The sequence below is a fragment of the Saimiri boliviensis genome, chromosome 13 (genome assembly GCF_048565385.1).
Source record: "Saimiri boliviensis isolate mSaiBol1 chromosome 13, mSaiBol1.pri, whole genome shotgun sequence".
NCBI lineage: Eukaryota > Metazoa > Chordata > Mammalia > Primates > Cebidae > Saimiri > Saimiri boliviensis.
In genome coordinates, this window is record NC_133461.1 from 5,554,570 (window position 1) to 5,626,305 (window position 71,736).

The following is a 71,736-nucleotide window of genomic DNA, read 5'->3' on the forward strand; positions in this document are numbered from 1 at the left end:
CACAGGCAGCAAGTAAAGACTAAGACAGAGTTGTAAGTTGCCTGCTAAAGAGATGTGCTCCAGCAGTGGTTGTACACAATGAAGAATACAGACTTCATAGAATTAGTCCAGGAGACTCATTAATCAAACAAATAGCACCAACAACAACGACAACAACAACAACAACAACAAAACTTCAGAATAAAATAAGACTCTCGATTCCAGATCTGACACACCATATTATTCTAAAGGTACAGCTTTCAATAAAAAAAATGCAAAACATGTAAAGAAGCAGGAAAGTATAGCCCCATACACAGAGGAAAAAAGAAAAAAGCAGTCAATGGAAATATCTGAGGAAACCCAGATGTTGAACTTACTAGACAAAGACTTTAAACCAACTGCTGTAAATATACTCCAAGAACTTAAGGAAACCATGTCTAAAGGATCAAAGGAGAGTATGAGAATGATAGCTCAGCAAACAGACAATACAAAGTGATCAAAATTGTAAAAAAGAACAGAAGGAAAATTCTGGAGTTGCAAAGTTCAATAACCGAAATTAAAATTTTACTACAAAGGCTCAGCAGTAGATTTGAAATGGCAGAAGAAGGAATCACTGAGCTTGACTATAGGACACTGAGATCATCCAGTCTGAGGAATAGAAGAAAATATGTGTTAAATAAAATGAAAAGCACCTCTGAGACCTGTAGAACACACTCAAGCACACCAATATATGCATGATGAGAGTGCCAAAAGGAGAGGAGAAGGGAGAGTGAGGCAGGAAGAATATTTGAAGAAATAATGGCTGAACACTTCTCAAATTTGATGGAAACACTGATCTATACATCCAAGAAGCTGAGAAAACCACAAGTTGGATAAACTCAAAGAGACAAGTAGAACACATCATAGTCAAGTTGTTGGAAGATAAAGACAGGATCTTGCAGCAAGAGAGAAGCAACATGTCATATGTAAGTAAGTCATCCTCAAAAAGATTAAGTTTCTCTTCAGAAACCATGAAGGCCAGAAGACAGTGGAATGACAGATTTACAATTCTGAATGGAAAACACTATAAACCAATAATTCTATATCTGGCAAAAGTATCCCTCAAAAGTGAAGGGGAAAAACAAGACAGACCCAGATAAACAATAAGGACATTTATGACTAGTAGACTTGCTCTACAAGAAATGCAAAAGGGAGTCCTCCAGGCTGAAACGAAAGGACATGAGATAGTAACTCAAAAGCATATGAAGAAAGAAGGAAGGATGATAAAAGCAACCACCGTTTATACATTTATAAATATATACTTATATATAAATATAAAAGCCAGTAGCACTGCATTTTTAATTTACGACTCCTCTTTTTTCCTATAAGATTTAAAAAACAAAAACACAGACCAATACAATAATTATAAAACCATGTCGATGTGTTTATAATGTATGAACATGTAATTTATGTGATAATAGCACAGAGAAGAAGAGGAGAGAGTGGAGCTACGTTAAAGATTTTATATATGATTGAAACAAAATCGGTACTAAATCAAACTTTATTGTCTTAAGATATTATTGTCATCTCTATGGAATCCACTAGGACAATAACTTCAAAAAATGCACACACCACATGTTGTGGGGAAGCGGAGAGAGAAAGAAACAGTGTGGAAAGTAAAATATTATACTACAAAATATCTAACACAAAAGAAGACAGTAATGAATAAATAGGGGAACAAAAAAGCTCTAATGCATATGGAAAACAAGTGGTAAAATGACAGATATAAAGCCTATCTTATCTGTAATTACATTAAATGTAAATAAAGTAAACACTCGACTAAAAGGCAGAAGTTGGCAGAATAGGTAAATAAGTATGATCTAACTCTAAACTGTCTATGAGAGATTCACTTTACATTCAAAGACATAAGGAGGTAAAAAGTAAAAGGACAGAAAAAATTATAACATGCAAACAGTACCCAAAAGAAAGATGAAGTTGCTATACTAATATGAGACAAAATAAGTTTTATGACTTTTTACTAGATACAAAGAATGATACGTTATAAGATTAAGAGGGTAAATCATCAGAAAGACATAACAACTGTAAACATAGACATTCCTAACAACAGAGCCCCAAAATACATGAAGCAAAAATGGACAGAACTGAAGTGAGATACAGAGAGTTCAAGAGTAAGACTTCTAATACACTTTCAGTAATGGATAGACTGACTAGACAGAAGATCAACAAGGAAATAGAAGACCTGAACATCGTAAAATCCAATGAGACCTAACGGACATGAATGAACACTTTATCCAACACCAGCGGAGTACACATTTTTTTCTCGAGTATATTCTCCCAGCTACATCCTATGTCAGGTCATAAAACAAACCTTAGCAAGTTTAAAAAGACTGAAATTATACAAAGTGTGTTTTCTGCCCACAGTGGGATAAAATTAGAAATCAATAAAGAAAGGAAATTTGGAAAATCTATAAGTATTTGGAAATTAAATAACATACTTCTTGATAATCAATGGGTTAAATATGAAGAGTCACAAGGACATTTAGAAAATATTCTGAAACAAATTAAATCAAATGTACAACATGCCAAAAATTATGCGGTGCAGCTTAAGCAAGAGTTAGGGGTGAGGGGAAGGGCGACTATAAAATAGTAGCATGAGGAAGGTTTTTGGGTGTCAGAACAATTTTATATCCTGATTGTGGTGGCGGTTACACAAATCTATACATGTGTTATAATTCACAGAACAGTACACATTTTCACACAAGGCCAATTCTGTTTTGCTAATTTAAAATAAAACTGCAGATGCTAATATCATCATTTGTACAGATGATTATTATGTGTCTTAAATGATAGGTATTCTGCAAGACCTTCCTTGAAGAGCTCCTTAAAGCTCCTAGTACCAGTTTTATGCTCTCTTCAGTTATGCAAATGGAATATGTGATTTAATTACAGGGAAAAAAAGTAGGAACAAGATAGGGATACCTACCACTACTGCTACTGCTACTATTATTACTTCTAAACAACATTGCACTGGAAATCCAAAAATAATTGAAGACGTAAGGATTGGAAGAAGGAAATAAAAACATCATTATTTATAAGCAGGGGAGAAGGGAGACCAAGAAATGGAGAGCAAACCGATCATACCCCTCCTTCTTCAGTGCAAATGTTCTGGTCTGAGGCTGACCTAAGCCAAGAGAGGAAAGGATTTGTAATGAATTCTGGAGTTCTAATGTTAAACAGGACTAGATGCTTTACTACCGAAAAAAGAGGCTATTGTTTAGCACTGAAAGTGACTAAGCTATGAGTGTTGCCAAAAATGTCAGGAGCCAAGAATATTAAAAACACTAGATGTTGTGAACAAAAAGGTCTGCTTTCTGATTGCACCATAATAAGACAAGCTAATTAAGTATGCCGATGAGATGTTCACGCCCTGAGATGATGAAAGCAAGCAAGAGCCATGGGAGGGAGGCCGGGACTTGCTCTGCAGCTTCCCTGCCCCGGTTCCCTCCACTCCTCCACGCAGAGGACCAGGAAGCACAGGCAACTTCCCAACTCAAAGTAAACAAAACCAATACCTACCCTGCCTTGGAATTTACAATCTGAGACAGCATTGATGTGAAGGGGCGTGTAGGGCTTCTGGACAACGAAGCAAGCCTTTCCCGTTAAAACTGGAACCCATTAAAGAAAAAGGGTAAGTGCCTTTGGCAGGAGGCATGAGTGAGCAAGGGGAAAACGGCATGACGGAAGGAGGGAAACTTGCCAGTGAGGCTGGAAAGGGAGACACGGGGCGGGGCGTGCTGCAGGACGGCCTGCGGGGAGTTAGATGATCGAGCTATTGAGTTAATTGATCTATGCAGATGAAAGTCGATTATTTTTTTTTTTTTGGCTAGAGTTATCTGATTACTTGCATTGAGTGGCATGTTGTATGAGATTTTCTTCCTAACACTGTACCTTGGCAAGCCTGTAAAACATTGTTTTGAAACTTAAAAACAAACAAAACAAACAAAAAAACATGGCTATCCTATCTTAGTTGCAATCAGAAGAGCCATAGTCCACGCTTTATAGAGAATCAGTTGTTTTTTTTTTTTTTTTTACTTCACAGAGGCAATCATGCTTTATCAAAGACTCTCTTTACTGCTTAATATTTCTATTTATTAAAAAACAAGTTTTCTAGCAGGGAATCAAACAGACATTTGTATACCAATTTTATAGCAGCACCATTCACAGTAGCCACAAGGTGGATGCATCTAAAATGTCCACCTACCGAGGAATGAATAAGCCAAACACAGTGTATACAGACAACAGAAGGTGATTCACCTTAGGAAGACATAAGCATCACGTAAAGGACAAATACTACATAATTCCACTTACATGAGGTTCCTAGAGTTGTCAAATTTATAGAGACAGAAAGTGAAATGGTGGATGCCAGAAGCTGAGGGGAAGAGAGAAGGGGAGTTGGTGTTTAATGGGTACAGATTTTCAATCTGTGAAGATGAGAAAGTTCTGGAGAGGCTCATATATATAACAATCTGAATGCACTTAATGTCTGTATATTCAAAAATGATAAAATGGCAAATTTTATGTCACATGTATTTTACCGTAATAAAAGAATCATGTTTTATAATGGGGAATTATGTATCTTTCAGTCACTTGTTTTATCATTAAAAATTAAAATTAAAAAATATGTAATATCATTAATCGATTTATGAGCTGCTTTCATGGTTTATCCTTTACTGATTTTTCTCTCCTTCACTCCTCGTTTCAGTGCCAAAATTATCTAGAACATTTATCAAAGTGCATATTGATTCAGGAAGTCATGACTGCCTTTCCTCCTTTTATGAAGTGCTATTTAGTGAGGCAAAAGTTGTAATCAGTGGTAGGATATAAGCAGTAGGCCTTAGGAGAAATGAAAGTGCCCTGGGTCTAGGTTATGTCTGCAGCAGAGGTATCCATGGAAACCCTGTGGAACCCATGAAATTGTAAATTTGTTTACCAACTTCTCCTGAAGTGACTTTTATTTCTCACTGTCATCTTTTGTGGTGTTGTCTTCCACAGGTTTGCTATCTGCAGGGAAAGTATTCTTTGGAAGGGCTTCCTGCTGATTCCGAATTTCAAAGTAGGTGAGAGAGAAGAGCAGGTGGGGCCCTCTGCACTGCCATCCAAGGACCAGTACTGTGCAGCAGGCTGGATGGAGTCCAGGAGGAGTGAGAAGTCCCCCATTAGTGGGAGGATGAGATCTGTCACACACACACACACACACACGCACACACACACGCACAGGCACGTGCACACACACATGCGTGCGCGCATGCACACACACATGCACGGGTGCACACACACGCACACACATGCACTCGCGCGCACACGGGCACACACATGCACACACGCACACACACACGTGCGCGCGCACGCACACGCACGCACATACACACACAGTTAAACACCACGAGGAAGTGTTAGAAGGTGCTGGGGGAGGGAGGAGTCAGGTGAGCCCCCAGGAGGTGGTATTGGAGGTGGTCTTGGAGCTCGGGCAGGGACCCAGGAATGAGGGAGAATCAAGAGTTCCAGTGACAAACATTGAGGAGCTGACAGGACCATGGGGACTGGCAGGCTCTGTGCAGGAAACGGCAGGAATGGCACTGGCTGGGAACAGTTCCCGGGGCAATCAAAGGAGCCTGGCTGGCTTCCTTTTCCAGGCAAATAACTCATAGCTTGACAGAGACAGGATTAGAAGAGGCCCACCTAGAGGCTGCGACCCGGGTCTACAGAGATTACACAGGAGTTGAGCAAATGGCAGCCTTTGGGGAGAGGAAGAGATGTTGTCATAGTGACCTAGACAGGACTTGCACACTGGGTGCGAGGCCTGAGAGGCCAGTGAAGACCAATCCTTTGCTTCCCAAAGCACGGACTGATGGCAGTGTTCCCCCAAAACTAAGTCAACATAAAAATAGTTCTCCACTGTAAGTCAGGTGCAAGGGAGTAGATCAAATTTAGCTTCTCATGACGATTATTTTATTCCCTTTCATGAACTATCCAAAATCAAATTATTTTAAGTGCACACTTTAAAAAAATATTTTGAGTTTTGTACCATCCTTGTGCCTTCAACATTGTAAGTGTGCTTCCAATGCCCATTTAGAATTCATTTACCATCATGTGTCATCACAGAACAGTAAATTAAAACAATGAGATCCACTGCACATCCATTAGAATGCCCAAGAGTCAGAACGCGGACACCACCAAATGCCAGTGAGGATATGGAGCAACAGGAACTTTCATCCGTTGCTGGTGGGAATGCAAAATGATCTGGCTACTGTGGCAGACAATTTGGCAATTTCTTAGAAAACTAAACATATTCTTACTATATGATCTAGCCATCATGGTCCTGGGTATTTACCTAAATGAGTCGCAAACTTATATCCACACAAAAACCTGCACACGTATATTTATAGCATTCGTAACTGCCGAAATCTGAAAGCTACCAAGAACTCCTGGAGTAGGTGAATGGATAAGTAAGCTGTAGAATAAGCAGAAAACCAAATATTATCCAGTGGTGAAATCAATAAGCTATCAAGCCATGAAAAGACATAAAAGAAGCTTAAATGATTATTCCTAAATGAAAAAAAGCCAATCTGAAGAGGACATATGCTGTATGATTCCCTGTGAAAAGATCAGTGGTTGCCAGGAGTTAGTGGGGAGGGCGAGATGAGTGACATGTACAGGAACGGTAGGGCCACGAAGCTGCTCTGGATCTGGATCTATATTTGTATCTGTAGCTGTAACTGTTACGTATCTGTGTTCGTAACTGTCACTGTATTTGTATCTTTATCACTGCATCTGTATGTATGACTGTAATGGTAACGGTGTCTGTATTTAAAACTATATCTGTACCTGAAACTGTATCTGTGACTGTAACTGTATCTGAAGCAGTATCTGTGACTGTAAGTGTATCTGAAACTGTATGTGTATTTGCATTTGTATCTGAAACTGTATCTGTGTTTAAAACTGTATCTATAACTGTATCTGTAACTGTAACTGGATCTGTATTTGTGTCTGCATCTATGTCTGTAACTGTGTCTGTGTCTGTATCTGTATTAGTAACTGTATCTGTAACTGTATGTGTATCTGTAACTGAATCTATATTGGTAACCCTGTCTGTATCAATTGTATCTGTAGCTGTAACTATATCTGTATTTGTCACTGTATCTTTATATCTATAATGGTAACTGGATCTGTATCTGTACCTGTATCTATAACTGTTTCTGTATCTGAATCTGTATTTGTAACTATATCTGTGTCTCTATTGACTGTAACTGTATCTGTGTCAACTGCAACTATATCTGTAACTGTTTGTGTAACTTTATCTGTAACCTGTATCTGTATCTATCTGAAACTATAGCTGTCTATATCTGCATTGGTAACTGTATCTGTATCTGTATAAGCTGTAACCATATCTGTATTTGTGATGGTCTCTGTAACTGTATGTGTACCTGTGTCTGTATCTATATCTGAAATTGTGTTTGTGACTGTAACTGTATCTGTATTAAAACTGTGTCTGTAACTATATCTATATCAGAAACTGTATCTGTAACTGTAATGGTGTCTGTATTGGTAACTGTATCTTTAACTGTAACATTATCTGTATTGGTAACTGTATTTTTGGCAATAACTGTATTTTTATTGGTAAGTGTATCTGTAACTGGACCTGTATCTAGCTGTAACTGTATTAGTAAATGTATCTGTAACTGTACATATGTCTGTATCTGTATCTGAAACTATGCCTGTATTTGTAATTATATCTGTATCATAACTGTATCTGTAACTGTAACTGGATCTGCATCTGTACCTGGATCTGTATATGCATCTGTATCTCTAACTGTATCTGTATCTCTAACTGTTATCTGTATCTCCAACTTTATCTGTATGTCTAAATGTATCTGTATCTGTAACTGATCTGTAACTATATTTGTCATTGCATCTGTATCTTTATCTCCATCTGTAACTGTTTCTGTATGTTTACCTGTTTGCCCTATATTTACAATGGTGGATCCATGTCATGCGTTTATCCAAACCCACAGCACGTAGAGCACCAAGAGTGAACCCTCATGTAAACTATGCACTTCAGTGTAAGTTACAAATGTACCACTCTGGTGGGAGATGTGGATGATGAGGGAGCCTGTGCATGCCAGAGGGCAGGAGTATATAGAAAATCTCTGTCTCTTCTTAACTTTGTGGTGAATCTAAAACTTCTTTTAAAATACTCTATCTTTAAAAATCTGGTTTTGGGTGTGAGAGAGGGGTAGAACTGAGGATTTTCCCAGCTTTCTGTATTAGGAGGTTAGGTAGATTTTGATGTCATTGGTGGATTTAAGGGCTCCCAGGAGGATTGTGTTTGAGCAAAAGCTGTCTGAGAGTAGGAAGACTATGAGGTCCTTTTTGGGGAGTGGGGCCAGCTGGCACCAACTCTCCCATGTAATAATGCAGTCTTCACTGATGAAGCCAGTGCTCTCTTTCACCAGCACCTGAAGAGCTGAGATTAAAGGGGGTGAGGGAGATGGGACTGATGGGATACTGTGGCTTCTCATATGCTGACATTTAGTAACCACCTGGTCCTTTGGTAAGGGAAATCTAATTTCAGAACCATCAGAATTTTTAGGAGATTTATTTGGCAAGGCATCCACAGCTTTTCCGATGTGAACACCTTGGGCCCACCAGAGAGTGAAGAGCCTCCTCCTTCCATCTGCTGCTGGGAGGAACCCACCCCATTGGTCCTGATTTCATCTCAGATGAGCAGGTCAGGCTACAGGTTCTTTCAGGCATACTTAACAGTAGAGCACTGCTCTCTGCGAGAGTTGCCTGTTATTTGCTGAAAGAGAAATGACAAATTCTAGGATGTCACTTTTTCCTAAGGACCTGGTGTGAGAGTTCCAAAGCCAAATAGCATGATATGTTTCCCCCTGTGTTGTGCTTCTGCACGAGTAGAATGGGCTTGATGGGAGTCTTCACGCGCTTGCATGAAGACAGCGCCGTGTACGTTGGGGTGAGGGCGGGAAGGAGTAGCATCAGTGGGACTCCCAGCTCTCCCTTGCACTGGAGGGAAATCTCAACCAGCAGCTGTTCCCCAGTTGGAATGAAAGTACAAGAAGGGTGGCCACAAAATAAAAAAAAAAAAAAAAAAAAAAAAAAAGGTTAGGAATTTCCTAAAGCTTCATCCCAATTAATACAGTGCAACTGTGGGTGGTTAGGAAATCTCAGAGGGTTACAAGCCAAGCGGAGCCCTATAAGGAACAAAGGGCTTCATTTTGTGCCACGGTTTCTGGCCAGCCTCAGAAACCTCAGAAAACAACAGAAGCATCGCAAAACAGAACAGCAAAGACCCCGGTGAGTGGTTCTAGAGGCATGCCTAGCAGATAATACTAAGCACCTTCAGTTTTCCACTTCCCAGGCCTTCATCAGTATTGTTGGTGTTCCGAGACCAAAGGCTAACACTGTGCTCATGTGTACTCCAGGGGGCTGGAATCCCTGTGGCACCCACAATGAAGATCAGGCCCACCCCACTTTCTGGGGCTGCAGATCCGCCTGTAACTCCATGACAAACAGTATTCTCCTCACCTCTTGTGCAAACTCTTGCCACTACGTCAACCCAGGCAGTGCCACAAAGTGGAGAGAATGTGGACTGAAATTCCTAAAATGTGGTTATATCATAAAAGGACCCAGCTGCAAGACAATGAAATAATAATTACTTAAATTGCTGGGTCCCTTCTAGCTATTGAAAATGAAAGTGATGACTCTTCTCAGGGAAATGAAATGTAAATGCAGAATGAAATACCACCTTGCACCCTCTAGAATGGCTATAAGGAATGTAATTAGTGTTGGTGAGGATACGGAGAAACTGGAATCCTCAGACGTGGCTGATGGGAATGTCAAATGGTGCAAACCACTTTGGAAAATATGTTGGCATTTTTTTTAAGTGAAACATATAAGTACTATGACTCAGCAATTCTACTCCCAGGAATTGAAGAGACATAAAAACATATGTCCATATAAGACACATGCATATATGTCACTATGCACACTATGTACAATAGCCAACTAGCAGCACTATGTACAATAGCCAAAAAGTAGAAACAATTCAAATGTCCCTCAACTGAAGAGTGGATAAACACTAGGGCTGTATTCAAACAATGCAATGGAATGCTGTTATAACACAAAAGGAACACAGTAGTGATACATGGTACAACACAGATGACCCTGAAAAGCATTACGCGAAAGACGCCAGGTTCTGTCATATGATTCTACTTATATGAATTATGTCCAAAAAAACCCAGCTGTAGAGACCAATTAGCAGTTGTCTGGGGCTGGAAGTGGGAGCATGGAGGGAATGCAGGTGAGCAGGAAGGAGCTTCCCAGATGGCAGAGATGCTCCATAGCCACACAGTGGTGGTGATGGCTGCAGAACTCTGCACAAGTACTGAGAATCACATAGCCACACAGTGGTGGCGATGGCTGCAGAACTCTGCACAGGTACTGAGAATCATTGAATTGCATGCCTAAAACACAGTAATTTGATGGTATACAAATTATACCTCAATAAATCTGCTTAAAAATGATGATAGGCATGGTAGCTCATGCCTGTAATCCTAGCCCTTTGGGAAGCCAAGGCAGGGGGATCCCTTGAGCCCAGGAGTTTGAGACCAGACTGGGCAAAATAGCAAGACCCTATCTCTACAAAAAAAATTTTGTTTAATTAGCTGGAAGTGGTGGTGCACAACTGTGGTCCCAGCTATTCAGGGGACTGAAGTGAGAGGATGCTTAGCCTAGGAGGTAGAGGCTGTGGTATGCTGTGGTGATGTCACTGCACTGCAGCCGGGGCAACAGAGTGAAACCCTGTCTCAAGGTAAATCAATCAATTAATTAATATATAACAATGATGATGACTATAACCCAGTAGTCTGAAGACCTAAGGTATGGAAGACCTATGATTCCCCTTCCCTTATAAAGGAGGCATGGGCCAGGCACAGTTCCTCACATTTGTAACCCCAGCACTGTGGGAGGCTGAGGCAAGAGGATTGCTTGAGCCCAGGAGCTTGAGAGCAGCCTGGGCAACATATTGAGCCCTATCTCTAAATAAAATAAAATAAAATAAAATAAAATAAAAATTAGCCTAGCCAGGCAAGAGAATTGCTTGAGCCCAGGAATTGAAGACTACAGTGAGCTATAATTGTACCACTGCCCTCCAGCCTGGGCAACAAAGCGAGACCCAGTCTCAGAAAAAAGAAAAAAAAAAAAAAAAGAGAAGAGGCATGAGGCTCAAGAATATGTATCCTCTCGTCATACAGGCAGGAGCTAGAGGGGCAAGAGCTGTTGTTCTGCGTTCCTGATTGAGAGACTTACTCAGGCCTGCAAGATGATGAGATTAAAAGCCATCAGGAAAAAAAGAAAAATGATAGGATCCTGTGCCTTGGCCCACTCCTGTTCCTCTGCTATGGCTCCCACCCTGGTCCTTTTCGGGATCCTTATAGACATTTGGAGTGCAAGACCTCACAAGTGGCCCTGGGACTGGGCTTCATGAGGGCAGCAGCAGCGGCAGCCCTGGCAGAGCCCGGTGGGGCAGGGCTAGTGGAAGGGAACAGATAGTGATAGAGACATAGCATCTCCCTTTGCACAGAATCCGCTGGAGAGATCTGCATGATGGTTTCCCTCACCAAGGAGGGCTGCGCCCAGTTTCTCCCATCTTTATATCTTGGACACCAAAGGAGAAGTGCTCAGTAGTGCTCTGGATGAATGAATGAACTCCTACCAAGTTCAGCTTTATTACAGAAAAATGAACAAGGCTGAAGATCACAGCAGATGAAGCAATAAGTCTTTCAAAGTGGTCCAGTGCTGTCCAGGCTGCATCTGTCTCCTACGTCCTGCTCAAAAGAACAGCTGCAGAGATCAGAGCTACAGAGGCCAGGACTCCCATATCCAAGTCTCTTTGGGTAATTCTTCTTTTTAAAAAAGACTGCTTTACTATTATACAAATAATGTGTGCTTATCTGAAATAAAATTAGAAAATTTACATAAGCAAAAAGAATAAAATAAAAATCACCTGCAATCCTACCCGGAGATAACACTATCAACATTTTCATGATGTTTCAGATTTTGTGTGTGTATACGTCACATTAAGTATATGGTATGCTTTAAAACATGAGTAAGATGAAGTCACATGGAACATAATGTTTTGGAACTTGCTTTTTCACTCATGATATCATCAACATCTGCACTGGTCAAGACTCTTTCCATTGTAAAGGACAGAAACCGAACCCATACTTGCTTAAGCCGTGAAGAGACTATATCATTGGGTAACTGGAAAGTCGAGAACTCAAAGGGCGTCCTCAGAAGTCAGTCTCAGTTCCTCCTCCTTTCTCTGGGTTGGCCTCCCCTGCAGCAGATTGTCCCCTCATGGTGACTCTTAGTCACCACCTCCTCGGAGCCTGGTCATCTCAGCCTGAGAAGCCTGCGTGCTTGGCTAGGATTGGCCCGCTGGGGCCTGGGCTGCCTGACCTGTCCCTGTGGCTGAAAATGAGAAGCTGATCTCAGCCCAGGGATCTGGGGCCCACTCCGGGTTGGCGCTGCAGGTGGGGTCAGAGCTTGAAAGGGTGTGATTCCCCAAGGAAGCTCTGTGCAAGGAGAAGGGGAAAAGGCGCAGGATGAGTAGAAATGACAAATTTCTCTTGTAATATATTTCCTGTCAACATACATCTCACATCACAGTTTTTATACTGGCTTCATTTCTCCACCGACGGAGGACTAAGGCTTATTTTGCCAGTCCTCATGCTGCACAGTAGGTTACTGCCAATGTTGCTATTACAAACTCTGTTCTAAAGAGCATCTTGGTGCTAAATCTCTGCCTATATTCTACAAAACTTCCTAATTATCTTAAATCAGTGCAAAACAGCTCATAAGGTTTACAAACTAGACAGTTTCAGGGCCCTAGGCAAAACTGCAAAATAAACCTTTCTGCATTCTCCCCCTTGTGCTACTACTTTGGTCTACCCCCACCCCCACCCTGCCCCGCTTCTTGGAGCTCTGTCCTCTGGCTGTAAAGGGCTCCCGCTGACAGCTACAGCCAGAATACCCTCTCCCTGCTAACCACCCTCAGGCTTGCCCCAGACTACAAAATACCTTCTCCTTCCTTTAAACAAAATTCTCACTTAAAAAATAGGGCTTATCTCACTTAAGAGGAAAGCAAGGTAAGTATCTGGATAAAGGTGATGTAATTGACCTTTGTAAAGTATGGGCTGTGGTTGAGGAGAGGTGGCTTGGCTAGTCCTTTAAGTTCTCTGCTTACTCTTCCTCCACCTTACTGGTGACCAGAAACTTGCTCCCCTTATGAAAAAGGACACTATTTCTTTTTCTTTTCTTTTCTTTCTTTCTTTTTTTGAGAAAGAGTTTGGCTTTTTAGTCCAGGCTGGAGTGAAGTGGCACGATCTCGGCTCACTGCAACTTCCGCCTCCCGGGTTCAAGTGATTCTTCTGCCTCAGCTTCCCAGCTGGGATGACAGGTGCCTGCCACCACTCCTGGCTAATTTTTGATATTTTTAGTGGAGATGGGGTTTCACCATGTTAGCCAGGCTGGTCTTGAACTCCTGACCTCAGGTGATCCACACCTCTCGGCCTCCCAAAGTGTTGGAATTATAGGCGTGAGCCACAGTGCCTGGCCGAGGCCACCATTTCTTACACTCTCCCCACTGTGCATGTGCGGTAGCCACTGTCCAAATGGGACAAAAGAGGTCGCAGCAAAAGTGAGCATGAACTAAAATCTTGTTCTGATTATAACTCCTGCAAATGACTGGTGAAGTTGGTAAATGCTGGAAACTTTCTCGGCCTGGGGCAAGAAATGGCCATGACATGTATACCTTCACGTGCTCATGTCCACAAGCTCATAGAAATGTAGGAGAGTGAGCGTGAATAACCCTAATTGTCTGGGCTATCCCCGGTCAGTAAACTATTGAATTTTACTTTGTCTTCCGGGGGTGTCTTCAAAGGTTTTCCTGACCCTGGGGTGTGTCTGAGTCACTCAACTTCTTCTCAGGAAATCAGAAATCAGAAATAAATGCTTACGTGTTAAAAGCACTTTCTCAAGGACAGTTCTTCAGGTACTGAAAGTTTTCTGATCTTTCAGAGGAAATGCTGGTACCCATATTCCATCACTGATGTAGGAGACATTTAAGACAGGTGCATATGAGGTGCTGAGAAGAAAATAAGGTCCTACCCTGAAGGCTCCTGCTGTCTAATGGAGGAAATAAATGAAGAAATGCTACTTTATGAAAGCAAGCCAACCCTCATTACACCATATGTCCACTCCGGTGCATTTTGGCAGGTGCCTGAGACTAGGGCATGGGGGTGGGTCCTGGGTCCTGGGTCCTAGAGCCCTGGCTGCCTTTCATCTGCCTCCAGGACTGTTGGCTCATGTGGTTCTACAGAGCTAACTTTCCATTTCCTCCAAGGCAAATGAAAACTGCCTTGTGAACTTCTGTTTGAATTAATTTTGATATTTTGGTTGGAGGGATCATTATACTCAGTCATTTCTAATATTATGACTTCAGTTTTCATAGTTTTGGGTAAGGGAGTAGGGAGGAAGCCATTCTTGAATTGTATACTCTCTTTAAGCAGTCAAAGCCTATTTAGATCAACCTGATGTGATGCAACACAGGGCCACGCCACTCCCCTAGCTCTGCCCACACCCTTCATTTGATCTGCAACCCCCCCTTCCCACAGCTGCTAGTCATCCTGAATTACGTGGAGCCCTGCTGGTGGTGACAGTGTGCAACAAATAATGCAGTTATTTGTTTGTTTATTTTTTTTACTGCTCTAGGGGAATATCTTTAGTACTGAGGTATGTAAGCCACCTTTTGTGCATAATAATTTTTAAAATCTCCATTTAGATAGGCAAAATAAAGCTGTCTTTTCTAGTCAGCTGCCCCATTCTGCCCGCCTCCTCACTCCCAGGAAAAGGCTTGGTGAACTGAGCCCTGGTGGACTTCAGCCCCACCAGGTTTTGGGCAGTGCACAGACCATACAACAAGGAGGCAGCCTTGTGCAGGGCCTTTGGTCTGAGGATTTTATTTTGGCTCTAGAGAGTACTATCACTTCTGTCTTAAAGTGGTGCTAAATATTAAAAGGATTTCTTTTTTGTGGGATTATACTTTTATTTTCTTCTGAATGCTTTATAAAATGCCAAAACAAGTATGCTTAATAACAGATTTTTAAAACCCACAAAAGTAAAACATGTAGATCTTAATGTGGCTAATTTTGATTTTAAGTTCTGCTTTCCCCCCTGTAATTTCCATTTTTATGTTTTAAAGGATAAGTAGTCACACTTCCTCATCTCATTCTTCCCGTTCCTGCATGCCCTCTCCCCACTCCAAATAAAATTCTTGGGAAAGGAAAACAACTTCACATCAAGTTGAGATGCCTTTTTTTTTTTTTTTTTTTTTTTTTTTTTACTTTTAGAGACAGGATCTGTTGTCCAGTCTGGAGTGCAATGATGTAATAATAGTAATCGAAGCTTCAAACTCTTGGGTTCAAGCAAGCCTTCTGCCTTTACCCCCAGAGCCGCTAGGACTACAAGCCTACACCACCATGCCCAGCTAACTTTGTTATTGATATATATACCCAGGCTGGTCTTGAACTCTTGGCCTCAAGCAATCCTTCTGCCTTGGCTTCCCAAAGCACTGGGATTGCAGGTGTGAGCCAGCAGGCTTGCCTCAGGTTGAGATTTTAATGCAGCATCCTAGGACACTTTCTATACTCCACACCTATTTTGAAATGAAACCACAAAGTTTCCATACAGCCAGCCCATGAAAATACTCACACATGGTGCTTCTGGCTTGACGTGTGCTGGGATGGTTGGAGGTGGAGGAACCTTCACACAGAGGGACCTTCACCTGGCCCAACTCCTTAGTGCTATTGATTGAGTGACGTCCAAATCCTAAAGGTCTGTTCCCTTCGGGAAATATTTGTGCTGTGCCCAAAGTGCTTTCTGGGGCTCAGGATTTGTTAACCTGATGGTTGGTCATTCCTGGGGACTCCTACCATCGAGCCAGCCATAAAACAAAGTTAAACCATCGAGTATGCAGAAGAGACAAAGGCAAGAAGTCAGCTCCTGTGGGACAATCACAGCAAGCTGTGATCAGGGCATGTTTCCATTATCTCTAAACCCGGGAACGGGTCATGTGAAATTCAGGCTCAGGGCAGGCGGGAGGGCGACCCGGGATGGGCTGGCCCGTACTGGGCCCTGAATGCGCTTTTGTTCGGTGAATGCAAGAGCCGCTGGGCGTGGCGGCTTTCACGGCCCCTCAGCTGTGACAGTTCCTCTGGGGCGCCGCCGCCTCCCCCTGTCTGGAGAAAGGCGTTAGGGGTGTGAGAAGCATCCCTGGGCAGGGTTGGGGAGAGATGCTGGTGAGAACCTGGGACGCCCTGTGGGCCCGCGGCCAGCCTGCTTTACAGAACGATTGGGATGCGAACACGGTTGCCTGAGCCCCGGATTATTCTGCGAATCTGTAAACACAGATTTAGACACACGTGGTGGACGTGTCCTCCCCGGTAACAGGGAGTGTTTCCAGAGAGCAGCTCTTTGTAGCCCTGAGAAGGACGCCTGCGAGTTTTTGGAGCCTGGGAGACAGCGAGGGGTCTGATTCAGGGGTGCCTGTGGGAAGGGGAGGGCTGGGTCGTCCCAAAACCCCCTGACTGTCCTGGACCCCCGACGCTTCGCACTCTCCGGATCTCACTGCCGGGGCCGGGCGCGGGGCGGGGATGCGCTGGGCGGAAAAACTCACGTTGGGGTGAGACTCGGTATCGCGGTTCCGGTGGAGAGTAAACGGGCGGGGATGGGGAGCAGGTGCGGTAAAAAGCGCCGGGGGCGGGGGCACCCGGCAGTCGCTCAGGGGAGAAGCGGGGTACAATGTGGCAATTAAAGATACGTAGTCAGAGGAACCAGTCCTCAAAGACAGAGGGGATTCAATTTACCAGGATTCCGTTGAAGTGGGGAGCTCGTCTTTCTGGGAAGAAAGTTTAAAAAAAAAAAAAAAGTGGGGAGGGTGGAGCAGTGGGTGCGGCGAGTGGACCCCCAGCCGGTGCTCGCGCGCGCGGGGTGTCCCCAGGACGCCCCCCCCCCCAACCCGCCACCTCCGCCCCAGGCGCCGGGCCTGCTCCCTCCCCTCGCGCGGCCCCTCCCCCGCGTCCTCTGCCCACCGCGCGGGCCTGAGCCGCGGAGCCGGGACGCGAGCGCGGAACGCTGGGCGCAGGCGGCGGCGGGGCCGAGGCGCCTGCGGGGCTGGCGATGGCGCGGACGGCGGGAGAGAGGGGCCGGGGCCGGGCCGGGTGGTGCGGGCGGCACCCGCGCTGCGGGCGGGGCGTGCTCCTCGCCTTCGCCGCGTGGACCGCGGGCTGGGTGCTGGCGGCCGCGCTGCTGCTCCGCGCGCACCCGAGCGTCCTCTCCGAGCGCTGCACAGACGAGAAGAGCCGGCGCATCCTGGCCGCGCTGGTAGGTCCCGCCGCCGCTCTGCCCCGCGCCGCGCGTCCCGGGAGTGGGGATAGCACCGGTCCCGGGCCCCAGCCTCCCCCGGGGACTCGGGTGGCGGTGGCACCAGCCGGGTGTGTGGGGTCCCGACACAGGCGTGGAATGCCAGAGCGCACGCCCTGCTTCCCAGAATGGGAACGCAGCCGGGAGTGCTCCGCGGGCGCGCGGGGGGTGTCTCTCTACCCTTTTCGCCAGAATCCGCCCTTCTTCCCCAGGCAGCCTTTGCGTCCTACTCTCGCCACCCCTGAGCCCGAGCTCCAGAAGAAAGTTTGCAGGTCTGATCCGAGTGTCCAGGTCTGCTTTAGCCTCCGGGCAGCCCGCTAGGTGCCCGCGTCCAGTGTCGGGCGGCAGAGCTCCGGGCACGAGTCAGTGGTTCGTGATCGGAGGTGCCACGCCTCTGTCTCTGGGGTCCTCAGCGCTCCAGCCCAGCCCGCGGTGTGTGATTCCACCCTGGGCTGCCAGATCACCCCCCGCCCCCCACCTTGCCAAGCCCACGCGCAGGGTTGGTCCGGCCTCTGCCTCGGTGCGCTCCAGAGCCCAGGCTGTCCGCGGTCTCGGTCTGTGGGAACTGACGCTGCGTGCTCGCGGGCTGGCAGAGCGCTCTGCGGAGGCGGCTCGGACTCTGCAGATCCCGGGTCCTGGGGCCGAATGCTCACATCCAGCAGCTCCTCAGCTGAGCGGGAGAATTAAGGAGAGAAAGAAACATTTGACATTTTACAGACTGCTGCGTGCGCTGGGCTCAGATCCTGTGAATGAAATGCTCATCTTTAGTTGATTGGAAAGGTGGCTAGCAGTCCTCTCCTGCGCAAAGGAGACTTGAATAAAGATGGGAGTCCCCTAAATCCAGACAGGGGAAGATGGTAGCAACTACTCTAACATGACTTCTTAAGCGATTATTCACTTTCTAAAATAGGGACTATCTAAGCATTTGATTTGAAAAGTGATCTATTTTCTAAAACATCTTCAAGAAACACATGGGCAGTTTCAGTTCAATTGCTTACATCTGCGTGGGCCTTTTGAGATTGTAGATTTTCAACATTTTCAAAATGTGGGATCACAAAGGTTTTTAAAGTAAATGATTGTTTAAGTGAGATTGGAAATATTTTTTAAATGAGCCAGGTATACTAGCTAAAACAAGTTATGCTCCCTAATTCACTCTGATGTGTGTGTCATCGTGAATTGAACATATGTAGTTGAGACACTTACAGATTCTTTCCACTGACCCCCTTCTACTGTTACATGGTTTTTTTTTTAATCAGGTTTGTTTATTTATTTATTTTTGAGACAGAGTTTAACTTTTGTTGCCCAGGCTGGAGTGCCATGGCACGATCTCAGCTCACTGTGACCTCCACCTTCCCGGTTCAATTGATTCTCCTGCCTCAGTCTCCCAAGTAGCTGGGATTACAGGCATGCACCACCACTCCCAGCTAATTTTGTATTTTTAGTAGAGATGGGGTTTCTCAAAAAGTTGGTCAGGCTGGTCCTGAACTTCCGACCTCAGGAGATCCGCCTGCCTCACCCTCCCAAAGTTCTGGGATTACAGGCATGAGCCACCGCACTTGGCCAGTTCTAACAAGTTTTAAGTCGCAAGAGCTCACTGATTTTTCTTAGTAACCCATAAAAATCTTTTTCACTTATAAATTCCCCCCCCTGGTTTTCTTGTCTTGGGGGAAGGGAGTGCTGATAGACTAATTATAGCAAACTAACATTGACGGTCTGGCTGAAGTGGAATACCTATTTACAAATTTAATATAGTAATCCGTTAGATTAAGATAAAAAACGAATGCCATTTTTCATTTCTTTACCTTTGGTTAAGTGAGGAAAGGCCTAGTGGAAATTAAATCATCTTACTATAATTTAAGTAATTGCTAATCATAACTTTACCAGCATTCCAGGGTGGTAAATTAAAACCAGTTCTGTTTAGAGGTTTTACCAATGTATCTTCAGCGGCAGCCATATGGAATCTTTTCTAGTCAGACATAAAGCTGGAGAGATTGGTTCAGGCCCTGAAGGCCCTCAATCTTTCCTACAGCCACAAGAACGGTGTCAGAGGCCACACCCATCTCTCTAGGTATTGATGTGGTGCTGTCTGGTGAACTGGTTTTTGGGGGAGCAGCCTTTGCCCACAGGCCCTGTTTGAGTTCCTGACTCCTGACAGTCTCAGAACTCTCCCCCTGCCCCTCTTCCTGCCGCTTCCCTTTCTATGGTTTTCATCCTGAATATTTTGATGCGAGACCCACACAGGACCCTGGCTCAAGTTTTACCCAGGACACTCTGAGTTAGGACAGGGTTTAAATACAAGCCCAATCTTCACAATCCCGACTCTGCCTGGCTGAGTTGCAAAGTAGAGGTTGGCATTGTGGCTTTCAAGGACTTGAGCTGAATTGAGCTTCTGTCTCTGCTCCCCTGGCACTTCCCGATTCATTCTGCCTGGCTTTTATCCGTAATAATAAAACTGGTTGTTATTTTCCTGACGGGCCTCCAGACCCTCATTAGCTTTCACTCTGAATACCGGAGCATAGAAGAAACCACTTTGCCAGCTGAGCTGAAGGGAGACTTTCTGGCAGGACCCAGGGAGTTGTAGTGGGTTCCCCGCCCCCCAGTAGCCTCGGCTGCCAGTGTTCCCAGGCTCCCGCCTGGCAAGGGGCACTGCTGGCCTGCCAGGAGTGGACCCACCTGTAGGATAAAGGAATCACAGGAAAAAGCTTAGAGGCGAGAGAGGGGATGGGGGTCAGGGGTCTTCACGTTCTCCCCAAGCCCACACCCCACCTCCCTAGGGAGTCGACCACTTCCCACAAGTTCTTAGCAGAGCCAACCTGAATTGTTCCAAAGGATTGAGCCCTGGAGTTTCCAGCTTGGATTATTCCTGGTCAGACCTTAAGGCTCCCCTTAATGTTAGCTTTAAGAGGAACAGCACACTGTGAAATAGGCGCACTCAGGTCTCTGGAGCCCTGCGTTTCTAGTGGGCTGTGTCAGGAGGCCGAGCCAGCTGGGGAGCTAGCTTGGTGCTGGGTCATTGATACACCTGGCTTCTCATTCATTCAACAGGCTGAGCTCTTCACACTGAAGCAGAAGATGCAGGCTGCTGCCTGTTGACTCTTCCTCAGGGAAGGCACCATGTGAATCGTTTCACGGGTCTTATTTCACTGAGTTCCCTCAACAACCTCTATGAAATATTTGCTTTCAGTATCCCCGTTTCATAGATAGCAAAACTGAGCCTCAAGTAGGAGAAGTGATTTGCCCTGCTTCACACAGTTAATATGGTGAGGAGCCAGGATATGACCCTGGATAGTCTGATGGTAGCGATGACATGACAGTGGTTTCTGTAATAATGGAAACTCTACATAACAACTCATATACTTAACCCTTCCATACCATGTCATTCTTAAGGCAGGTCAAAGATATTCTCACAGACTGATATTCTGAAGGCTTAACTGGCTTTTTTGGCTAGTGAGGTCTTGATGGAATTTCACGTAGCTGTCTACATCAGAGATTCATTTTTAATAGGGCAGGCTTACGTTTCTTTGCTGCTGTGATAGAAACTGTCAAGGTCCCAACGGGACTACAGCATCCAGGGCACATACCCAGAGAGTTTTTCAGCAGTGAATGATTGCCTGAGTGCTCATCCACATTCCTAAAAGCAGGGAGGGGTTACAGAGTGGACCAGCTGACTGTGCTGAGATTCTGCAATGCACAGCACAGCTGCTTAGGGAAACACTACCACTGTCAAGTATGAATGTTGCTAACTGCAGAGGAACTTCATGCTCCTTAAAAACAAACACACAAAAGAAAACCCCTCAGACATGACCTTGGAGACCTTATCAGCAGTTTTCTAGACTAGAGTGCACAGGTTTTGTTTTTGCCTGAGAACCATGACATAAATTAGAGAGATACTAAGCAACAATTGCAAAGAGTGCTTCTCACAAAAGCGGGACGGATGTAATGGGAATGTGCATCTGTGTGGATATTTTCACATCGGTAAGAAGCACAAATCCACTGCAAACGTAATTAATTCTAAAAGCACGCCAGAGTTAGCTGCAATAAGACTTTAACTTGTTTCTTCAGCTTATTTTCAACTCCAATACCTGTGGATTTTATATGCATACACATCTGGGTACAGAAGTGTACCTGTCTTTAAACTGGCCTTAGGACCTCCTCCTATGCACAGAGGAGTCTGAGAAAAACTTTTTTTTTTAAGGTGGAGTCTTGCTTTGTTGCCCAGGCTGGAGTGCAGTGGAGTGATCTCAGCTCACTGCAACCTCCACCTCCTGGGTTCAAGTGATTATCCTGCCTTCCGAGTAGATGGGACTATAGGCCCATGCCACCATGCCTGGCTAATTATTTGTATTTTTAGTAGAGAGGGGGTTTTACCATGTTAGCCAGGATGGTCTCAATCTTCTGACTTTGTGATCCACCCACCTCGGCCTCCCAAAATGTTAGGATTACAGGTGTGAGCCACTGCGCCTGGCCTAAAGACTGATTTTTAAAATGGACCTACATAAACTACTTCTATTGAGTTCAACAACAACAACAACAAAACCTACCTCCTTCAACAGGACAAGGACATGCTGCTAATAAAATATCCCACTATCATCTTTAACATGATGAAAGTTTTTGGGGTTTTTTGTTTTTCTTGAGACAGGGTCTTCCTCCGTCACCTTGGCTGGAGTGCAGTGGTGCAAACAGGACTCACTGTGACCTCTACTTCCCAGGCCAGTCAGTCCTCCTGTCTCCATCTCTCAAGTAGCTGAGACTATAAGCATGGCTCAGCTAATTAATTTTTTATTTTTGTAGAGTCGGGGGTCTTGCCATGTTGCCCATCCAGACTGGTCTTGAATTCCTGGGCTCAAGTGATCCTCCTTCCTCAGCCTCCCAAACTGCTGGGCTTACAGGCATGATCCACGTGTCTGGCCTGATGACGATTTTAAATTCAAACTTGTAATTTGTACATTGAGTTGACCATTTTTTAAAATGCTGGATTAAATCTTTTTCTGTGCTCGGCAGGCACAGACATGCAGGAAGGTGCTGCAGATTTACTTTCACACTGGTGAAGAGGAGACAAATTTTGTGTTCTACACAAGAGGAGTAGGAATTGAAAAGCCAGAAATACTTCATTGTAAAGGATATCAAGGAACGTCTGTGCTGTAACTACAATTGTATAAAGACGGTTTCTGACTTAGGATGGTTTAACTTGCGATTTTTCAACTTTATGACAGGGTGAAAGTGAGATGCATTCAGTGGAAACTCCACTTTGAGGATCCATGCAACCATTCGGGTTTTCACTTTCAGGGCGGCATTCAATAAATTCCATGAAATTACGTGAGATAGTCAACACTTCATTTTACATAGGTGTTGTATGAGATAATTTTGCCCTGCCAGAGGCTAATAATGTAAGTGTTCCGGGCATGTTTAAGGTAGATGGGGCTAAGCTGTGATGCTCGGTATGTTAGGTGCATGAAACGCGTTTTCAACCTACTCTGGGGCTGTTGGGGCATAACCCATTGTAAGCTGAGGAGGATCTGTATCGTTTTCACGCTTTGCTTTAATGTAAATGCTCTCTTAGGGCAAGTGGGGTGACGGGGGTACTGAAAAGTTAGGTTATAAACCCAAGACCTTACCTGTGGAAGCTGGCGGGTCTGGTCAGGCCTTTGGTCCTGACACATAGTGTCACCGCACCAAGCAGGCGTCGGGGAGGCAGGCTTACACGCCAATGTGCTGCTGATGTTCAGAAAAACAGCCAAAAGGAATGTTTTCTTCCAAAATCTTTAGGCTGGATGCCAAATTCAACAGTTATACCATTGTTCTAAACGTCTCACCACTCCTGTGTGGAATTGCCCTCCAAATTCAGAGGCAAATCTCATATGGGTTTGTATTTTATTGATGCGGCACAGTTTTGTATTAGATGTGGTGCTGTGGGGACCTGACCCAGTGCCACTCAACCATGGCCATGACTGAATGAGCCCTGGGGTAGGGGAGGGAGACAACAATTCCGCTTAGGGGTGGTGCTGGCTTTGGGGCAAAGGTTGATGTGGCCAGGCAGGGTAGGAAGCATTGAAGTCCCACGGAGACACCCTGAATGACATTTCCAGCAGAGCAGCTCAGCCTGTCAGCAGGTGCTTGCTTCAACTGCGCCCTCTATTCCCAGGGTCGTTTCTGGTTCTCTGAACACACAGGGCTACTTTGAAACTCAGGGCCTTTGCACAAGTTCTCTGTAACTCAGCTGCCCTCTCCCTCAAAGATTTCTAATTCCTCTCTCAAAATTGAGCTCAGAGGCATCTCCCCCAGGAAGAAGTCACCCTGCCCCCTCCCAACCCTTTCCAACCAGGGCTTGAGAGGAAACTAACATTGAGCAAGCCACCTTAGGCCGGGCACTGTGTTAGGACTGTCTCCCTGTGACCTTGTTTGACTCCGTGACGCAGTATCATTATCCTCATTTTCCAGACTCAGAAACAAGCCACACAGCATGCCAGGGGCAGAGCCCAGAGGCAGACCCAATCTGTGCCAAGCTTAGCCTCACTGGGGCCCTGTCCTGTCACTCTCATGCCGTTTAGGGGTTTCAAAGGCTGTCCCCTCTGCTCTGTGAACTCCAGCGCCTGGCAGCTGTGGTCGGATGGTGGCCCGTCCAGGCTCGCACACAACTGGGCTTGCTCTGGAAAGCTGGAGCTGTTGATTTGGGGGTGGCTCAGTCCCAATCCCAGTGGAGCAGAGAGGAGGTAGCTTCTTGGCCGGCAGGTGTCTCTCATGGCTAGTGGCTCTGGTGGCCACAGTTTATATGAGAGGAATGAGGGACCTGGCAGTCACGGTGGGTACCCTCCTCACTCCGCTAATGGAAATGGGGTCCAGCATCTCTGACACTTCTCTCCTGAGCCTCCTCTCTCAGTTGCAACCAGGACCACGTCTCCCTGCCCGCACAGCACTGTGGGACCCTGAAGTTCCCAGCTCAGAATCACAGCTCTGGCTCCGCTGGAGTTCTACTGTGTGCTTTTCTTTCTTTTTCAATGGTTCTCTTTGCAAAAGTACTTTCAATTTAATGAAATATGTGATAACACTATAAAATTTTATGGGAGTGAATCAAACTATTTTGGGTATCATACTTGTGGAAGTTTTATTTTTTAATTTAAAAAATCAGAAAACAATTTTTTTTGCCTTTTCTTACCAGATTTATAAAGATGTGAACCCCTGTAAATACCAGATAAAGCAGGAGGCAACTCCCAACAAGTAAAATGAACAGCCCCTACTGTTTCTGCCAGCGACATCTTCTTGCTCATGGTGGTTTCAGTTCCTATCATTCATCTTCACCTCACTTCAGGTCTTGGAGGAGCCTGACCAGCTGCTGTGTTCTTCTGAAGGGCAGTGTGGAGGCCAAGGCAAGCAAAGTGTGCTGGACACAAAGGATCCCAGTCCCCCCATGCGCCTTTCATGACCCCATGCCTTGCGAAGAGTGACCAGGGTTAAAGCCAAAGAATGACATTTTACCACGATTCTCTTGAGTTAAATTCCAAAATGAACGCAGCAGGTGCACAATTCCAAATGTGTTTAAAGCAGCCGGCGAGTGTATGTTAATACAGCTTCCTTACGGCTGTGGGTTTCCAAAGATGCAAAGCCCCAGGCAAATAGGGTGGTGTCACTAGCTCCAGGGCCAGGATCGTGGGTTTCTGTCTACTCACGATAGACAAAAGCTCTCTCGTGGGCATCATTGTGCTGGCCAAGCAAGACTTCCCCATCCCCAACCCAGTGCATTATAGAGAGATCCAAAATGCAGGGACTGGGAGGAGCCCCCCACCGCTTCACCTGGAAGCCAGGGGGCAGCTCAGACAGCTCGGCTTTGGCCTTTTGGGCTGTTGTACTACCTGATGTAGTCCTGAAAAATATCTAGATACTTCTTTTAAGCACTCGGACTGTTTCTTTTCAATAAGCACTTGGAACAATTAGCCTGCAGTGTTTATAAAGGCCCCCAGTCCCTCCCTTACCAAATGTTTTGGGGCCAGGTGCGTTTCAAAATTCAAGTCTTGTTGAATGTTAGAAAGATCACATAGTACCATATATTTTGCATATGGGACAGTGCCAGTAATCAAGTTAATAATGCTACAGTAGAATGTATGCAAATTCATACCAAGTCAAACACATATAGATACAAATAGGCTCGTATCTTTTCAGCTGGGTTTTGCCACCACATAAGGTCAAATGAGTCATGAATAACTTGCAGTTTTCAGAGGTCGTTGATTTTTAATTAATTAATTAATTAATTAATTAATTTTTTGAGACAGAGACTTGCTCTGTTTCCCAGGCTGGAGTGTAGTGACATAATTTCAGCTCACTTCAACTTGCGCCTCCTGGGTTCAAGCGATTCTCTTGCTTAAGCCTTCTGAGTAGCTGGGACTATAGGCATGCACCACTATGGCTGGCTAATTGTTGTATTTTTAGTAGAGACAGGGTTTCACCATGTTGGCCAGGCTGGTCTCAAACTCTTGGCCTCAAGCGATCTGCCAGTCTTGGCCTCCCAAAATTCTGGGGTTATAGGGGTGAGCCATCATGATAAGTTTGCCTTTGGAATTATTTATACATCTAGGTACTGGAGGTTTTGACTTCAAGTAGCTGCTTGTAATCTGCTTGGGATGGGTACAACTGACCTACCTGGCCACCTGTGAGGCTGGGCAGTGTCTGATTAGGAACCCAGGGCTGTTCCCGGGCCTCTCCTGTTGCCTGGCTCGTGCATATGCTGTGGCGTCCACACACACTTCCCACTTGGCTGGTACAATTACCGTGCAGGGAGGCAGGGGCACGACGCAGGGAAAGAGTTTGAAGCCTGGGGCAGGTAAGGACGTGGCAGCATGGTTGGACCATGGAATCCAAGCTCAGGGACCCTTGGCCCCATCTTTTGTCCTGGCACCATGCTGCACTTTGCTACTGCTGAGCCTTCAAGTCCTTTCTCATAAATGAAACGGGGTGAGAACATGAGCTTTGGGAGTTGATATTTCTTATGAACTTAGAAGAACTCGGGTAACTCTGTGGTTTCATGTGCTGTAGAATTTCCAGGAAGGAAGAGAGGCCTTTATTTGCTGACATGGAGGAAGATATTTGTGGGGGAAACGGGTGGGACTAGGAAATACACTCAACACCTAATCAAAATGGTCCAGTGGTTTAGCGTTTCTGAAAAAGAAAAGAGAGAAGAGGATGACAGTCCTCTCCTTCCTTCCACTCTGCGCCTCTTCCTTCCCTCCCTCTGGCAAGATTGTCAGGCTGGACCAGCTTCTCAGGGAATTTGTGGTGGGGAAGGCTGCCAGGTCCCCTCGTGGCTGCATCCTAAGGTCTCCTGGAGTCGAGAAGACATACCCCATCTGGGGGCTCTTGGACAGCCTTGCTCGCTATCGCCTGAATGCAAACACACCCAACTCTTCCAGAATGCATCCTGCATGGGTCCTCCTTGGCCCCTGTCTTCTGCAGCTCACCAGCCATGAGCCCTGTTCTCACTCGTGTATCGTCTAGAGGCTTCTCCTCTAAACATCTGCAGTCCTCCAGCCTGCAAGCTTTACAGACCATTCCACTTCACATGGAAAACAGCAAGCTCAAGGAATATACCTGTAGGAAGGGTCATTACTGTGGTCAAGGCTGGGGGCAGATAGGGTTCCTGGGGTCCCCTCAGCTGAGACCTGACCTCACTGCTTAGATGCAGGAGTCAGAAGCTCTCCCAGTGACCCTAAAGTGTGGCCAGAGTCGAGAGCTACGCCTGGTCCAGCCCCCTCCCCTGTTGGTTTCCTGGTCTCTGGCTTTCCCAGAGCCACCCAGCTGGATGATGGGAAGTCAGCTTCCCCGCTGCAGGTGTCCTCATTCTGCAGAGCTGTCCCAGGCCCGAGCGAGGTGGGTAATGACTGCGAGCAGCTCCTTTAACCCTACCCTGAATTCCTCACCGGCTGGTGGCCTCTGTGGTCCACAGGGCAAAGGTTTCTCTGCACAGCTGGATTATCAGCAACCTGAGGGCAGCGGCCAAGCTGTCCCTTTCTCTGATACCCACCCGAGAAACAGAGCACTCCACTGTGACTGCCTGTCCCCTTCCTTCCAGTGCAGGGACTACCGGCGCGGTGTGCTGGCTGGGGACCTGTGCGTGGACCTGTGCGTGGCGGGAAAGCTGCTCTTCCGACGCTGCCTGCATCACAACAGGGGCAAGAAGGTGCTGCAGGCCGACTGGCGGGGCCGGCCTGTAGTCCTCAAGTCCAAGGAGGAGGCCTTCTCCAGCTTCCCACCCCTCGGCCTGTTGGAAGAAGAGGCAGGGGAGGGTGGCCAGGACGTACCTGAGGCGGAACTCCTCCTGATGGTGGCCGGGGAGGTCAAGAGCGTCCTGGGCCTGGAGCTGTCCAACAGCAGCCTGGGGCCGTGGTGGCCGGGCAGGCGGGGGCCACGCTGGCGGGGACAGCTGGCCAGCCTGTGGGCCCTGCTGCAGCAGGAGGAGTACGTCTACTTCAGCCTGCTTCAGGACCTCAGCCCCCACGTGCTGCCCGTGCTGGGCTCCTGCGGCCACTTCTACGCTGTGGAGTTCCTGGCTGCGGGCAGCCCCCACCACCGGGCTCTCTTCCCCCTGGACCGGGCTCCGGGTGTCCCTGGGGGTGGCCAGGCCAAGGCCATCAGCGACATTGCGCTCAGCTTCTTGGACATGGTGAACCATTTTGACAGCGACTTTTCCCACCGCCTCCACCTCTGCGACATCAAGCCAGAAAACTTTGCCATCCGGAGTGACTTCACAGTAAGTGCTGCAGGGCGGGTGTGCTTATGTGTGAAGAACGGAGCTCTCGGGTCTGGTGGGAAGGAAATGAGAGGGTTTCTGAGCTCCTGGCCTGAGTTAGCAAACCACTATTGCTTCTGTAGTCTCAAAGAACTCAGAGAGCTCCCACTCACCAGACCACTTCCTCTCAGATGTTAGCAAGGAACAGATGCATCTGGAGTGAGGAATTGAATGGACGGAGCCCACAGTGGGAGGCAGAGGGCCAGGCCACGTTCGTCCTCCCAGAGGGCTGCTCTGGTTCCTTCACCTGAGCCGCGGGGCTGCTTTGAGTAGGCTCACTTGTGGGTCTGTTTAACTTGAGCAGAAAATAGTCCACAGGAGGTGAGGGGCTGAAGAGGGCGATGAGGGAGGGTGGCCTCTGGTGTGCGGGTGCTGTTCTCAAGCTGCACACGCTCTGTGACCCAGTGTTTTTTTTCTGGAGAGGTTCCAGTTAGTTTCCATTCCCTATGTAAGACTTCTAGAGGAACAAATGGAGCTTTCGTGACTTCCACAAGGGAAAAACCTGCCCAGGTAGAAATATCTGCCACCGCACCGTGGGGCACATGTGTGTTCATCTCCTGCCCTGGGGCCAGGCAGCCGCATGAGAACAGCAGGAGCGGACGAGCAGCGGTGGGAGCCTCAGCGTCCTCGTGTAACACAAACCCCTCTCTCTTTACCTGGTTGGGCAAACACTGATGTGTCAGAGTAATGCTGCTGCAATGATCCCAGTGCCCTCATGCTGTACCAAGCACTGGGACCCTCCGAGAGGAAGTAGTAATAGGGCAGGCAGGGATGTCGCAGGTGCGGGATGGGTTTGGGGAAAGCAGCGTGCTCTGCTCCCCACCTGCTGTAACAAGTTCATTCTTACACGGTCAGTGCTGCCAGCCAAACAGCCAGACCTGCTTAGCTCCAGTCACCAGGGCCTGCTGGTCACCATGGGGCCTGGTTCATGGTCGGGTCGTGCTCTTCATCATGGTTGTAACATAAAGGGACAAAAACCAGGCACCGTTACTGCCAGTCATGGCCTCCAAGGCAGGTGGCACAGGAGTGGCATGGCCTTCTGAAAGCAGCTGGAAAACTAAATCTGCTGCCAGTGTAAATCCTTCTCCACCCATGCCCTCATCCCTGCAAAGGGCATTGTATATCCCACCTTCAGTGCTCTGTCCTAATGCCTCAGTCCCTGCCGCCCTGCAGGGCTGACAAGCCAAGGGTGCCTCAAAGTGTGGCAGGGAATGAGCTAGGAGGTTCTGGGAGGTTCCAGGGGGTCTGTGTGCTGGGCTGGGAACTCCAAGGGAACTCAGCTCCGTTTGCAATACTCTGAGTGCCACGTGCATCTCCCAGACACTGTGCCGATATGTGTGTGGCGGAGAATGACCCACAGACACATTGAGGCCTTGTGGGGGAGGTCAGGGAGTATCCATGCACAACCCCCCCAGCTCTTGGCAGCCGCAGGCCAGTTCTTGTCACTCAGTCACCCCCTTCTTCCTCCGGCAGGTGTCAGTAAGCATCAGAGAGTGGGATCCAGCAGGTGCCGTAATTGTTGAGGGAATTTCTCGAGGATATCTGCTTCCCGAAGGAGCCGGGGTTGATGGGGTCTGTGAGGCCGAGTGGACATCATTGGATGCTTTTTATCTACTTGTCGATTGTCCAGTGACTGCTTTGTGGGAACCACCTAAGTTGTGCCTCCAATACCTTGCACACCATCAGCACAAAACATTTGGTCAATAAAATAATGACTGTGCAGCCTTTGCCTAGCCCTGGACTGTGTTTTGCTGGCTGGCGCTGCACCGCTCAGGGCTGTTACCTCCACTGCAGTCTTGGCTTGGGTGAGGATAGGGAGGAGGACAGGAGTCGTCCCCTTCACCAGTCCTGCTGTTCTGGACCCTTCTTGCAGACCCGGGGGTTCAAGGAGTTATTTTCCCCAAGCTTTTACAACTTTTGAGTGAAAACCAGCAATATCTGCATCACCAGAGAGCTCATTAGAAATGCAAATTCTCAAACACCACCCCAGACCTATTGAATCAGAAACAACCGGGATGGGAGCCAGCAATCCCTGTCTTAAACACAAGACCTCCTAGTTGATTCTTATGTGGGCTCATGTTTGAGAGACGGTGAGCTCAGAGTCCTGCGGGTGGGTCCTGACTTTGAGCCCAGGTTGCTGGGCTGCCCCTGCGGAAGGAAGGGGCGCCTCCCAGCAGATGCCCACTTGCAGATCTCGAGGGTGTGCCCAGTGGCTGTAAATGAGTAACTAGGAGCCATCACGACTTCATGGTCCTACACTATTGCCCGCCCCCCACCCCAGTACTCTTTTCCAGCAGATGGCATGGTTTCCTACTCCAGGGCCACGCTTTTTGGTGAAGAATGAAATAATTCTTGTTCATTTTCCTATTCCGATGCCAGGAGGAAGTTTGAAGAAGATGAGGCAAGTTGGGTAATTTCATGCAGGAAGGATTTTGATTCTCCTGATGTTAAGAAACATGATGTAGGTTTTTCTGTTCTTTTTTTTAAAAAATACTGCTCTTATTTTAGGTGCATAGGGTTACGTTTATGAGTTGTAATCCATTGTAGACCTCATACACTAAAAATTAAAAAATAAATCTGGCTCTCCAGAAGGAGAAGGAAACTATCAGAAATGGGAAGGAGAAGTTGCAAGAAGCTAAAATTCTAATTAGGGGCCCAGGGGAGGCTGGGGAGTATGCCAGAAACCATAGAAAGAAGAGTCGTAGCCCCAGCAATGAATTATAAAGACGGGAGAGTCATTAGCATAGCCCTTCTTCATTCTTAGTGTGTTAACCAGGGCAGATAATGAAATCAGCTATTTGTTTTGGCTAAATAATGGGATAGGAAAGATTAAAATGAGATGTTGTAGCATCCGAATTAGTAATTAGGCAAAACCCCTTAAATAGAGAAAAGGCCTATATTGTTTGTTTCCATTAATCTCCACATATTTTGAAATACAGCTCCATTTTACTAAATAATCCCCACAAACTTCATTGCCTTTAGCATCAATCCTGAATGAAAAGCTAAAACTAAAACCCAAACCAAAATGTGCTTCCCAAATTGCATAGAACTGAGGAGGAATAACCAATGAATGAAACGCTGTTTGAAACACTCCCAAAGGGAGAAGGAAAGGCTGCTATTTCGATGCTGACCTGTGAAGGCTTGTGAAATGCCACTGACTCCATCAAATTCATCAACTTTCCTAGTGCCTGTTTAACACCCGAAGCTATACACGGCTTGATTTGGGCAGATTCCAGGTTTTCTCAGGTTTGAGCTCATCTGTTTTTGTTGTTGCATCTAGGTGACTGAGGAAGAGCTGCATATTTTAAAAGTTCTTTTTTTTTTTTTTTTTCTGTTTTTGAAGTCTGTTTGGTTCAATGCCAGGGAGATAAATCTGAAGTTCCAGGGGTCATCGTGTTCTCACGACGACAGTGAACTCAGGCGTTTCTCCTGTTCAGGTCCTTTGCATATCAATCTTAATTCGAGGACTCTCCTTCACTTTGTCGTCTGTCAGTCCAAAGCCAGCTGACTCAGGTAACAGACATGCCGTGAGGAGAACATAGGCACTGCCTACCTCAGTTTCTCCATCACGCGTGAAGACCTGCCCCTCGAATGTGGATTCCTTGGATTGCTTGTATTCACGAGGATAGATTCTCTGTATCTTACAGTTTTACAGCCCTGACTCTTGAAGCTCAGAGACCAAAGTGATAAGGGAGCAGAGGGGAAATTCATTTACAAGACATCTCAGAGATCCTACTGGCCAAGCTGAGAAAATGTCTAAAGATGAAAAGTGATATTTGTGGTGACAGTTCCGAATCCTGGGCTTTCACCATGGCTGCAGAGTTCTTTTTGCAGTTAAAGCCTTGCAATAACTATGACAGTTGCCTGTGTAAAATAAAATGCATGCAGGCACTTCAAGGGAGCAGTCCACTCCCCAGGGCATGGCTGGGGCTTTCCTCTTGGCTCGTGAGAGTTCCGGGATCACCTGTGACCTGGACAGTGGCACCCGCATGAGCTGAGCACAAGCTGTGAACAGGCTCCCTCTCCGAGGAGCTGACCAGTAGCCCTTTGATAGCCCGTGCTCTTTTGATTACAGGTGGTGGCTATTGATGTGGACATGGCCTTTTTTGAACCTAAAATGAGGGAAATCCTTGAACAGAATTGCACAGGAGATGAAGACTGCAATTTCTTTGACTGTTTTTCAAGATGTGATTTGCGAGTCAACAAGTGTGGAGCACAGCGCGTCAACAACAACCTGCAGGTAGGCGGAGGCCGCCAGGGCTGGGGGAGGGAGGGAGGGGGCTCCGCGGCTGTTCCTGCCGCTAGCACTGCAGATACCCTCTGTGGAGCTCAAGGGCAACCTTTTCAGGCCATCCATGTGGCTCAGTCGATGTGGTCAATAAAGGCAGGACCTCGGGATGGAACAGTCATGTGCTCTTTGTTGCCCTCCCCCAGGGTTGTTGGTCAGGTGACCCAGGGGCATCTGCTGAGGGTTGCTCCCTGCAGAGCTGGCTGCTGGGCTTCCTCTTGCCCAGGCTCCACCCCACGTATCAACAACCGCTCATGGACACGGGTACACCCATGATGAAAACCCGGAGACTAATCCACCAAAGACAAGACTGAGAAGGATGCAAAGCAGTCCCGAGACACTGGCCTCACTAGAGGTTGGACAGAAAGCACCATCCAGACAGGCCAGGAGTCAGGTCCAGAAAGTAGTTTAGAGTGGAAGAAATGAGCGAAGTCCAGAAGATCAGCCACACGTGGAGTGCACACAGGACTTGGGCATTCAGAGGCAGCCAGCCTCAGGCTCCCCGTCTGGGGTTGAAGCATCTCCCCTCTTGCGGCAGAAGCTGTTTCTTTCTGCCCTCACCGAGGCTTTCATGGAGGGTGGATGCACCTGGGCCCACAGGTGCTCATCATAGCCGGAGGCGGCCCCGCAGCGTCCAGGTGGGCCTCGCCGTGGCCTGGTTGCATGTGATCGCTCACGGGGCTCTGGCTTCGCACTCTCCAACCTGCTCCCCTAGTGGGCCCTCCACTGTAGCTTGTCCTCCTCCTTCCTTGAACCTGAAAGGCCAGTGTGAATCCACTGCAGACCCAAAACGCAGGTTACGTGGGAGCAGGAGAGAGGAGCCCAGCATGGTGCTGCATGAGCCGTGATGGGGATGATTTGGGAAGGCGGGGACAGGTCTGCTGTTAATCTGGTGGTCCTAGCCAGGCCAAACAAACACCCCCACTCTACCACCCCAGAGTCTACAGGAACCTTCTGGGCCAAAGAATCACTGCGTATTTCCCCTTTCAGGAAGTCTAGGAACGCGGTGGCCTTCAGAGGTGTCTCCATCCCAGCCTCTTTAATGTGGACTCACACCCTTGGTGGAGTCTGTCATGAATCATTCTTCTTGAGCTGTGGGAAGAAGATAATTTTCACCTGAGCATCCACTGCCTTGCGAGCCCATCCTACAAAATGGGAACACAAACGCCTGCTCTTTGCACTATAACGAGAGGCTGAGTTTACACCTTTATGTAGAAAGGGCTCTTACCGATTCATTAAGGGGCAGCAGGAACACAAAGAAAATTGGCAGAACAGTCACCAAATGCAAACGCTGAAATCCAAATGGCCAAAAAATTTGGAAAATTATTTTGTCTTACCATTCAAAGACATGCAGGTTGAAATTCAATGATAAGAAATTTCACTTGCCAATCGGGAATAGTCATTGAAATGCTATCAATTAACAGTTGAGGCTTCAGGGAAATAAAGAAGTGTCTATATTGCTAAGGTGGTTGTGAATCACGTCTCTCTTGAGGGTGTGTGGCTGTTAGACACGTTAGCCCTGCTCTTTAGTTGGGCAATTTTATTTGTGCACATATCTGATTATTGACTTTGAATAAAGTCCTAGAAATGAAATTACACGTTCTATTAGGATATGAGAAAATATGAAGCATTAGGTGAAAAAAATGCAGGTTACAAATTAGTCTTTACAATACCATCCTATTTTTGTTAAACAGTATATGATCCTTATATACCAAAATGTCAAATATACCTATATCCCAAAATGTCAAAAGCAAGTATTTCTGGAAGGTAGGATTACAGATAATTTTCTTTATTTTATATTTTCTTAGTTTTTTACTTTTTATTTCTATTTTATTTTAGAGACAGTGTCTCGCTTCATCACCCAAGCTAGAGTGCAGTGACACAATCAGCTCACTGCAGCCTTGAACTCCTGGGCTTAAGTGATCCTCTCACCTCAGCCTCCCAAATAAATGGGACTACAGGTGCATGCCACCACACCTAGCTAACTTTTTAATTTTTAATTTTTCGCAGAGACGTGGTCTCACTATGTTACCCAGGCTTGTCTCAGGCTTATAGTCTGAGAAGGTAACATAGTGAGACCACGTCTTCAAGTGATCCTCCCATCTCAGCTTACCAAACTTCTGGGATTACAGGTTTGAGCTACCATACCCAGCCTTAATTTTCTACATTTTGAATCCAAAATACCCCCCAAAATCTTGCTCTGTATAAATTTACAAATCAATAAAATGGAAATAGACCTATGAAATACAGGTATTTAGCCTCCAATAAAGGAGGCCTTTTAGACCAGGGCAGGGAGAGCTGTATTGCGCAGTGAGCAGTGCTGGTAAACTGGCTGGCTGGGCATGACAAACACCATGTTAGCTTCCTACTCCGGACCTCACACTAGATTCCAGATGACTCAGATACATGAAAAGATGAAATCCTCAAGGTACCAGAAAAAGCTGGGCGAGTTTCAAATATTATTCTAATGTAGAGAAGGCCTTTGCGAGTATGAGACAAAGCCAAAGAGGAACTGTTGACAAATTTAATTATCTTTCAGAAGAAAACCCATGTTGGTGTAAACAAAATTACACACACACACCAGAGCAAATACAAAAGTTACATGAGAAAATGTGCAAAGCGTTTGTGGTTCTTCTTATAGACTAGGGGTGCAGAGGTTGGAAGGGGGCTCCTTCCGGCTGCTGGGGCTCATTCTCCCAGGACTGGCTTCACCAAGGGGAGACCCACTTTCCAGAGGCAGCATCTAGTGATTGGTTCAAGAGGGTGAACCAGACACCAAGCTCCCTGTGCCTCACAAAGGGACAACTCCACAGGGACCCCCCCAGCCCCACACACTTGCTTCTTCCTCAGTTCCATGGAGTGTGGTTCCCAAGGACAGGCCTCAGAGAATCTCTGCCTGCAAACATCTGTCTTCGAGTCTACTTCCTGGGGAACCAACCTAAAGCAAGGGCAATGTCCTTAAGACATAAAGAGCATCTACAAATGAACACAACAAAGGCCAAAAATAGAAACTTGACCATTCATTGAAAAGGAAGCACCAACAGCTCTCAAACTAAGAAAAATGCAAATGAAACCATTTTCACCCATCTGTTGGCAAAATGAATCTGTGACACTGGTGTTGGAGCGGCCTTACAAGCATTCTTGGAAACATTGCCAGGGAATAGAAATTAGTAGAAATTTTATGAAGTCAATTTAACATATCTATCAAAACAAAAATGCACATGCCCTTTGACCTGGAAATCCCATTTCTAAAAATGTAGTCACATGTACAAAATGCAATAGGATATATCTGCAAGACATTTATTGCAGCATTGTTCATAATGGAAAATGTTATTATGCAACCTCAATTCCATCAATAGGGAACTCGTTAAATAACTTATGATACATGCAAACATTTCACAAGTGGCCATTCAATCACGTGGAATATCCTCATAAGAACTGATTTGGAGGGAATGGCTGGGCGAGGTGGCTCATGCCTGTAGTCCCAGTGCTTTGGAAGGCCAAGCTGGGTGAATCGCTTGAGCCCTGGAGTACAAGAACGGCCTGGGCAACATGGCAAAATCCTGTTCTCTACAAAAAATACAAAAACTAGCCAGGCATGGTGGCACATGCTTGTAGTCCCAGCTACTCAGGAGGCTGAGGTGGTAGAAGGATTGCTTGAGTCGGGGAGGTCGAAATTGCAGTGAGCCAAGATGGCACCACTGCATTCCAGCCTGGGTGACAGAGTGAGACCCTGTCTCAAAAAAAAAAAATCAATTTGGAGGGATCTCCCTCATATAAATGGGGGTGGAAGTTGGAGAGCAGCGGGTGTAATATACTACCTATGTGTAAAAGAAAAAGAGAATGCGCATGTCAAAGACTGTCTCATTCTCAGCCGGAGCTGAGCGGGGTGGGGTGGAGCTCAAGACTGCAGTCTGGCCTTAAGAACATTTTAGATTTTGCACATGAAAATGTATTCTCTATTAAAAAAAACAAAAACAAAAACACAATTTAGTTTTGAAAAGAATCCTCGCCTTTGCAGGGATTGTGAAATGGAAGTTGCAGTTTTTGTCCTCTGTGAAGCAATAGCTCTCTACAATGGAGCCGTTTGTTAATTGAATCTGATACCGAGTGTGAGGCAGAGAAATCAAGCACGAGGAAGCACGCAGCTCCCAGCTCATTTCTGAGGGTGGGAAACTGGAGGGGCTATGAAACAAACAGCATGTTTAAACTGGGAAATTTCAAGAGATCCTCAGCATCACTGAGGATCATACCCGATTAGAATGACAGAGAGTGGCTAATTCTTACTTCTTCTCCTGGAATAACACGCGTCACAGAGCCTTAGGAAAGCCTTATGCCTGCAGCCTGTTCTCTCAGATATGCCTTTTTCTCCATGAGCCTTAAAGTGCGATACAGGCAGCCGCTCAAGTTCACACACTTCTCCCTCACGCAGTGTTTGGCCCTTCAGACGACCTGGTCAGGTGGTCATCGTGGTCACTAGGACCGGCTTGTGGATGAGAAAGCTCATCTCCAGGTGGTGATGGCAAAGCTGGCCTCCCTCAGGCCTGCAGAGGACCAGCTCTTCCCGCAGCAGTGACTGCCTGTGACTTCTGCTTCCCTTCCTCCCTAGAAATGTGTCCAGTCCTTTTTCAGTGTCACCCAGGACTTCCTCCATTTGCTGGGGGCGCTGGAAAGGGAACTTTCTGTCTTACGCCGGGGTCAGCTTCTCCTCTCCGAGGTGCTGTTTGTTCCTGGTGCTGAAAGGTTTACGCTGCAGAAATGAGTGCACGTGTCAGAATTCGGATGGTCTCTGAATTGCGCTCCCTGAAGGATGGGGGTGGGGTGGGAGAGAAGCTGAGATCTGTTTCAGAACCAATCCTGGGCTTGGGAAGCTTTTAGGAGGATTTGCTGCCCTAAATTAACTGCCCACCCTTCCTTCCCTCAGGTCATCTGTGACAAAATATTTCGCCATTGGTTTTCCGCACCTCTCAAGAGCTCTGCAGTCTCTTTCCAGCTTCAGCTGCAGTTACAGGAGGCGGTGCAGGAATGTGCAGACCCTGTGGTTTCCAGCGGGAACACCCAGAGAGCAGCCCCCAGCATGTTCTGGAAGCTTCGCAGACTCCTCCAAGCCACACTGAGGGAGCTGCAGGAGGCAGAGGAGTAGACAATTTCTGGCCTTAAACAAGCCCACACAGGAAAAAAGAGACCTTGATGGATTTCTTCTGTCATCGTTTTAAAGATGAGCCATTTCCCTGTGCAAACCAGTGATCTCTGGGGTGCTGTTCTGGCCTCCACAGTGTGGAGTGCCAAGTGCTGCTGCCAGAGACGTGCCTCCTTTGCTCTGGTCCTGCCCTGGCCTCTGACCTGTTGCCTGGTGTAAAATGCGATGAGGGAGGGGATGGGGTACAGAGCATTTTACTTCAGGGCTCTCTGTCAGAAGACACGAACCTGTGTGCAGTTGCTCAATGCAGAGAGAACTTGCACCTGGTTTTCCCGGCAGAGTTCCAGCTGCTCCTCTGTCAAGTGTTACCACATTAAAGTGTGTGTGCACGCAAATAAACGTGTATGCCTGTGCCTGGGTGCAGATGAGCATGTGAGCATGTGTGAGTGTGCACACATGTGCCCATGAGTGTCTGCCTGTGTGTGTGCACAGGTGAGTGTGCTCATGAGGCATACGTGTGCCTGTGTGAATGTGTATACGAGTGTGAATGGGTGTGTGCACATGAGTGCACAGGTGTCAGCATGTGTATAAGTGTAGGCACATGTACATGACTCTGAGTGTGAGCAGCTGAGTGTGTTCGGGATGCGTGTTAGGGTGGGAAGTGGTGCTTTCTCTAGTATGTCCTCTGGAACAGCTTGTCTACCTAGTAAAGAAGTGTCACCTTTCTTTGGGAATACAATTTTAAAAAATACATTTTTAAGGAATGTAATTTGCATTGCAGAGAGTGTGTAATGGCTGGCAGCTTACAGTATTTTTCATTTTGTGGAATCCACCAAGGTTATGGATGGGGCTTTCGGGAGCCACGTATTGTACACACCGTCCCCTGAGCAGGAATTGTAGGTTGGCTTGATGTAGTGCTGTCTTCCCACTCGAGAGAAATTTAAAGTAGAGTGAATGCTGAGGTCAGCATTGGCTCCAGGCAGGACCAGAGACCCGCATCTTTCTTTTGTGGATTGAAGATCTAGTGATAGGCATCAACTCATCCTGCAGCATGATAGGCTCATCAGTGGTGATCTCAAGGAAGCTTTTCCAGCAGAAGACAGACGGGGCATGGCCATGTGGAGCCAGTGAGCTTTCACTTAAAGGGACCTGGTTTCTACTTATACCTGTGACCCACAAGTGCTCAACAAACCAACTGATCACCCCTTTTAGGAATCCCGTGAAAAGGGAAATTGAGAAAGATGAGAGAATCCGGAAATCATGTTGGCGGGTTATACATTGGAGAAGACATATTAATCTGACGTTTTAAAAGTCACAAATTGACACATTACAAATGATCTCTTATCCTGGCCTGCAACCCCTTTCTAAACCTGAGAAAGGGGAGTGCCTTCTGCCGTACTTTGGGATCCCCTTTACTGGCTCTGCCCCTCAGGGCACTCTGAGAAGTGATGTGTGGGACTAGGTTGATCAGAGGCCGCAGCTGTACATTCTGCCTTCTCCAAGGGCCTGTTAGAAGGCCCGCAGCCGGCTGCTGTTCTTATCCATCACCACTGGGGATCTTCCAAATGACACCGAGTTCCACAGAGGGCCTCCTCTCCTCACGGACAGGAAGACTGGCTTTGCAGTTGTATTTCTATCAAGAAGAAAAAAAACCACGTCAGCCACCCTGTGGCACAAGTAAATTAAAACCAAAGTTCCAGGGCGAGGCCTAGGACTAGTGGATTCCACAGGAAAGGGGGCTCTGGGCTGTCGGGCGGAGGCTCCTTTTCTCTCCAGAGCTGCGCTGGGTGTGTTGCCATTCTGTGGCGCTCGGGGATACTTTGGGTGATGTTCACCTTCTGGGCAGGTTCTCTACAAGCAAAAAGGTTTACAGGAAGACGGGTGTGAGACAGAGGGAGGGAGGGAAGGAGAGAAGCCACTTGGTGTTGCTATCTGGGACCTTTAAACAGTGAGTTTTGCTCTGGGAGGTCAAGTGGGTCTCTCATGGGTGGACTCTGGGATGCCAGCCATTCGTTAGTGGCCTGAGCTCACTGACCAGGCAGCAAAGCCAGCCTGGAAAAGGGAAAAAATTAGTTTTCCTTTCAACCAAAATGGAAAGACATGTTTTTGTTTACTATGGAGACTATGCAACATATAATTACTCAACACAATTGTGGTTTTATTGCTGAAAAGGAGCCGTTTTATCTCTTCCTGTTATGTTTGGCTACCCAGTTATACACACACACACACACACACACACACACACCCTTTTCCATCCCTGCCTGGGAATTCTCATTAGGGCAGCAGCTCTTAAATTGTGGTGAAGCTCAGTTTGGTTTTTAATTTTGAAACCTTGCAAAATAATGCTTTTATATAATGTAATAAATTAACACTGTGTATATCAATATTTAGTATTTTGAATATGGCAAATGAGTTTTCTTCTGGCTGATCTAATTGGGCAACAACCCCACTCATAGAGGAAAATGTCTCCCTAAATGATTTCTGTTTTGTTATAATAACACATGGTAGACAGAACACTCTTGGAGACACGTTGATGGGATCTGAAAAAGATTATAAAGTAAACTCATCAAGCTCAGGCTATTTCTCTTTAAGTTTTATCCAAATGAAAGCAAATGGTGCTTTGTTCATGTCCACTTCTTCAGCAGGATTCCTTTGCCACAATTTACCTACATAAATTGTAGTTAAAATGTCATTTGATGAAAAGAAAGAATTCTATAATTGTATACTTTATTGGCTTACAGCTGACAAACCCTAACACATTGTGGTTTGTGTAGAAATTCTAGTTGGCTCAGGCTACTTGCTTGTGGATACCTGGACTGATCAGCAAGTCAGTTGGCCAACATCAAATGGCAATGTCACGTAACACCACAAACGTTTACAAACACTGCCAGTATTGCTAAACCCTCCTCTCAATTCTCATCTCATATGAGGCAAATAAAAACTAACAGTCCAGAGACATGCTGCCTCCTAGAAGCCCACCAGGCTTAGCCTCCCATGCCTCCGGGCCCATCCTAAAGCCCAGCCTGCTCAACCCTTCTAGAGTGTCTAAGATGAACATCCAGGACATTGCCTTAAATGATTGGAAGAATGACTATTTTTAAAACTTGATTTGGAAGCTGTTCTTTGAATAGCAGTAGGTGGAGGAGTTTGGTTGAAAATTTTTTAAGCCAATGACGGCATTAAGATGCTCTTGTGTTCACCACACTAGCCCCTGTGGTTGGCAAACAAATGCCACTTTGGCTCTAACATCTGTTAGTTCAGGGAAAACAGAGCTATGGAAAGAAGTGCCCCCACCTGATTCACCTTCACACGCTGCTTCTCCTTGAAACCTGCCTTTTACTTCTGTACCTTTAAGAAAGCAATCTGTTACAGCTGAAGCTGATGGAGCTGGTTATTGATTTTCATTTAAAACCTTACCTCCCAGAGTCTGTTCTTACCTTCTAAATTGGGGATAACCACCTCGCTCACAGCCTGTTGTGAGGCTTTCAGGAGATGACGAGCATCGAGCTTGTGGCACGGGGCCTGGTGCAGAAACAGGCACGGGAATCTTCCACAAATGCCAATGGGAGGACTCCAGGTAGGGGACCAGCTTCGGAATCCCACTACGCCAGCTCTCTAGCTCAGGAAGACCCAGCGCTGGGCTTTAACTCCACACGGAATTGTGCCTAGAGTCACTCTCTGTGGATGGTGGTCTTGGCTAAAAGGTTCGTCCGGGTTTTCCTTAATGACCTAAAGCAGCGGTCCCCAGCTTTTTTGGCACCAGGGACTGGTTTCATGGAAGACAGTTTCTCCATGGGCAGGATGGGGAGGTGGTTGGTTTTGAGATGATTCAAGCGCATTACATTCATTGTACACTTTATTTCTATTATTACATTGTAATATATAATGAAAAAATTACACAACACACCGTAATGTAGAATCAGTGGGAGCCCTGAGCTTGTGTTCCTGTAACTCGGTGGTCTCATCTGGGCTGATGGGAGGCAATGACCCATCATCAGGCATTAGATTCTCATAAGGAGCATGCGACCTAGATCCCTCATATGTGCAGTTCACAATAGGGTCCACACTCCTCTGAGACTCTAATGCTGCGGCTGATGTGACAGGAGGTGAAGCTCAGGTGGTGACGTGAGTGACGGGCAGCAGCAGTCAACACAGATGAAGCTCCACTCACTCGTTCACTGCTTGCTCCTGTGGTGCAACCCAGGTCCCAACAGGGCCCAGACCAGTCCTGGTCCATGGGGAGTTGGGGGTTGGGGACCCCTGAATGAAAGGAGACCAGAGAGTGGATACAACTGGATGCTGCTCTCAGTGGACACTGACAGCCTCAGCCAGCTTCTGCTGCTGGGCCCCAGCACGTTTTAAGGCTAGGTATTGACAAATCACAAAAATTGGATCTTATTGGTTGATTCCATTTCTGCCTATTTAATAGGAGTGGGAGACATAGATCTTATCAATTCGCACTTCCACGTCACTGGTGAGGCTGTGCTCATGTATTAGCTACGTGTCTGCTTTTTTGGCAAATTGTGCACATACTTTGCTCATTTTTCACTAGGTCATCTTTCTAAAAAATGATTAATCCGGTACATATGCTGCAGGTATTTTCTTCCAATACATGGTCTGTGTAATTACTGACTGCTGCTGTCAGCGAGGAAGCAGAGGACTGAAGCCGCCCACTCTTCTCTAAAACATACTTTGTTTTCTTTCACTGTTGAGTACACTTTAGGGTAAAAGGCTGTCTAATGGCTTTCAAGTTTGCTTTCTAAAATGCATCCTAGAGAGCTGTCTGCTCCTGGCCCGTGCCCTCTCCCGGACTGGCCACTTTTGCTTTGTGATGTGAGAATACCCAGGAATGATTTGGATTCTGAAACCTGCCTTGAAGGATTTTGATCCTCAAGGTTGGCCTTCCTTCTGCTCCTTATATTTTGCCAGTGGGGTGTAGTTCCCTCTTCTTGCGCGTTGCCGAGGCTCAGCCTTTCGAGAAATCCTACAGGACACTTTGAAGAGTAGAGAAAGGTGTTTGCTGGGCTCCACTTTGAGTGCTGGACCCCTATCAACTGCAGTAGGGCTGGCAGTAAAGCAGCTACATTGCCTGGGGTCTATATCCTGGGTTCCTTGTCGTGCCGGGAAAATGTAAGACATGGCACACATGAGGAGTTTAGGAGCAGAGGTTTAATAAGAGAAATAGCTCTCTCCATAGAGAAAGGGGTCTCCGAGTGGAAAGGACCAGCTGGTGGCCAAGGTGCCAGATTTTATGGTCTGGTTTGAGGAGGTGGCGTCTGACTCACCTTGGAGTCTCAGATTGACTGGATCCGGTATGATGTTTACATAGTGCATGGGGGAGGGGAAGGCTGGTCACCTCACCCTAATCTTATTAGGCAAAGGGGCTTTCCAGTGGATCGGGCCATCTTGTCTGCTCGACTGTACATGTGGCTGGCAGAGAAGGGATGATGGAGCTGGCATCCTCAAGCTGTCTAGTCCCTCGTTCTCGCCAGCATTCACTCATGCAGCCTCCCAGCCTGCTCGTCTGTCTGCAGCTTGACTTTACAGGATGCTCGTTGCTAGAAAATGATTTGGGGCTGTTTTTCATTAAAAGAAAAAGCCTTACTGAGGACTCCCAGGACCTCACTATTTGCCTAAGTAATTGCTTCTTAGCTCCTGTATCAGCAGATTTGGGAGGCTGAAGAAAACACCCAGAGCCAGCACACCAAGCACAGAGTTCACTGAGGGGAATTTTTATACAGAATGACCCAGCAGTGCTGGGCTGGACAGGAGAACTGGAGTAGCTTGCAAAATGCATGCAGCTCATAGAGCAGCTTCAGTGAGTGCCCTCCCACGATCACCTTCTACCCAGCCACCTTCATTTAACCTGACACAAAGGGCCTCTATACCTGGTATCACATTCTGTGGTGTGGGCTGGGGGCTCAGATGTTTCTCATAGATAAGGAATGAATCTCTGGGATGGGCCGCTCCCAGATTCCTTGGTTCAGAACAGAACGGAGCTAAGACATCATGCAGCCATGGCCATTCTCAGGGTGTGTTTGTTATCACTGCCAATTGTGTCTGCCACATGTGGCCAGGAGTCCAGGAGCTCACAAGCAGGGCTCAGACTTTTTCTTTTCCTCCTCTAATGTCACTGGCAGGCCGGGCGAGGTGGCTCATGCCTGTAATCCCAGCACTTTGGAAGGTGGAGGCAGGTGGATCACCTGAGGTCAGGAGTCCAGCCTGGCTAACATGGTAAAACCCCATCTCTACTAAACATACAAAAATTAGCTGGGTGTGGTGGCACACGCCTATAATCCCAGCTACTTGGGAGGCTGAGGCACAAGAATCACTTTGAAACTGGGAAGCGGAGGTTTCAGTGAGCCAAGATTGTGCCACTGCAATCCAGCCTGGACGACAGAGTGAGGCTTTGTCTCCACAAAAAAAAAAAAAAAAAAAAAAAAAAAAAAAAAAAAAAAAAAAAAAATTGAAAAAATTGAAAAATTGAAAAAGTTACTGGGATCCATTGTATTTCCCACATCTGGTGGTTGAAACATGAACTCTGAGATAAAAACCTGAAATCTTTTCTCAGCAGCAACATCTAGCAGTTTAGTGACACTGGGCAAGTGACTTAACCTCCCTCTGGCTTAGTTTCCCCATCTGTAAGTGCATTAATAATTTTAGTTGCCCTATCTCACAGGGCTGTTGTAAGGATTTTCTGGGACAGTGCACATATTGAAAGAGGTCAGTAACTGATTACAAGCTACTTTAAGCCACAAGGTTGGCTTTGGTGTGGAAAGGAGTCTCTACTGCTTCTCTTCCTGACCCTTCTCACTGCATCCTTAAACTCCTTTCTTGGCACAGACTCTGTTCAGTGATCTCACACTGCAGCGACAGCCCCATCCCCAGCCCTCCGGAAGCCACATCACACAGGGTGAATCCAAACATGGGCTCCAGCTGATGCAGGAGGCTCCTCAGCCAGCAGAGTTTGAGTCCCACCTCCCAAACTCTTGGGGAGTGGGAGAGGCTGGCATGTCTTTCTATCATATTCCACAGGTGATTCTGATGCATATCGCCTGTCTGGGACCTGGCCGAGCTTCCCTGCCTGAGAGCATGGTGGGCTTTGCTGTGCAGTTGTGCGCCTCAGAGAACCTTCTGGCAGTGCAGCTGAGAACTAAGTCAATGCAAGAGCTCCTGGCTCCTGCTTGACCCCGAGCAGCTGAGGTTAGCAGATGGGCAGAGGCTGCGGTTCCTCTCAAGTGGAGGAGGTTGCTTGCTGTAAATGTCATTTGCCCTGTGGGCAAGAGCCAGTGGTCCCCGATCAACTTGGGCAGCAGAGTGGAGGGTTTCCCTGCAGAAGGGACTTCGCCAGCCTGCACTCACTACGTTCATTTTTCTCTCCCTCACCTCCTTGTTGGGTCACCTTGGCTGCTCAACCTCGGAGATGGGCAGGAGGTCGGTGTCCACCTGTGATCACAAAGCTTCATCACTCCAAGCGGGTTTAGAAAGATGCTCCCAGATGGGCTCAGGGAGGGAAGACCGTGGGCCGAGGTCTTAATACATGAGATGGACCATAGTACAGTTGTGGGAGAGGCCTTGGGGTACCCAATAGAGACCCTGCCCCTGATATGAGGGGACTGTGGCTCCCAGATTCTGTTTGGAGGCCAATGGGAGCCACATGCCGGTGAAGCCCTGTCTCATTAGGGAAGGCGCTATCTTTGAAAGAAAAATCAATACCCCTGAACTCATTAGCCAGCAACGTCACAAACATTTAGAATAAGAGGCTTCAGCTGACACAGCTAGTGTGGAAAGGGCAAACAGGGAAACCTATTTATGAAAACTTAAATTAGTTTACCCGAGTTGTAAGAGCTATGAACTTTAATTCACTGTGGAGGCTCAGAAATCCCAGAAAAGAAAGGCAACATCTCTAAGAACATTTTATAGCCTGGAAAAAATAAATAATCTTCTGTTTTTCGTAATAACCTAATTTATGCAGTCTCTTGGGAGGAAAATGGCCAAATTCTTAAATGCTTTTAACAGTATAATTTCAGAAGTGCTATAATCTGGATCGTTGAGAGGCATTTATAATCCGGTTTGCTAAGGGAAAGAGTGTAGCAAAGGCTTGGTTGGGTCCACGGGCATCCAGGAGCAGGCTGACTCTCACGGGCTCTGACCAACGAGGTTTTCTTTCTTGTTCGTGATCAGCAGCGGGACCACAAGGCCTGGCTGCACTGGGGCATCATGAATTCCGAAAGCATCTCTGTTAAGGTGCTGCAGCCCGTCAGCATCTGTTGCATTGCCTCTGGTCCCCCACTGTTCTGCTCCTGCCGGAGTTAAAGCCCCATGTGCTCACTCCAGCCTGCAGGGCATCATCCGCATCTCTGCTGACACCAGGGGAAGCAGGTGGAGAACCCATGGCCTGCACTTGACTACTTCTGGTTAAGAAGCCACCCCCAACCCCAACACACACACACTCACGTGCACATTTGTACATGCAAACGCACTCATGCAAGCCCACACATGCACATACACCATCACATTTATGCACACAACCTCCCTCTCATGTGTGTGCTTACACACACCATCACACTCATGTACACATTCTCCCTCTCACCTGCATGCTCACACACACACCCCCATCACACTCATGTACACATTCTCCCTCACCTACATGCTCACACACACACACACCATCACACTCATGTACACATTCTCCCTCACCTGCATGCTCACACACACATACCATCACACTCATGCACACATTCTTCCTCTCACCTGCATGCTCACACACACACACACCATCACACTCATGTATGTATCCTCCATCTCACACACATGCTCTCACACACACACACTATCACACTCATGCACACATCCTCCTTCTCACTTGCATGCACACACACACCAGGAATCTAGTCCCAGAACTGCAGCTTGCCTCTGTGGCCCTACCACCATCCAGGATTCCATGTATCAATGGCCCCCACCTCATTCTGCCTCTCTCCCTCCCACACCATGAATGATACCTGTTTACCCTTTATAACAGGACTGGCACCCGTTTCCCTTAAGCAACTCTCTGCCCGTCACTGAAGGTTTTCTGTCTGTGGGAAAACAAAGGAAACCTACTTTTGAAAATTGCAGATGGTGGAGAGTCACCAAAAAAAGGAAAGTATGAGTTTTCCCTAGTACCAAAGCAACAGCACAATCACGCGTTCCGGAATAATCAGCCCTTTACAGGATTTGAGTGGGAAACTAGTAATGTTAGCATCCAAGATCACTGCATCGTTCATGACACGTTGCTCTCGTCTGTCTTCCTTCGGGAACACTCGCCAAGCTGACGGTGTGTGGTCACTGCCCGTCCAGGTGGTGCCTACGGACCCCCAGGCTCTCTCCCCGTCACAGCCCATGAAGTCCTATTCCATGTTCAAGGTGAAGCCAAATGTAATTTTATTTCCTAGTCCCACTCCCAGTCCCATGAGAATCAACCTTCCTTCTTCTTTGGTTCTTAGCAGGCTTCACAAACTCAATTCTACAAAATGGAATGCATCAGCTCCCTAAACCAGGGGCTTCTCAGGGCTTCCAGACCCCCGTGCCCCATCCTGAAATGGGGGGTCATCAACACCATCCCTTCCCCCTTGTGCCCAGTCCCCCCGAGCCCATTGGTGCTGCCTTGTCCGCCTGCATTCATTTGCCTCCACCTGCTCTGGTCCAGCCCCACACCCCTCTGGTACCTGGATCCACGCGGCAGCCTCGTCGGCAGCTTCCACAAACACGCTCTTAGGTGGAGAAGTCCAAGGCTCTGTTCACAGCCTCCCCAGCTTCAAATCTCATTCATTCCTTCCACACATTTTTATCGAACACCTACCGTATGCCCAGCACCCTGGGGACAGATCAATGAACAAAACGGGCCAAAAATCCATGTCCTCAAAGAACTAACATTCTGAGGCAGGGGGATGGGTGGGCAGAGGCAGGTGATAACTAACAATATAGCAAACAGCAAGTGATGTTTACCTTCAGCTAAAACATGCTGAGGGCTCTGGGTGGAAGCAGAGCTGGATGGCGGTGTAGGGCTATTGCCCAGGGAGAAGAGCGTCCAGGCAGGGGCACAGCCTGGCAAAGGCTGTGAGGCTGGACCATGGAGGTATGAGGGGTGTGGCAGAGGAGCCCTCTGGAGACTGGAGGGCAGAGATGAGCAGAGGATGACGAGGAGGTCAGGGGAGCTCATCCCACAGGCTGGGCTCTGATTCTGAGGGTGGGAAGTGGAGGGGGTTTGGAGGTGTGTTGAGAACAGGCCTGGGGGAGGCAGAACAGGAAGGCTGTGGCGGGGTCTCCTGGGCATGGCTGGGCCCAGCGAGGCCCCGTGGGGGAGTGGCAGCCTCTGCATGGAATCTGCCGACGGAGCAGACATGGCCTAGCGAGGACTCCGGCGCAGCCCGTGTTTTGTGGCCACTGCAGTGAAAAGATGCAGTAGTTCTTCACCGAGACGTGGTGTCGCTGGGGAAATCAGGAGCCCGCTGAGCTTTCAGCCAGGCAAGTGTGGGTGTCTGTCCACCACTGAGGCAGAGGTATTGAGTGAACCGAGGGGTATTGCTAGAAACATCAAAAGTGGTCAGCAGAGGACAGCGTGAGTCCCCAGCTGTGACTTTCCCATTGCCCCAGGACTGGACCGAGACAAGCCCTCTCAGTGTTAGACTTTTCACCGCACACCGCACCCACCTCCTCCATCCTCTCTCTGGGCCCCTCCCCAGGGAAGTTCTCCCACGCAGCAGGCTTAGCTCCTCTCTCCAGGGTGGCCTCAGCTCTGACACTGCCTCCATAGCACCACGCAGTGGGTCGCCACTTACTGTAAGAAGCCACGCCAGAGCAGGAGCCACGTCGGTTTGCTTTTCTTTATATCCTCCCGCGGCCACGAGCCCTGGCCCAGAGGAGCTGTGCAATAAACACAGTGGCTAGTGACTGCAATGAGGAACCTGGGCAAAAGTCTCTTCCCAAGATCTGGGAAACTCAGGAAAACCCCTTGCTAGGCTCAAAACAGGCATCGAAATGTTCCCTCCCTGACGGGAAACTGACTTGCAGATGGGTGATTTCTAGGCCTGCGCACAGCAGAACGGGCAGAGGGGTACAATGTGAGGGGTACCACGATGATTTTCATAATTTCGGGACGGCCGCACCGTTTTCACTCTGCACCTCCGAACGCTGCTGCTCGCGCCCCGTCCCGTCTCTGCGCTGCAGACTTCTTTCCCATTTGAAGCCCGAGTTTGCCCCACAGAAGGGGCTTCCCATGTGACCACAGGACTCAGGAGTCTGTGCTTTGGGGTTTGCCCTGCCTGTTTACAGGGTCTTTGCTCTACCCCCGGTCTCAAAGGTTGGCGTCTCCTGCCAGCTCTTACTCTGATGTTTTAAACTTTGTTTCTTGGAGCCCAAGGAGTTTGAGCAGGCATAGGGAGAAAAGGGGAAACTGAGACCTGTCTCTGAGCCCCCTCATCCTATTTCAGCCAGAACAATGTTTCTGATCTTTTTGTTTTTAGATAGAGGTGGCCCAAGTCAGCTTTTACTTGAAAAGGCATCTGTCTGTTTTAAAATAAAAAGTTGATAACCACTTTCCTAGAGCTTTGAAGTTCACTCTCCAGGACTGTGAATCTGAGGCCGGGAGCTGCCTCCTGAGACCAGCTAGGCTCTCCTTGTCCACAGTTGTGCCACGCACATCCTGTTCCATACTGAGGGACCCAACTCCATTCCAGAGATAGACTGGCTCAGGTCAAGAAAGCCGCATGCACAGGAGACTCACTGCTGCATCTCACAATTGCTAAAAACCGACAGCAATCAATAGCCTACCCACCCCCCTGTGAACTGTCCCTCAGCAGGAGCTGAGTAAGCAGGGGGCCATTGTCCCAGCCACACCATGGACGGGAAAGTGGGGCCTCATAAGAGAAAGGGGACACAGAAATTGAAAGACGTCCAGGGTACATCATGACATGGAAAAAGCAAGCCGCAGAACAGTTGGTAAATTCCAGCTCCATTTTGCTAAGGAAAAGCAGAACATCTGTCGGTGAGTGTGTATCTATACAAATAATCTGTCTCTACAAATTTTAAACCCTGAAAGGGCATACACACCAAACTACTGATTCCACTTGTCTCTGAGAGAGAAAAATGGGTGACTATTTACTTCTTAAGTCATAATCTTCCACATTGGAAATTTCTGACTTTTTTGGTAATTGAAAATCGATAATAAACATTTTAAAAGTCAGTGTTTTCAAAGACAGGAGTCAGTTTTTGAAGTTTCCCAGGGAAACTTATTTTGAATTGTTAAATTTAATAAGATTATGGGGCAAGGCCTTGGGAAAAAAGTACAAGTCTATAAAAATCAAGCTTATTTTTTGCTCATATCCTTAGTTCAGAACTGTTCTGTGAGTTGGGAAGCAAAGCAATTCTGCTCTCACATCCAAAATATGCACTACTTATCTTTGAATAACAGCAGAGGCACGTTCATATGTGTGTTCATGTTAGAGGCTTGATTTCATGTTGTCAGGAATACAGAACTTGTATTTGTGACTATAACCCTGAATAGACACAGCTTCTATGATGTACTATGCTCATAGTTGAAAAGAAAATTTCGTTATTTGAATCTACTGCTCATTCTCAAAACGTTTTAAAGGCACTATTTACTCACATGTTGAGGAGAGAATTTGACTTTAGCTCTGATGTTGCATTTTCTTTATGTTTTGCAGGTTTGGGGATGTAATTAATTTTCTGTTGTAAAGCAGGTAACAAGGATAAGTAGGCCATGTACCTGAATATAAGTGGAGACAAAGATGTGTCTTTAAAGTCTTTCTCTCTCCATGAAAATGGGGTAAGTCTCTGGCTGCTGATGAAGAACGTTGGATCCCTGCAGCCTTTTTTTTGAGACTTTAAAGATACCAATAGGAAAAAACCTGAGATGTGTCAGGCAAAGAAAGTAGGTTTGTAAAATGTGTCAGTAATTTGTTAAAATCTCTTTTGAGTCTTCATTTCTTCATTTTGCTTTGGTTTGATTTTAATTTTTCTTCTTGAAGATAATTGAGAAAATATATTTACTCCTAAATTTAGAACAAAGGCTGTAACATAGTGATCTATCTTAAATCCTTTTGGGACCGAGGAGAGGGATGACCAAACACATCCTTTAGGTCCATCATGAGCTGTGTGGAGGAGTCTGTTGGAAATGTGCATAAGCACATCTGTGGCTTGGCCATACCTTTTGTTCCTGGATCCATCCTTGCGACTCTGTTCTCCAAATCTTCCTGGGACTGTAACCTCCCCACAGGGGGACCATATGGGAGGGGCTCATGGGAGCGCAGGAAGCACCATATGGCAACTTGGAAAGTTCATGGCAGGGTGGGTGAGGAAATTTCCACTTGAGGTCAACGGTGCAACTGATTTTCAGGCCCATTGGCAAGGACCTTAGAAGACAGCTGTTCCTACTGCTGCTTCCAAGGGCCCATATGGGCTCATAATAAATTCTAACGTGGCTTTTCCTTGGAACATATATGCCTGAGATTCCTCATGAAGTTGTCAATGCAGTCATCTCCTCCCCAGCTTGACTGAATAGCTGAGTCTGAAGATTAAAACAGGGGGCCCATTTTCAACTAATGAGCAGTCAGAAGGTTTAGGTACCATAGCTGGCATGTGTTAGCATTAGAGAGAGAAGCTACTATCTTAGCTATCCACCTATCAATCCATCCATCCATCCATCATCCATGTATATCCATCTATCATTTAGCTGTCTTATGATAGTATTGACTTAAAAAGACATTCCATAAAAGCTCTCTTATTAGGAAAAGAAAATATTCAGTGAGATGGTACCATTTTTGAGAATTAACAGCTACAGTGATGCTGAAAGTATACATGACATAAATTAGTATAGAAATTGGAAACCTTTCACAGTTGGAGTTCCAAGTCTTCATAAGCGTACTGGTGGAGCCAGTATGCTGCAAAGCTTGCAGAATACTCAGTATTTCTGGCAGGTGGCAGAAGAGGGGGCTGGGGACAGCCACCCTGACCCCTTTCCCCCTCACGGAAGTTTCCTTTTAAAATGTACAGGTCCCCCTGCACCGTATATAAGTGAAAGAAAAATTGCGTTTCACCCTCGATTTCCCCCTCTTTTTCCCTTTTCCCCCGGGTGAGCAGGATAACCTGTGTTTTCCAGGCTTTTGCAATCAGTCTTTTTAAAGTTGTACCTGGGTCTTTGTGAGGCTAGGAAAGCAGGCAGATAGCTCAGAAATGATCCCATTTTTTTAACCCTAACAGGCCCAAGGAAACAATCTGAAAGGGTTTGGGGACTGTCTTAGTCCCTTTCTTGCTGCCATAACAGAATACCACAGGCTGTGTCATTTATACGGAAAAGAAATGTATTTCTCATAATTCTGGAGGTTGGGAAGTCCACTACCTCGGTGCTGGCATCTGACAAGGGCCTTCTTGATGAGACATTCTGTGACAGAAATGCAGAGAGAGTGTGTTTGAGAGAGAAGGGAAGAACGCTGAACATGTCCATTTACCAGGAACCCACTCCCATGATAACAGCATTAATGGGCTTTGCCTTCATGACCTAAGCACCACTTGGGGTTTAAGTTTCCAACACATGAACTTTGGGGGACACATTCAAATCATAGTAGAGAGGGTGGTGGTGACAAAAAATAAAGTCTGCCCAAGATGAGTAATGTACCAGCTCCTAGATAGCTAAGGAAATAGCTGGAATGTGTTAGCTTTAGAAAGAGAAGCTACTATCTTAGCTATCCACCTATCAATCCATCCATCATCCATCCATCATCTATCCATCATCCATCCATCATCCATCCATCATCCATCCATATCAATCCATCCATCCTTTAGAACAACTAAAGGGAAATAAGCAATTGAATAGGAAGATTTTCAACTGTGCAGTGTAGGATGGCCTCCATAGTACAAGGGGAATGTGATGGCATTCAAGGTCTTGCAAATTTTGTTCTTAGGAGGATGTTTGTACTCTTCCAGATGCTTCTCATGATGTTGAACTTGGGAGTGTGTGTGTTTCAGCAGTTGGCACCAGATTGATGTTTGGAAGAGACACCCATGGGTGAGGAGATGTGGGTGCCTCCTGGCAAGAACCCACACCAGCCCAGACTGTTCTAGCACCAAAGGGAACATCCTAAATGGGAAATCCCAGCAGGGGAAGGTACTGCTGGTGAGAACTGCATTGTCTCTGGGGCAACTTTCTGGGCGAGAAATGGGGTTAAGCCAGCTCAGGTCTTGGCCTCTTATAGTGTTGTTCTCTGTATTAGCCAGGGTTCTCTAGAGGGACAGAACTAATAGAATATATGTATATATGAAAGGGAGTTTATTAAAGAGAATTGACTCAATAGGCCGTCTGCAAGCTGAGTAGCTGGGAAGCTAGTGCAATTCCTAAAACCTTAAAAGTAGGGAAGCTGATAGTGCAGCCTTCAGTCTGTGGCCAAAGGCCCAAGAGTCCCTGGCAAACCACTGGTGTATGTCTGAGAGTCCAAAAGCTGAAGAACTTGGAGTCTGATGTTTCAGGACAGGTAGCATCCAGCATGAGAGAAAGATGAAGATGGGAAGACTCAGCAAGACTGTTCTTCTCATCTTCTGCTTGCTTTATTCCAGCCATGCTGGCAGCTGATTAGATAGTGCCCACCCAGATTGAGCATAGGTCTGCTCCTCCTAGATTGAGCTTTGGAAGATACACCTATGAGTGAGGAGATATGGGTGCCTCCTGGTGAGAACCCACACCAACCCAGACTGTTCTTCTAGCACCAAGGGGAACATCCTAAACGGGAAATCCCAGCAGGGGAAGGTACTGCTGGTGAGAACCGCATTGTCTCTGGGGCAACTTTCTGGGCAAGAAAGTTGCCCAGACTCAAATGTTAATCTCCTTTGGCAATACCTCACAGACACACCCAGGAACAATCCTTTGCATCCGTCATTCCAATCTAGTTGACATTTAATATTAACCATCACATTCCCCTTGGACTATGGAGGCCGTCCTACATTACAGAGTTGAAAATCTTGCTATTCAACCACTTATTTCCCTTTAGTTGTTCTAAACCCTTCAAGAAAATCTTATTCAATGTCACATGCTCTAGAGAATGAAAGGCTAGGGCTGAAAAGGCAGGACGCCCAGGCCACTGTCATCCTCTGTTCTGCCAGGGTACCAAAATGAGGACATGAATTCTGGAGAAGAGGAGGAGGAAGGGGCAGCAGCCACAGGGGTGTGGGGGCAGCCCCTGGAAGGTGACTGGATTTCATGTTTGGAGTGGAAACCACCTAAGATGTCTTCAGTCGACTCATAAGGAACCCCAGCAAGTCAGTTGGCAGCTGTAAATAACATACAATGCTGAGCAAACTGCTGAAATGGGCAGAGGAGTCATCAATTTAAAATCTTGGAGAGGGAGACATGCTGATACATGGTTGGGGAGCAAGTCACTGAGGTGCATCTTAACAAATGGACCTCATTTCTGGCAAAGTGATAATGATCTTAGTGGATAACAGGAAGGAAGTGAACTAGGTACCTTTATGTCTCTCTCTCTCTCTCTCTCTCTCTCTCTCTCTCTCTCTCTCTCTTTTTTTTTTTAATATGGCAGAGCTGTAGAGACAGGCCCCAAGACAAATGGAAAACAACCTGCCCGGATTTCCTCTGCTCATACTGTAGCACCTTCTGTCCCCACACTGGCACAAAGCAGCAAGGAATGGGAAAGATTCAGGTGCTCCTTTCTGTCTCTTTTAAGCACTTAAGGCTCTCCATAAAAATCTAGCTTGGGGAAAACCAGCTTATTTTATATCCACATATTGTAGTTCTATTGGCTCTTACGGTTTTCCTGGTGAAAGCATATACCAAATGATTATTAATAGCTCAATGTCAAGTCAGGAGGAGGTATTAATCTGAAGAAAACACTTTTCTCAATTGCTACCAGCTTTGGAGATTGAAATTGACATGAAGCCTTCTAATTGCTCGGAAGAAACGAATGGAAATCTGTAAAAGAAGGTTTATTGGGGACCAAACAAAGAAATTGGTTGGGAAAGAAAAACTAAAACTATAAATGAAAAATGGTGGAGACAGACATTTCTGTGGGCAAGAGTATGCCATGGAGGAGGATGAGGAGCAGCCACAGATCCTTTGTCGATGCCTGATGCAACAGGATTGGAGTTTACCACTCATTCACAAGGGATGGTGAAGTATTCAGCAGCCACAGCTGGGTGCTGTTGTCATGGATATCAGCTCTAACCTGAAGTTGTCTTGATGGAGCTTCACCAGCTCGTGGATGAGACTTGTCTGTGTTAATAACACAGCACAGGTGGGCTGCTTCCTCTGCTCACGAAAAGAGGATACCTGGAGTCAGCCTGGCAAAGTTTACTGATCAGGAAAGGCAAACTGGTGTTTTCCTGAGGTCTGGGAGGGAATTCTGCTGGTCCAGGAATGATTTGGGAGCAGTGAGGCAGGAGGAGACTGTCAGAGGCAGGAATAGGCCTCCTGAAACCAGGGGGTTTTTGAGTGAGGATTTTACAGACGCTTAGGTGTTACTGTGGCCATTTGAATAATGAAAACTGAGATCACAAGGACATCCATACTCCTCTTTTGCCTCTGTTCCTCTCCGCATGCTGGGATATTCTTCCCACCTCCTCCACCAGGCAGGTGCCCACTCGTCCTTCAGGGTCCTTCACATTTCTCCCTTTCCCCTTCTCTTCTGAGAAGACCCCTGGTCCCTTTCTCCTCACTCCCCTTAGCCTTGGCACATAGCTTCATCACTGTAGACACATGTCCTTCGAGGCTGTGAGGGGGCCCCTGTGTCCCCACCACTCAGCTTAGTGCCTGGTGGGTGTCAGTGAGTGACCTCTGATCAGCATGGCATTCTCACAGTTCCCTTACCATCTAGGAATAGGGAGAACTTAGAGATGAACGCAAAGAAGAGTCATGAGGCTAGTAATTGGATTGGGCCAGGGATGGACTGGAGGATGACCCAGGAAGAAAAGCATGGGTTTCAGAAGGGGGTGATCGAGTTTAGATTGGAAAGGAAGGTATTTTTACCTGTTTAGTTCACTTGTATATACCAGTGCCTGGCACATTACAGGTGCCCAATGAATGTTTTGAATGGAAATGTCCAGCTTACCCTGCAGAATAAGGAGTTTGAGTGTGATGAAGGATTTCCATGCCACAATTATTATTGGGCTCTGGAAATGATCATGAAATTCTATCTCTGAAGACAGTCAAGTCCCTGGAGGCAGCCCCTGCTTAATAAACATTTCCTGAGGGCTAGAAAGTAAATCGTTTCTTAAACTATGGGGCACTCGGTGTGTACAGCTCTGTTTCCCCAAGCTGGCTAACCATGAGAACTCCCACAGAAGCTTTTTAAAATGCAAATATGCAGGCTCTATCCCAAACTTCCTTAATCATTATCTCTAAGGATGACTCCAGAGTCAGTATTTTTTTAAGAAAAGCTTCTCATGCCATTCTGATGATCAGCTAGGTTGGTTTGCCAAATTTTGGTACAGAAAAATAATCATCTAGGACATGTTGCAGATTATCTAGTGCTAATCTGACCAACTAATACAAATATGCTTTTGGTATAGTTCTTCATGGCCAGGGCCAATGTTACACTAGTAAACTGAGGCAGGGCCAGCTAGAAGTGAGTGAAAGTGTCCATTTCACAAATCTTCCCTTCACTCTGCCCAATATTCCACGAAGCGCATATTAATTCCCAATACAGAGGACTCCCCTCTACAAAAGCAAACATTGCATTTCGGGGAGAGTCAACTGTTCTATAATACACCTAGATTCATTCCCCATGGATGTAACAAATCACCACAAATTTGGCAGCTTAAAGCAACAACAGTTTATTCCCATACAGTTCTGCAGGCCAGAGCCAAATCAGGTTCATGAGGTCAAGGTGTCAGAGGGCTGGTTCCTTCTGCAGGCTCCAGGGAGAATTTCCTTCCTGCTTCTTCCAGTACCTGGTGGCTGCCCCTGTCCTTGGGCTTATGGCCACCTCACTCCAAGCTCTGCCTTCATGGTCACACCCCTTCCTCCTACAAAGACACTTGTGATAACTTTTAGGGCCCGCCTGGATCATCTCAGAATCCTTAACTTAATAGCATCTACAAAGTTCCTTTAGCTATAGAAGGCACCATCCACAGTTTCCAGGATGAAAATGTGGGCATCTTGGCGGCGGGGTTGGGGGGGTCATGATTAGCCGACCGCTCACCTTCATCTGGGTGGATGAACCAGGCAGACACTTGGCAAGTTACCTGCACTCCCAAATGTAACTAAAATCAGCTGTGGGGAGTGAACGGGCATTTTTGTTTGGAGAGAGAGAACTGCAGAGCAAGGAGAGTGAAGGACATGGCTCCCGTGTCTGCCGGAGGTGAGTGAACCCCGGGTGGCGCTGAGAGGCAGAGCGGGGCAGCTTGTGGATTGCAGGAAAGGGCAAGAAGGGCCGGGCAAGCTCCGCCTGCTCCTGTAGGAGGCTTCTGGGGGAAAGGATCAGGATTCCACACCTGCCCGGCCACCTCTGTGTCCAGTCGTGAACACTTTGTTGTGAAAGAGACTTTTAGACATGTGTTAGTGATTAACACCATTGCTGTAACCTGTACACAAAGATTGTGCCCATACCGAGGTCGTTTGCAAAAGGAAACACTCAATTTTCACTTTATCGTTTTAACCTAAAGCCACACTGTTCTGAGAAACTTTCTTCTTCTGTGAAGCAAGATTTCACTAACAGGAACCTGAGAGCGTTTCTAAGCTTCACGGCTGCAAATATTAACATGGAGACTAGCAGATTACAAATCACCCAGAGCTTCTGACAAGGTCTTAAAGGAAGGGGGCATTTTTTAAAAGTACCTCAAGATTCCAGATAGAAAGTTCCTAAACTTAAATAACAGTATTTTTAGAAAATAGACATTCTTTTCCTTAAAGCACAAGTGAATTATGTTTCTGTGTTTGCCACCAAATGAAGTCATTTAAAATGAAACACTCTTTTGAGCTGCTCATACTTGGAGCGGGCTTGTCCCCCTCCCCTGGGTGTGTGGGAACGGGTTCTTTCTTTGTGAGCCTTCCAATGGGAGAATGAACCCTGTGACCTGTGGCAGGTGGCCAAGAGGAGAGCCCCGGGGATGGTGTCACTCTGCAGGCTCTGGAGAGCAGAGCAGAATCTCAGGCCACCCTCTTCCATTGGGGTCGAAAAGGAAAATTCTGGGCGATGACACCTGCAGCCTGTGCCCTGGAAGCCAGGCTCCCCTCCCCGCCAGCACATGCCTGGCTCTGCTGGCCTCTGCCCTTCAATGTGGGAGCCATGGTGCTAGCATGCGGTCTGTGCCATGGCACAACTTCACATGGAGAGACCTGGGGAAGAGCCAGCCTCAGAGGCTGACGACATACAAGACACATGGACTGCCGGTGGCCAGTGGTTCACCTTGGCAGAAACACAGACTCCTACATTTCTGAGCTTCTGAGCTTTGTATTTTGTTGGGTTTTGCTTTATTAAGTAGGATCAAATGCCCTCAAACTTCATAGGGGCCTGGAGGCAACAATGCTTAGTACTGAAGGGCACAGGTGGTTCTTGCCACATCGTCACCACCTATGCATGTGTGCCTTGGTTTCCCCATTGTGGGTCAGATGTGGTCAACCCTCAGGCACTGGGCACAGTACAGTCAGTGCCTGTGTTTGCTGTTCTTTCCATTGGGACAGAGACTGGGTCTTATTTGTTCCTGCATCCTTAGCACCAGACACAGTGCCTGCAACAGTTGGTGCTCTAATGAGTGTTTATGGAGTGACTGTGTGACGCTGCTTTCCTGACTAGAGTGCTCTGTGATTGAAAGAGAGAGGATGATGTTTTGACGATTGCAGCTCAGAAAAATGCTGTGAACATTGGCAGAACTTGACTCTTTACATGACACGGTTATGTGTTATTATTTTTTAATTAATTAAAAAATTAATTATTTTCATAATTAATTATGAAGATCATTAATTCAACCCAAACTACTGCAGCTGCTATGGGAGGGGCGAGGCAGTGCAGAGACGCACCAGCCTGGATTCAGATTTGGCTCTGATGTGGGGGCACTGGACTCCGGGCCCCTCCTCCTGGCTGCCCCCTCTGCCCATCCCTCTGGCTCAGGCAAGAAAAAGAAATAAAGCGTATCCAAATAGGAAAGGAGGAAGTCAAATTATCTCTATTTGCAGAGGATTTTCTTTCTTTCAGGTATAGACAACATTCTGAACTACTCACAAAGCACTCGTAGGCAGAGTCCTGCTCTTCGTGAATCACACTCATTTGTGACACACAGGGCCTCACTGAGGCTCTGCGGGCTGTGCTAAACCCCTGCTATTGGTGAAAATTCCTTTTCGATGATGTAGATGGTTACCACTTAAGCCCTCAAAGGTCATTCTTCTCCATAGAGTCCTAGCGACCCTTACCGTGTTCTTCTGCCACCCTTGCAGCCTCATCTCCTCTCTTCTGTCTTCCCCTGATTCTGGTCACTTGTCTCAGATAGGAGTCACACCTCACGCCAGGGCCCTCTCTGCTGTTGTCTTTGGTGTGTGGCCACAGGGCTGCTTTCCAACTGCCACAGCCCCCCCTGATGAGTTAGAGGGCAGCCGCTTTCCCCCCAAGTCCTGTTTGCACTGCAAGAATCTCCCAGAGTATCTCAGCCTTGGAGCCGTGGCGACCCCTCCTTGTGTGAGGGCTCCCTTCAAGTGATTCCCCAGGGCTAGAACTTCCAGTACTATATTGAATAGGAGTGGTGAGAGAGGGCATCCTCGTCGAGTGCCAGATTTCAAAGGGAATGCTCCCAGTTTTTGCCCATTCAGTATGATATTGCCTGTTGGTTTGTCGTAAATAGCTTTTATTATTTTGAGATATGTTCCGTCAATACCTAGTTTATTGAGGGTTTTTAGCATAAAGCACTGATGAATTTTGTCAAAGATCTTTTCTGCATCTGTTGGGATAATCATATCGTTTTTGTCTTTGGTTCTGCTTATGTGGTGAATTATGTTTACAGACTTGCGTATGTTGAACCAGCCTTGCATCCCCAGGATGAAGCCTACTTGATCATGGTGGATAAGGTTTTTGATGTGCCGTTGCAATCAGTTTGCCAGTATTTTATTGAAGATTTTCGCATCTATGTTTATTATAGATATTGGCTTGAATTTTTCTTTTCTTGCTGAGTCTCTGCCAGGTTTTGGTATCAGGATGATGTGGGTCTCATAAAATGATTTGGGAAAGATTCCCTCTTTTTGGATTGTTTGGAATAGTTTCATAAGGAATGGTGCCAGCTCCTCTTTGTATGTCTGGTAGAATTCGGCTGTGGATCCGTCTGGACCTGGGCTTTTTTTGGGGGTGGTAGGCTCTTAATTGCTGCTTCAACTTCAGACTTTGTTATTGGTCTATTAAGGGTTTTGGCTTCTTCCTGGTTTAGGCTTGGGAGAATGCAAGTGTCCAGGAATTTATCCATTTCTCCTGAAACAGATAAGCAACTTCAGCAAAGTCTCAGGATACAAAATCAATGTGCAAAAATCACAAGCATTCCTATACACCAATAACAGACTTAAAGAGAGCCACATAAAGAACGAACTGCCATTCACAATTGCTACAAAGAGAATAAAATACCTGGGAATATAACTAACAAAGGATGTAAAGGACCTCTTCAAGGAAAACTATAAACCACTGCTCAAGGAAATAAGAAAGTACACAAACAGATGGAGAAACATTCCATGTTCATGGTTAGGAAGAATCAATATCTTGAAAATGGCATACTACCCAAACTAATTTACAGATTCAGTGCTATCCCCATCAAGCTACCAATGACCTTCTTCACAGAACTGGAAAAAAAACACCTTAAACTTCATATGGAACCAAAAGAGAGCCCGCATAGCCAAGTCAATTCTAAGCAAAAACAAAACAAAACAAAAACAAAGTGGGAGGCATCACACTACCAGACTTCAAACTATACTACAAGGCTACAGTAATCAAAACAGCATGGTACTGGTACTAAAACAGAGATATAGACCAGTGGAACAGAATAGAGGCCTCAGAGGCAACATCACACATCTACAACTATCCAATCTTTGACAAACCTGACAAAAACAAGCAATGGGGAAAGGATTCCCCGTTTAATAAATGCTGTTGGGAAAACTGGCTAGCCATGTACAGAAAGCAGAAACTGGACCTCTTTCTGACACCTTACACTAAACTTAACTCCAGATGGATTAAAGACTTAAACATAAGACCTAACACCATAAAAACCCTAGAAAAAAACCTAGGCAAAACCATTCAGGACATCGTTGTAGGCAAGGACTTCATGACCAAAACACCAAAAGCAATGGCAACAAAAGCCAAAATAGACAAATGGGACCTAATCAAACTCCACAGTTTCTACACAACAAAAGAAAAATGGATGGTTGACAGCCTTTCCTTTGCAGGAACGGCACCTGGGTTGTGTCTGAACACCTGTGCCTGTGCAGAGAGGATGGCCAGGAGCCACATGCTTCCAGCCGGCCTAGCTGGGAGCAGGGACCAGGGCTGCTAGGGCTGGCATCCCCCAGGGCGACAGAGGAAAACCAGGTCCTTCCCCACTGTCGCCGGGGCGATGGGACTGGAGTGAAAGCAGCAACCACAGCAGAGACTGGCTCTTAAGTCTAGTTCTTTCTTCCTTCAAGGCCCTTTGTAGACAGCTGAAAAAGAGGACTTGACAGGTCAGCAGAGGCTCTTCTGGTGCCAGTAGCTGGGAATTGCTGCTCTTTGTTTCTTATCCACTGCCCTTTGGGGGTCCAGGGTGAAGGGGAACAGCTCAGAGCCACTGAGATGAGGGTCCTGGGAAGGCCAGCGGGCATCCCAGTGTGAAGGCCCCTCAGGAGGAGGGGGCCTGCCTTAGGGTGAGGACGAGACCAGGGCCCTGGGAAGGCCAGAAAGCCAAAAATGAGACCAAGCTGGGACAGATGGGGTGGGGGGTGGGCGCAGACCATTCGCTCCAGCCAAGACCTGTCTGTCCCCAGCCTCGGGGGTGGACTCCCTCCTCCCACAGAACCAGGGAACTCAGCTCTGAGCGTGGCTGAGAGAAACTGCCAGAGCTGCACCTGGCACCCCAACTCCTCAGGAAGCAGGGGGCACTGGAACATGGGGCCTGGCCCCACGCACCCTGAGTGCCAGCAGCTCTTGCCTCACTCTTCTTGGACGGGGATGAACTCTTGGTCAGTGCTGCAGTGGCACAGGTACAGCCAGCTCCTGCCGCAGGGGGAGGGAGGCCGATCCAAGTCCGATGTTGGAAAACACTTTCAAAGCCTCTGCACCCTCCCTCACCCCCTCTCTTTCTTCCTCTCCTGGGTTCTCTGCTCACTTCAGTGGCCTGATGAGCTGCTCCCCTCTCCTCCTGGGTGAGCTTGTGAGACTGTCACGTGGCAACAGGCTGGGGCCCTGCAACCAAAGCTCTCATTAATCCTGACAAGGGGGGACCCACAATGCAGCGCCCACTGTGGAAGAGAAAAGGCATCCTGGGGGCACAGCTCCCGTAACTGGATACCCTCCACAAAGGCCGACCACCTGCGGAGAGTTACTTGAAGCTATTTGGGTCATCAATTAGATGAAATGGGGCATTATAGTCCAATGAATGGCAGACTCTGAATAGACAGAAAAACAGTTTCTCTGGAGCCCCGGAATGGATGGTGCCCAGGGCCGACATCTAGGCCAGTGCTTAGCTGTGGCAGGGTCCCTCTCTGCCATGTCCCTGCTGGGTCATCCTTTCAGGATCTCAATTCTTCAAATGTCTGGGAACTGGCTGCCCTTCCCAGAGGTTCACTGGCATCTTCTCCCCCTTGCCTTACATTCCTTACATTTAGTTTCCACCTGTTCATCTCCTCTCACCACTGAGGTCCTGCAGAGCAATCCCCTTTCCTCTTCTGCGCTCACTTGAAAGAAGCCACCCACCAAAGTGTGGGCTGTGGACACAGACCTCGGGTGGGAGCCCGGGTTTGCCATTTCCTAGCAAGTGACCACAGACAAGTGACTTCATCTCTCTGGGTCCCAGGCTCTGCCCTTGGCAATGCGGATTCAGTCCATACCTACTTCCAGTCAAGATCAGAGAGCCAGAAAGTGCAGTGTGGACGCCGGAGCAGGGAGGGCGAGGGGCACCCGGGCAGTTTCAGTTTTCCAGGGCGGAGGGGGTTCTGGAGATGCACAGCGGTGAAGGTCGCACAGCGTCGTGAATGTATTCGATACTGAAAGGTACACTAAAAATGATGAAGGTGGCACATTTCATTTCAACTGTATTTTAGCACAAAGCAGTCAATTTTAAAAAGGAGCAAAAGCCATAACATGTCTACTTCAAAAAGTTGTAAGAATTAGAGACAACGTCTATGAAGCGTGAGCAGGGGGCCGCCGTCTGCCGCGTGGGCACTCAGGCTGGGCCAGGCACGAGGCTGGGTCCTAAAAATGCAAAGAGTGGCAGAGATGACCCCTTCCACGGTCCAGGGAAATGCAACAGCGCTCAGGCTGGAAGCGCCAACTGCTAGCACCGGGACGCAGCGTCCTTGGGTTTTTCTTCCAAGCTCAACCTGGTTACATTATTAATTGAGAATTCCAGTTCCACCCCCATGAACTCAGACTTCTGGTCAGCGTGTCATGGTGGATGGAGATGATACGGAGATCAGCCCCTCACAGAGCGGCCCTGCTCCAAACACATAAATATGCTCCATAGAATAACAAAACACGTGGAAATTCAGATCCCTGCTTGAAATTCCCAGGCGCCAGAATGAAGGCAACTCCAAGCAACAGCTGAGAACCAAGATGGGAACTCAGTGGACTGTGAAGCACTCAGAGCTCTGCCTCTGCCTGCCTGGAGGAAGGAGTTGAGCCCACAGGTGTCCTCTGTCCCCTGCCTCGTGCCCCACACTCGGCACAGAGCTGGGAGTTGTCATTCATGAGGGAGCTGGGAGGATCACCCCAACTATGAGAGTTAGAACAATCTGCCCATCTGACGGGGGCCACAGTTCAGAAGCGTCCCCTCCATTCTATGCCAGGCGTGGAAAAAGCGTTGGCAGATTTCTAGGCCAGTTGAAGGTGTGGGCTCTGAATTCACGCCACCTATGAGCTGAGAAAAGAACATGGGACCCTGGTCCAGAAATGAGGAAACCTGGGGGCCCTGTGGGTGTCCCACACCCAGGGCAGGGGCAGGTCTACATATGGAGCTAGCTTACGCTGAAGCCAAGTACTGCACCTCACACAGGGAGCAAACTCCTGGGCCAGGGGCTGGATGTAGCAATGAGGCTAAAGCACACCCCAGAAGCAATCTGGAAGAGATGTCAACAAAACTGTGCTTGAAGTCTTAGGAGAGAAAAGGATATGAAAAAAGCACAGGCAAAATTAGGAAGGAACCAGCAGGAATTCTATGAAGAATCATGGTTGTGATGATGAAAACTCAACTGATGTGCCACACAAGAAGCCAGCCGCCACTGAGAGCATAGGCCGGCGGGGAGGCAGGTCTGCAGAAGCCACCAGGAGCTGGGAGGGACGTGGAAGATGGGTCTGCAGAGGCCTCCGGGAGCGTGGGACAGGACATGGCAAGGGGTCCTGCAGGAGGGACACGGAGCGGCGTGGGGCACAAAAGGAAAAATTCCAACACGTGCCCAGAGGAAATGGACACTGGCTCAGACACCAGTAAACCCACAGAGCTTCCTTCAGAGGGAAGGTGTGAGGAGAATGGGGAAGACAAAGTATTTGAAAAGATAAAGGCTAAACATTTTTATAATTTTTTTTCTTTTTTTGAGACCAAGTCTTGCTTTGTCACCCAGGCTGGAGTGCAATGGTGTGATCTCGGCTCACCGCAACCTCTGCCTCCCAGTTCAAGCAATTCTTCTGCCTCAGCCTCCCAAGTAGCTGAGATTACAGGTGCAAGCCACCATAGCTAACATTTTTTTTTTTTTTTTTTTTTTTTTTTTGTATTTTCAGTAGAGATAGGGTTTCACCATGTTGTCCAGGCTGGTCTTCAACTCCTGGCCTCAGGTGATCCACCCACCTTGGCCTCTCAAAGTGCTGGAATTACAGGTGTGAGCCACTGTGCCTGGCCACGTCTTAGAATTTAAGAAAGGCTTAAGTCTTCATGTTGAAAAGCACATGATATCCAAATCAGGAAAAACAGAAGTAGCTTCACACTTAGACTCATCATAACTATAAAATACAAACCTCAGAGAAAAATAGCACACCTCTTACCACGGAATGATAATGAGACTAATACAGATTTCTTACCAGCAATACCGGCTGAGTGTCCCTTATCCATGATGCTTAGCACCAGAACGGTTTCAGATCTTGACGTTTTTTGGACTTTGGAATATTTGCATTACACTTACCCACTGAGCATCCCCAGTTAGAAAATCCAAAATCCTCCAGTGAAGATTTCTTTGAGCGTCAGGTCAGCACTCATAAGTTTCAGATTTTGGAGCGTTTCAGATCCTTGGCTTAAAGATGTTCAACCTATATTAAACACATGCAAATAACATTTTTTTTTTAATGAGAGAAAATAACTCTCATCCTCAAATTTTATACTCAGCTAGTTTATCCTTCAAGAATGAGGGTAAAATAAAGGCCCTCACAGTCTAAGATGTTTGCCAGGCCACACCCTCTGAAAGAATGACCGATGATGTATCCCAGAAGGGGACTGGATCCTGGGAGCACAGTGAGTGACGGGCACAGAGGGAAGAAAGAAGTCACTAACACAGGGTAGGAAACGTAGATAAGTCTTAGCTCTTAAAAATGACTAAATTAGAGAAACTTAAGAACAAAATGGAACAAGTAAAAAATGATGTGGAAAGTGGGAGGGAATTTGGAGTGACGACATTCTAAGGGAGTGATTTTTTTTGCAGAAAATAATGGAAATTTTCACTAGCTTTAATTTTGAGTGGGAGGAAATAAATCCCAGAGAATTCAATGGAGACCTATTTTCCAAAAGGAGGGAAAGACTTTTAGCTTATCCAGGAAAATCTAAAGGAGCTAAGTTAAGAAATCCAAGTAAACTAGACTTGGGAGAAAAGCCAAGCTGTCACCCATTATCAAAATTAAAATTCCATCCTTTTCACGGCTCGTATGTCTTCTGTTTCGTCAAGAAATATCCAAATGGTTCTGACCACTTGGATGCCATTTTAGGGAAACGTGAGTTATGTTTATTTAGCTTAGCTAAGGAGATTGGCAATAGGACTGCTCAACTCTCCAGTATTGTGGTGGAAAATTGGGAGATGGGCTGTGGGCTGCTCACTAGATACCATTTAAAGCTGGGAATCTGGCAGCGACTCACTAGGGGCCAATACCTGCCACCCAGGTGTGGGTAGGTGTGGTGACTGTTGAGTAGGAAAGGGAGAAACAGCTGTGACTTACACCTTATCAATAATCTTGGGTGGAATCAGTGATGAATAATAAATCACATACAAGACTTACACATACATGCACAATAATACACATACATGCCCTATTGTCTTAAGCCTTTTTTAACATGACAGTTTGGGAAGAAACCCAGAACCAGAACCCCTGAACTGGAAAAGTCTGCTATTCCTGAAGTGTTTTCATCCAGAGCAATTTGATCCAGTGCTATTGGGACAGAATATTCTAGAATGTTGAGCCTGCCCACAGGGGCAGGTATGTAGGGGGTTCACATTTAGAGGTTTTACAGTTAGGAATGTGTGTTAAAATAGAAATAGAAACTGTAACTTTCTAACAAGGAGAGAAAGAGGAAAATGAGAAACCTTGATAAATTCAATGTTTGAAAGAGGAAATGATGAAGAAAGGAGCCAAATACAGAGCAAAGCAAATAGAAAACAAAATGCCACAGAAATCCTCACCATCCTGGATGGAAGTCCGACGCAGCAACACGAGAAAAATAAATAAAAGTGTAAGTACCAGAGGAAAGAAACAAAACTGTCATTATTTTTTGAATCACACAATTGTCTAAGTAGAAAACCCAAAAGAATTTGTTTTTCAGAAATCTCACTGAATGAACCTGGAGGACATTACACTAAGTGAAATAAGCCAGGCACAGAAAGATAAGTACTGCATGACCTTGCTTACATGTGGAATATAAAGAAGTCAGACTCTGAGAAGCAGAAAACAGAATCTGCTGTTACGAGGGCTGGAACCATGGGGAGATACTGGTCACAGACTACAAAGTTTCAAATAGGATGGAAACATTTAAAACAAAACCCTAAATAATTAAAAAGAACAAATTAATTATAATTTAGCAATTTTGCTAGAAGCAACTAGTAGTTAGAAAATGTAATTGGAAGAGTTGCCATTTATAATAGTAACAAGAACAAAGTAACAATAAATTTAAGATAAAATGTGGACATCCTTTATGCAGAAAATTACATTAATTTTGTAAAAGGATAGAAAGGAGCCAGGTAGCTCACATCTATAATCCCAGCACTTTGGGAGGCTGAGGCAGGTGGAGACCAGCCTGGCCAACATGGTGAAACCCCGTCACTACTAAAAATACAAAAAATTAGCCAGGCATGGTGGCAGGTGCCTATAATCCCAGCTACTCAGGAGGCTGAGGCAGGAGAATTGCTTGAACCTGGGAGGTGAAAGTTGCAGTGAGCCAAGATCGTGCCATTGCACCCTAGCCTGGGTGACAAGAGCGAAACTCTGTCACAAAAAAAATTAAAAATTAAAATTTTAAAAAAGGATAGAAAAGAGACTTGGGTTAATGCAAACACCTGCAACATGTATGTATTTGAAGACATAATATTATAAATGTGTCAGTTTTTCACCATAGTTGCCGCTACTTTGTAAAAAAATCACCCAAATTTACATAAAAGCAACCATTTTTTATTATGCTCACAGATGCCGGAAGTGAGTCTGGCAAGCCTGGGGTGGGCATGCCCTCCTTCTATGTCTGAGTCTAGAACAGATGAGGCAGATGCATCCGCTTCCAACATGGCCTCTTCCCTCCCGGGGCTGCTCCCTGGCCTCAGTTAACTTAGCTCAGCTGGGAATGTCGCCTGAGCATCTACGTGTGATCTCATCATGTGGCTTAGGCTTCGCACGGAAGCCACTGGGTTCTAAGAGGGAACGTGCCAGATGATATTTGATTCCAGATGAGAAGGTTCTTGGTCTGCATGGCGCAAGAACTGTCTCATTGTTGATACTTCATCTTCATGGTTCAAAGAAAAATCAAGCAGTCCTAGACAGCAAAAGAGAACGTCCTAGTTATACCACTCCCAAGTAGGTGGTGGTGAGGGAGGAAGTTTTGGGTGGAAGTTTTGTTTTGTTTCATTTTTTTGAGATGGAGTTTTGTTCTTGTCACCCAGGCTGGAGTGCAATGGTGTGATCTCGGTTCACCGCAACCTCCACCTCCCGCGTTCAAACGATACTCCTGCCTCAGCTTCCCGAGTAGCTGGGATTATAGGCATGCACCACCATGCCTGGCTAATTTTGTATTTTTAGTAGAGATAGGGTTTCTCCATGTTGGTCAGGCTGGTGTTGAACTCCTGATATCAGGTGATCCACCTGCATAGGCCTCCCAAAATGCTGGGATTATAGGTGTGAGCCACCACACCCAGATGACCTCAATTTCTTTGCCTGTAAAATGGAGATAAAAAGTAATACAGATTTCATAGAGTTGTTGTGGGGATTAAATGGGTTAATACATGTTAAATGCTTAGCATAGCAGTTGGCACACAGCAAGTCCATATAAGTAGGGACTACTATTATCTTCCACACCACAGGATTGCCACAGCCAGAACCAGCAGTTTGAAAAGTGCCATTCAGTTTCTGTTCTTTGCTTGTTGCTCCACTGGAATGTCACTCCCCTTTTTACCTGGTGGACTCTCAGACATGCCTCAAGGCTCAGTCCAAATACTGCACACCCTCCTCTAGGAAGCCTCTCAGAGCTCATGCCATCCGAGTCAGCCCCACCTGCCTTTATGATCTCAAAGACGTTTTTATATCTCTTCAATGAAACTTTGTCACACTCGTAACTCACAAGGGGATTTTGGGGGTGTCCCTCTTGCTTTTACTCCAGTCCCATTTGTAGGTTGGACTAAGTGAAGCAGAGACTGTTCGGTTGGACTACAATGGCCATTCTCTTCTTCCTTAATGCCAGAATCCTAATTTTATTTAGAGGGTTGGTACAGCTTTTGCCCTTCCCCCTTCTTTCTAGCTTCCTGGAAGGCAGATGTGATGACTAGATCTCCTGCAGCCATGTTGGGTATAGACGTTTCCTTACGTATGGAAGCCACGGCTTAGATAGTGGAGCAGAAAACTTGAAGGAGCCTGGATCTTATCATGGACCTGCCATATCAGCCTTGGACTGCCTTTACATGAGAGAGGAATACACATGCCATTTAAGCCACTATTATTTTGGATATTTCTGTTATACATAGCCTAAGCAGAATCTTAACTGATAGACTTAGCATATCCTTGCAACTCAAAATGCCCTCTACAAACTCCAGAAGCATGGAAAAGTAGTGTCAATTTTATGAATATGTCTGAAAAGATGGAGAAGGATATTATATTGCAAACCACATAAATTTCTAAAATCCCTTTAAAAATGTTTCTGTTCTTTCTCCAGGATATTTTTTCCCTAGGGCAGCTGTTTAATTCCTATTATTTCCCTCTCTGATCCTCCAAATCTCCTCTTAAGCAGAAGCAACAACTTTCTCCCCAAGATATCTTCAAAGTTTTGTCAACTTGCACACTCTAGCCAAGCAGTCTGCCCAGCAAGACAAGACCACCAGTTGCTCACCAAGTATGTCCCATGGGGTCTCAAGTTATTCTGCCACACTCTCTGTTATAAGTAATTGCTCACATCTTCCTGGATGCTTCACCTACTCCCCTCTACTCCACATAGTGGGGTCCTGGGGTGCCCAGAACTGCTTGTTGCACCTTCACATCCCATCACCTGGGGCAGCACCTGGTCCACCGGTGCTCAGAGCTTGTTGGATGAATGATGTGTAGAGTTCAACCCAACAATCCCTGGTCCTCTTTCCTGTGGTTACACTCCCCATCACAAACCCCAAAGTAAATCAAGTCTTGGATCTCTTTGGCAAATAAAGAATCTGGCTGAATGAAGGTTGTGCTCTGAGCCACCGGGAGTCTCTACTCCTCTGACCCTGTGGGCTGGATTTTACCTCCGTTTTGGTTTCTTTCTAAGTAGGGCACACGACAGGGAGGACCAACTTCAACTGGTCTGTTAGCTACAAAGTTCAAAGCAAATGTGCATCTAGGCTTCCTGTGTTTCTGTGGGCTCAGTCCCTTGCTTTCACTGGCTTTATCCCAAGCCTATTGGGCAATTATTTTTGGCTCATATAGTGAATGGCTTATCAGTCAATTTCTTCTGTTTTAAATGCTTAATGTAGGGCTCATCCTCATGTACTATAGCATTCAGAATATTATTGGAAAGTGTTTCTTGTTAACAAATCTTTTTGTCCCAGTTTCCTGTTCATGGGTGCTATGTGTGGTCTATCTGCTCACTTTAGTGAAGAACTCTAAGTGGGTTCCCTACTGAGGACTTGCTTCTCAGATCCCACATCTGAAAAACACTGTCCTAGAATTTCCACAAAATCTCACGTGTCCAGAGTCTTTAAAGATGGGTGGTAAGCGGAGGGGGTGAGGAGAACCCTGGCTGAGGCTGCCTGCATTGCCCTCGTAAGCCAAGGTTAGAGGCCCCTGCTGGTAGCTGGGGAGAGGCTGCTGCCCCTGGGCCTGGGGCAGGTTCACTCAGCCTCGCGGCAAGCATGCGGGACACTCAGGCTCATTCCATATCCTCTCTACGTCCCCGTCTCTCTATATGGTTTCTTATGGCTGCTGTTGCAAATTACCACAAACATTATGACTTAAAACAATGCAGGTTATGCCTTTACGGTCCTGGAGGAATCTAAAGTGGGTCTTATGAGCTGAAACCGAGGTGATGGCAGAATTGCGTTCCTCCATAGGCTGCAGGGGGGTATCTGTGACCTTGCATTTTCCAGCTCCCAGGGGCTGCCTGCCCTCCTTTGCCCACAGACCCCCCGACCCTCAGTGCCAGAAGCCCTTCTTCTTGCTGGCTCCCTCCCTCAAATCTCTGCTTCTGTTGTCTCATCTCCTTTTCTGGCTCTCCTCCCTCCCTCTTTCCTTAGAAGGACCCTTTAGAGGACATTGTGCCCACCCAAATATTTCAAAATACTGTTCCCACATCAGGACCTTTTACTTATCAGTACCTGATGCCATATAAGGCAACATAGTTGTGGTTTCCGGGAACTAGGATGTGGAGCCTCCCTGTGGGGGCCATTATTCTGTCTGCTGCACCTTCCCAGGGCTGCGGGACCCTCAAAGGCAAGGGCTGTGCTGATCCCTCTAGAATCCCCAGCCCCCGTCCGACATTGCACTCCATCTATAATGGCGGGTCAATTTTCGATTGACTGAGTCTGATCAGAAGCTTCCTTTGGCTCGATCGTTGATTTCCCCACACAGAATGGCAGTTGCGCTGTTTTGGAGAACCCATGCACCCCCTTCACATTTTTTTGTTTTTATTTTGACTTGTCTATTATCCTCTTGCAAGTCATTTTTCATGTTCGTCGATTGCATACGAATCCTTCCAGAACTTACGAGAGGAAAAAGAAGAGGAGAGCCACTAAGCACCGGGAAATGTTTCTTCTGGCTCCGTTCCCCAAGTGCAGCTGTGCTGGAGGGAAAGGAGGTTAAGTGGTAAATGGGGCAGTTTGGAACCGGTTCATCTTAAGCACGGAACTGTGCTAGGACTTTAAATAATCTCTGTGTCTGTTGGCTGTTTCTGCTTTTAGACTGGGTTCTTTAATATTCCTCTGCTCTTGCCTTTAAAAATAGCAACACTTACATATATTCCATGGCTGGTAAAATAAGATAAGCTCAGAGGTTGTCGAAAATGGGAGTCTTCAGATTAGGAAGCAGAATGAGGTACAGGTTCACCTGCGTGGCTCAATATTCTCAGCAGGAACGCATCCGCACCGTTCCGTTTCAGAGGTGAAACTTTCAAAGCCTAGGAAATTGCCTTTAAAGACAACACCAA

At 46.7% G+C, this 71,736-nt stretch overlaps 1 protein-coding gene and 1 non-coding gene across 2 annotated transcripts; one reads left to right on the forward strand and one right to left on the reverse strand.

Annotated features, from left to right (window-relative positions):
* Positions 1-17,217: 17,217 nt before the first annotated feature.
* Positions 17,218-40,127, forward strand: DIPK1C (divergent protein kinase domain 1C). Its single transcript, XM_039463771.2, has 4 exons — positions 17,218-17,502; positions 27,599-28,276; positions 32,391-32,555; positions 37,528-40,127. The coding sequence occupies exons 1-4, from the start codon at positions 17,299-17,301 to the stop codon at positions 37,744-37,746; spliced, it is 1,266 nt and encodes a 421-aa protein (XP_039319705.1). The 5' UTR covers positions 17,218-17,298; the 3' UTR covers positions 37,747-40,127.
* A 14,191-nt stretch (positions 40,128-54,318) lies between these two features.
* On the reverse strand, positions 54,319-54,453 carry LOC141581003 (small nucleolar RNA SNORA55). Its single transcript, XR_012513398.1, has one exon. It is a non-coding gene; the product is annotated as a small nucleolar RNA SNORA55 (small nucleolar RNA).
* Between the last annotated feature and the right edge of the window lie 17,283 nt (positions 54,454-71,736).

Bases quoted from the DNA above. Each gene is read 5' to 3' on its own strand.
- DIPK1C (XM_039463771.2), top strand. From the start codon at position 17,299: ATGGCGCGGACGGCGGGAGAGAGGGGCCGGGGCCGGGCCGGGTGGTGC. The intron at 28,277-32,390 runs GTAAGTGCTGCA...TTTTGATTACAG, and splicing joins CCATCCGGAGTGACTTCACA to GTGGTGGCTATTGATGTGGA. The intron at 32,556-37,527 runs GTAGGCGGAGGC...TCCTTCCCTCAG, and splicing joins GCGTCAACAACAACCTGCAG to GTCATCTGTGACAAAATATT.